The sequence below is a fragment of the Cicer arietinum genome, chromosome 7, assembly GCF_000331145.2.
Source record: "Cicer arietinum cultivar CDC Frontier isolate Library 1 chromosome 7, Cicar.CDCFrontier_v2.0, whole genome shotgun sequence".
NCBI lineage: Eukaryota > Viridiplantae > Streptophyta > Magnoliopsida > Fabales > Fabaceae > Cicer > Cicer arietinum.
Genome location: NC_021166.2, coordinates 52,264,960 through 52,329,690, shown reverse-complemented (window position 1 = coordinate 52,329,690; position 64,731 = coordinate 52,264,960). Strand labels below are relative to the sequence as shown.

The 64,731-nt window shown below is 29.1% G+C and overlaps 6 protein-coding genes across 8 annotated transcripts in view; all 6 read right to left on the bottom strand.

Moving 5' to 3' along the window:
* Positions 1 to 4,334: 4,334 nt before the first annotated feature.
* LOC101491302 (putative threonine aspartase) lies at positions 4,335 to 9,290 on the bottom strand. 2 transcript variants are annotated; one of them, XM_073370658.1, is made up of 10 exons: positions 8,915 to 9,290; positions 8,198 to 8,318; positions 7,608 to 7,692; positions 7,374 to 7,455; positions 7,150 to 7,279; positions 6,245 to 6,348; positions 5,979 to 6,142; positions 4,957 to 5,017; positions 4,791 to 4,892; positions 4,335 to 4,573 (listed from the first exon to the last, which is right to left on the bottom strand). In XM_073370658.1, exons 1-10 carry the CDS (start codon positions 9,134 to 9,136, stop codon positions 4,490 to 4,492), a joined length of 1,155 nt encoding a protein of 384 aa, XP_073226759.1. In that variant the 5' UTR covers positions 9,137 to 9,290; the 3' UTR covers positions 4,335 to 4,489. The 2 variants fall into 2 exon arrangements, with proteins under 2 accessions (XP_073226759.1, XP_004510821.1); XM_004510764.4 differs by having other exon boundaries at positions 4,957 to 5,080; positions 8,915 to 9,287.
* A 1,894-nt stretch (positions 9,291 to 11,184) lies between these two features.
* Positions 11,185 to 23,264, bottom strand: LOC101491811 ((+)-neomenthol dehydrogenase-like). Of its 2 annotated transcripts, none has more exons than XM_004510766.2 (5): positions 23,060 to 23,264; positions 22,297 to 22,558; positions 21,990 to 22,154; positions 21,399 to 21,578; positions 11,185 to 11,382 (listed from the first exon to the last, which is right to left on the bottom strand). In XM_004510766.2, the coding sequence occupies exons 1-5, from the start codon at positions 23,077 to 23,079 to the stop codon at positions 11,185 to 11,187; spliced, it is 825 nt and encodes a 274-aa protein (XP_004510823.1). In that variant the 5' UTR covers positions 23,080 to 23,264. The 2 variants fall into 2 exon arrangements, with proteins under 2 accessions (XP_004510823.1, XP_073227097.1); XM_073370996.1 differs by lacking the exon at positions 11,185 to 11,382 and adding an exon at positions 20,119 to 20,672 and having other exon boundaries at positions 21,441 to 21,578.
* An 8,457-nt stretch (positions 23,265 to 31,721) lies between these two features.
* Positions 31,722 to 32,467, bottom strand: LOC101496042 (ras-related protein RABB1c-like). The gene has a single exon (XM_004510776.3). It carries the CDS (start codon positions 32,431 to 32,433, stop codon positions 31,759 to 31,761), a length of 675 nt encoding a protein of 224 aa, XP_004510833.1. The 5' UTR covers positions 32,434 to 32,467; the 3' UTR covers positions 31,722 to 31,758.
* A 4,843-nt stretch (positions 32,468 to 37,310) lies between these two features.
* LOC101496378 (glycosyl hydrolase 5 family protein-like) lies at positions 37,311 to 39,906 on the bottom strand. The gene is made up of 3 exons (XM_027336473.2): positions 39,204 to 39,906; positions 38,266 to 38,875; positions 37,311 to 37,940 (listed from the first exon to the last, which is right to left on the bottom strand). The coding sequence occupies exons 1-3, from the start codon at positions 39,789 to 39,791 to the stop codon at positions 37,516 to 37,518; spliced, it is 1,623 nt and encodes a 540-aa protein (XP_027192274.1). The 5' UTR covers positions 39,792 to 39,906; the 3' UTR covers positions 37,311 to 37,515.
* Positions 39,907 to 42,249: 2,343 nt separating this feature from the next.
* LOC101492139 ((+)-neomenthol dehydrogenase) lies at positions 42,250 to 45,101 on the bottom strand. The gene is made up of 5 exons (XM_004510767.4): positions 44,943 to 45,101; positions 44,579 to 44,831; positions 43,704 to 43,745; positions 43,425 to 43,598; positions 42,250 to 42,755 (listed from the first exon to the last, which is right to left on the bottom strand). The coding sequence occupies exons 1-5, from the start codon at positions 44,960 to 44,962 to the stop codon at positions 42,378 to 42,380; spliced, it is 867 nt and encodes a 288-aa protein (XP_004510824.1). The 5' UTR covers positions 44,963 to 45,101; the 3' UTR covers positions 42,250 to 42,377.
* A 19,268-nt stretch (positions 45,102 to 64,369) lies between these two features.
* LOC105852600 ((+)-neomenthol dehydrogenase-like) overlaps positions 64,370 to 64,731 on the bottom strand; it is a 3,341-nt gene continuing 2,979 nt past the window's right edge. The window contains exon 5 of the mRNA XM_012718726.3: positions 64,370 to 64,731. This exon is cut by the window's right edge and continues 266 nt beyond it. Within this exon, the coding sequence (XP_012574180.1) occupies positions 64,620 to 64,731 (112 nt within the window). The 3' untranslated portion in view covers positions 64,370 to 64,619.

The window sequence follows — 64,731 nt, the reverse complement described above, 5'->3', positions numbered from 1 at the left end:
ATAGTAATAATAATAATAATAATAATAATAATAATAATAATAATAATAATAATAATAATAATAATAATAATAATAATAATAATAATAATTGATTAATAATAAATAAAACAAACCCAACTCCACTCACTCTCACTCTCTTTCAATCTCACTCTCTTTCCATCTCACTCCCTCATTTCCCTTTCTCACTCACGGTATCCTCTCCACCCCCACTTCCCCATTTTCATTTTTTTTTCTTTTCTTTTCTTCTTCTTCTTCTTCTTCTTCTTCCTCTCACTTAAAGTCACAGTAAACCCATGGAAATGGTATACATTCCCTAAGCAAGCTTCCTCATATTTTCACAAGTTCTTGGGTATAATTTTTGCGTTTGGGTTTGTCCTCTAAAGAAGGAGAAGGGTACCCATCTCTTGAGAGTTGTTTATTGAGACTCATTGAGGTAAATGCACAACTCTAATAGTATTAATATCTAGAAAAATGTAGTTTTGAGTAAAAATCTTATTTTATGCTTAGAGTAGATTTAAATGATTTTTATGGTTTCCAAGAGTTAGCTAAACTTTAGAATAATTTTTCTAAAGTCTTGAGAATATTTCTGTTTACTCAGATTTTTCAGTTGAGGTCCTGTCTGCTACTCTGAGAGTTGTAGGAGAACAAACTTAGGCGATTATCCATAGTTGTGAGTTGACGACGATCATTGTCATATATTTTTATAATGTTATAATTATTATTTTAATCGTTGTCTATGTTTAAGTATTTAATTAAAAATTTGGGAAACACAACCTTTGAAGTTTATCTCAATTTCGTCATTTATTTATTTTAATGGTCTTTGTTATATAATATGTTATTAGTGTGATTTACGTATATATTAAAAGTATTTAAATATGGAATTGTTATGCGATTGAATATGTTTTCCATGAATTACGATGAAATGATTTTAAATACGTGTTTTGAGAAATCGTTGTTATAATTATTAAATCCTTAACAGTGCGCCTAGTTACCTCGTTCTGATTAGGGAGAGTTACCCGTTAGATGGAACCGCCCATATGAAAAATGTCATCCGTAAGAGGAGAAGGCTATCAACGAGATGTAAGCTCCATAATTGAAGTGTGATGAAGCGTTGCGGGATTAAGAGGGGAAGACTATCCGTTAGATGGAGCACCCCTAAGGAAAATGCCATCCTTAGGAGAAAAGGGTTATCAATAAGATGAAGTCGCCTCTTGGTTCTAAATTTTTTTTTTTGGTAATTTTACTTGTTTGATTTTCATAATGATTTTAATGTTATTCATTTTGATTTTTTGCTTCGCTATAAATGAAATTTTAATATTTCTATTTGCGAAACTAAATTATAAGTTTAATGCTTTTATTATGTGTATAACATAATCGCTACAAAATTGAAAAACAGTTATTCATGTCTTTTTGTGTTTCTCTTCTAGTTGATGGTGGTTGTTGTCTCATCACTAAGTCTTTGTGACTTACCCCTCATATTGTTTATTTTTCAGATTCGCAGGCAGCTGAGTAACAATCTGTTAGTAGATTCAAATATCGACCATATTTCTTTTTTTTGGTAGGCCTCTTTGATCGATGGCCATTTTTGTAACGTTTGTTCAGTGTGATGTAAATTGCAGCTATTTTGGAGTCTAGAAAGTCTATTTTTTTTGGAAAGTGTATTAAGCAATTTGATAATGTTATTTGAATTATGACTAAATTGAAAGTTAAACATAGATTTTATAAATTTGGAAATGTTGAAGTTACAGAGAATATTTTGTCGAAATTTCGAGAAAAGTATATATATATTTTTTAAATGGTTAGAGAACGATTTAGTTGTTTAGTTGTTAAGTTAGTTGATAGACTTGTCAGGCTAGGAGCATAGTTTGTGCGCCGGTCACGACAATTAGTTTTCGGGTCGTGACATCAACAATCACCTCAACGATGATAGCAACATATTGAAGTTCAACCACTCTATAAATAAATAAGAGGTTTATCCCCAAGTATCACAGAGATTAATCATTACTCATTATACTAGTATTATATTTGCACCTTGCTTTATTTTGACATCAAAGTGTCTTTGCAGGTACAATGGAGTGTACAAGAAGCAAGAGCCCATATCAATATACCATAGTATCCTAACCATAGTCAACATCACTCTCACCGATGATCAACCTCTTGAGTTCGTACAAGAAAAAGATTGAGTTATCTTATATGAGACGATTTCTCACTAATAAATTTTTTAAAATAAATATTATTCACGAATTAAGTTGTCACTAATGAAATTGAGTTATGATACACGAGTCAAACTATCAAAAATAAAAATTTCAAAACAATTATCATACATTGAACAAGTTATAACTAATGAGATTGAACTATCTTACACGAGACAAGTTCTATTGATAAAAATCTCCAACTACAAAAAAAAAAAAATCATATACAGACTTAGTGTTTTCCATTTTCTCTTCCTTTCATAAGTCTAAAACGTTAACCCTCCATCGATTTGTCAAATAAATTCTCATTTCATTCTTTAAAGGAAAATGTAATTTTATTAGATCTAAGTTCTTTACCTTCTCTCGTTACTTTTCTCTCTTCTTCTTCACCTTAGTCTCCTCCTTCACTCCATCTTTTATCGTCCACCAATTACAATATTCATAAGATAGTCAAAATATTTAAGACAACTACTACTTTCAATTTTTCCAATAATAATATACACTCGTCCTTATCTAATAAAAGAAAATCACCATAAGCTACTTTCAGAGGTATATAGGAATACTCATACAAATTTGTTAAATCTAACATAATAACACACCATATATATATATATTGGTATTTTAAAGTGTGTGTAAATAGTTATATATTAATATCAATACTTCAATATTTCAACAAGGAGTTTATTCTATATATACATTGGTATGTTAAACTAACAGATCTTAATATAATAATATCAATATTTCAACAAGGAGTTTATTCTATCCATGATACATCACCCTAATCATGTTGTAAACTAGTTTGATTTATTACTGTACGTTATGTTTACTATCATATGAATGAAACTCTGGTCTTTTCTCTGTTTCATCAATTTGATCTTGCATTGGCCATATTCATGATACCACCTTTTCTTTCACTTAAAGATTTGATCATGAACATGTTATGAAATTACTACATTTTTTAAAGTAAAAAATTTGGGGGAAAATATGGTCTTAATGGAATAGCTAAGAAATAATTGAATTGAAAAATTTGAAGATACATTACGGTTGTTGTTTAAAAAGAAAAGGATTATTTTTTGAAAATAATATTGTTTTAAGGATCTCAATTTTTAAGGAATTTTTATTTGAAAAGAAAAAATAAAGTTTAGTAATCTGTTATAAATTGTATTATTATGAGAAAAAAAGATGACATGCCGGTGAATACAACAGTGACCAATCTTACTTTGGAGTTGGTAGTGCCTATGGAGAAAGATATGAAGGATCGATGTTACATCCACATGTGTGAGTGGGGGGAAGATGATAATTATATTTTAATTTGTCACTTTAGTCTTTGTTATAATAGATATCAAATTTGACCTAAAAAATGTTAGCTTTCATGCCATATCAACATGTAATGTAATGTGTAAAAATACTTGATAACTCAACAAAACAAGGATTGCAACATCTAGAACAATTTGAAGGTTTGTTAAGACAGCAGCAGAACATTTTTTAAGAGAGTTTGCGTAGTTTAATTCAGCTATGTTTGAAGCATTTAGAGGTCAAGAAATGACAAATAATTCCACAAAGAGGAGTGGATTGTTTCTCTCCTAGCTTTGCTAGCAGATTGACATTTGCTAAAAAAATTCCATAAGGTGTATTTCTGTGCTATTTCCGTTACATTATAAGCATATCTTGTGCTTATTGGTGCGTTAAATTCAATAAATCTCCTTTGATTCTTCAAATAAAAGAAAGAAAGATAATCGATGGTAGCCTAAAATGACTAACATAACGTAAACTCAAAAATTTTAAAATATTTCTGTTTCATCTAGAAACTATTGGAACACCGCATGTCACTGCCAAGAGAGTAAATTGTTTATCATAGTTTTTCTCCTCAAAACTTAGATTCCTTGCATTAAAAAAGTAGTTGGCATAGCTCTCGACCAAGAGTTGTAACACTGATGCAAGCTTCTTCGACTTTATTACAAAATTAAATTCCAAAAAGAAACAAAAATCTGTCAACTAATTTAGATTCTTCCTTAGTTTGGCTTTGGCTTTTAATGTGATTTTTTTGCTTTTACATGCCCTTTAGTGTAGACCTTGACCTAAAGACCAATTTCTATTTTAACCAAAATGTCCCAACCTAACTAAAATATGCAGACAAAGATATAGTGAATGATAATCGGATAATAAACTTGATTGGTCCCTGTAATTTCAGACAAAATCATGCATTTTTAATCAAGTAATCTAGCTGTGATAGATCTTTAGGCCATAACAATTAACCGTTTAAAAGATCTATATTAATTCAACAGAGGTCAGAACAATTATCCATTTGAAAGATCTATTCTTGCTCCAAATTGATCAATTGCAGTCCTGCTATGTTGTTTTGTACTCCGAAGAATTGAAACCTGGAACATACCACAATGTAAACGATAAACCAGAGAGGCGCCAAAGTATACCCATGCTAAACTAGAAACATCTTTTATAAACCTAAAAGATTGTAGGAAAATATTTCAAAGCTATATGGTCTACCATGAGATGATTTCTTAATTAGCATCCTTAATGATGATATTAATACTTCATATAATGGAAAATCACAAAGTCATAATATATTAATTATGATACCTTGGGACGTTCCATAGAGCTTCCAAAATACCCAACTCCAAAAGACAGGGAAGTGTATGCAGCTGCAATTTCTACGGCTTTTAACCTTGATTTTCCTTGATCCTACATAGAATGAGATTAAGCAATATTCCCAAAACTATTGACTAGAAAAGTTGAAGAAACTCACTACAGGAGATGCATCTGACTGCACAACCAAGATCCCTGCGCTGTTATCGGTACCGCATTTACTGCCATCCTCAGCAACAGAGCGTAAAATTTTTGTGCAAGCGGAGGCAGCACCAGATTGTGAACTGAAGAAAAATGAATATCAGAAAATTCTAGTGCATGGAGTATTGCTTTAGCATAAAAGGCTAATTAGCAAAAGAAAGAATTGAAAATTCAACCAACTATGCAACAAACCTTAAAAAATAAAACTGTAAAACTACTAAAGCCAATAACAGAATAAACTATGGAAGATTACCATAGTTCCAAAACTCATCTAAGAGAAAAATGGCAGTTGTACCTTGCCAAATCCTAGACTACCAATGCTGCACAACAAGTAAGTTTAAAATTTAAGATAAAAATAATTCATTGTTCATTCTTTGAATTTCTAAAGCAAATAATTAAAATATTTTGCAACTAGATATTTCATCAATGACCACCACAGTTAGTTAGACCCTAATTGACAACAATGGGGTTACACTCATTATGATGTTTTTTTTTGGACAGGCCAATGTTAATATGTTAGTTATGTTACTATTTTTTTTCTTTCATTGGGGTTTGAACCTTGATCCTTTAATTCCTCAACTCCTTCAACCCTTAGCTCAAACCAGTTGAGTTACCCAACCCCCAGTCTTTATGATGTAATTTAGATGTTATCCAGATGAATTGAAGATGTAGTTTACCTTTTCAAATGTTCAAGTAAGACTTTTGGTGTAACATAAATAGAGTAAGAATAAAAGTTGGTTCAACTGTACAAATATTTTTAACAATGAAGGAGTAATTTAACACCGAAAAAAATAAATGATCAGTTTGAAACTTTAAATTAAGACAAAGGCCTGCTGGTGTAGTTTTGCCATGATAAAACTATACACCAAAAGGACATTGTACAACTGAAACACAAACAAATTCTATATAAATATAAGGAAAAAATTATCATCCTGTTTCTTATAAGAAAACTATAATAATTTTAAAGTGAGAAAGTCATACAGTGACATTGAAACAACGCACTCCCTAGCTGCAAATCCTTTCATTAGGTGCTCTCCTGCACCAGAGACACAACAGCCAGCCATGAATGGAGCCCCAAAGGGACCTTTTGATGACGCCCAACAACCTGAACCATACATTGCCGCTAGCCCCACTCGTCCACTAACCTGTTGATATTTTGTATATACAATTATGAGTAATCACTTTCCACTCTAATATGCAAATTGGAGTACTAGACGAAAAGAAAACCAAGAATAACTATTATTCACCTTTAGAGCAATACCACCACTAGAGGCTCCAGATGCTACATTCCCCTCATTGTCTACACATATAACCCCAACAGTATCCATTACGTGATCTTCCGAAGCATAATCTGCATCATAAGGGAGCATGATGAAGTTCATAGGGGATATCCCACTTAACAGTTTAAGGCTTGGAAATCATAAGATGCTGATGAAGTCTCATCATGAAGATATATTTTTCTTCTCATAAATTACAATTATAAAATTTGGTCGCCAATTAGCTTTATTTATATAAGCCCCAGCACTCAAGCATGAGAAGAACAATATACTTCAGTGCCAAATGCATTTACGCCACTGACAAGCAAATTTTACAGTTCAACTTCAAAGTAGTTTAAAGTGTAAAGGTTAGAAGATATGTTTAGTAGTTGCAAATATAGAAATATTCAGTTTAGTCCCTACCGCCACCTTCCATTAAAAAATGCATATGTGGCTGGCGCGGTTTCAGTTGATTAGGATTAAGTGTTCACTCATGATATGCCAATTGTGCTCAATCATCTGACTCAACGGTGTCGTATAAACTGCCGTTTGCCACCTTAGATTTTTTCAGTGGAGAGATGATGCGAGTAAAAAAATAAACAGTTTTGACTAAAATCAAATATAGCTATATTTCGTCGGAAACATATATTTAAACCAAGTGCGACGAACTTTGTATTTAAACATTTTTTCCATAATATTACTGTCTTTCACAGACTTCTCATTTCTTTGAAACCTTAGGATAGTTTCCCTCAGATTTGGCTATGTTACTTAGTAGCCTTGTTTCTTTTGGATTGTTTTACTTTTTTATATAAAGATTTCCACAAGTAGTCCTCAAGAGACATGGGTTTGGAAGCACAAAGAAGGGTAACTTCTGGCAGAAGTTTGTTATTAAATACCTGGCATTTCAGTATTTTGACATGGAGAAGAATTGCCGTCTGGAAGAGAGTTCGTTGTCTTTGATCTAGCAGCTTCAAACATAGATTTGTACTTTATCCATTGTGACTTTGCCTTGTCTGTGACCAGCCACTGTTATGGGATATACTCAAAGTTGTAAGTCTGAAGTGGTATGATATAATAACAAGTTCCTGTGCAGAATTTAAATCGTGATTGAAAATATGACCTCATTGGCCTCTGCTGTACTCAGTGGCAAAGCAATATCCTTAGATTTTGCCCATTCACGAGCTCCATCTCCCACCAAAAAGCTGCAGAGATATAACAAATTTCCATATCAATATGGATTTGTTCACATGAGGTGAAAAAGAGAAGGTGTTCTTAAACACTAATTATGATGGTTAAGTCTCAAGGTAATGAAAACACTTTGGCTACAAAAACAGACAGGTTGAGTAGTCATTACATTGGAGGAATTCGACCCAGCAATGGAGGTCCCATCATTTGCTCTTTGGCCAATAAAGCAGCAATTTGTATAGCATTTCGCACACCTGGTCTATAATTAATGGAATAAATACATAGAAACATGACAGAGAATTTGAAATGTCAAAGTAAATTCCAAAGAGAAAGTAATAGCCCATCTACAAGTAATTTTGTTTCCCTGATAAGCAATTTGTTCAGCAATTTTAAAAAAATCAAATTGGATATTGAACCAGTGAGACCTCCAGATTACAATTCAACTGCTTTAAACCGCTTGAGTTGGGATGAAACCGCTTCAGTTTGATTTTTAAAAACGATGTGGTTGAGTAAGTGAAAAGCAAGTCTCAATGCAGATGAAATAACGTGAATGTGAAAAAGAACGAGACATAATAGCGTCCTTATACACTTTCATTTGCGAGCTACTAACTCAACCAATTCAATGTCGTTAACTAGTAAGCATGTAAAGTCTTTCAATACAAGATCAAAACAATCTTCCATAACTCAAAACTTTTCCAGCACAGATGTTGATTTAATCAGTTTCATATTTATCATGTAATGTCAACAAAAGGTAAGTACCTGGCACAGCTCCAACAGCGCCAAATGCTCCAGATTTACCATCCATTATACTAGCATCACACTCTACACTACCATTTTCTGTCAAATTAGAGCCTCTTCCTGCATTTGTACTCGGATCATCCTTCAACAAAAGGAGCTCACATTAAACTATTATTATTATACCACAGGGAAATCACAGTTCCTCAAAGCATCATCATAAGTCATAACCAACCATCTTCAAAATAGTATTAACAATATGAATAATAAAGTTTACTTACTATACACTCAGATCATAAACTAACATCCGACCACTTTATATTGAAGGCTTGTTTGGTGTCTGACACATGTCGGCAAACACCAACACATATTGTCATACCCAATCACTTAAATAATTAAATTATTAGGATCTGAATCCTCAAGAGTGTGTGCAACACTCTCTACAACTTTCTATCTCTCTCTCATCCTTTTATTTTTATTTCTTCACTTTTTTGTCTCTCCTCAAATAACCATAAAAACTTGCTCTAGATGCATTATTGCAGTAAGTGATCTAATTTGAAATTATTAAATAAGTCTATGTGTATGTGTCGTGTTTGGTATCTGTGCCGGTGCTTCCTCGTAATTTCTTACATTGGCTATATAATATGTGTGTAAATCATGTTTGTCTTAATGTTTAACTATGAAACTAATAGTAGTAGTAGTAATAATAATAATTGTATTGGTGAAATGAAAAATTGATACCTCTAAGAGTTGAATGGCGGCAACAACTGCGTCTAAGGAGAGGCCTGAGCCGTGTCGAAGGACAGAAGCTGCGGCGAGGCAGGCGCGGTTCATGGCGGATCTGAGGGGTTTGTGATTGGAAGGAGAGTGATAACCGGCGCCTACGTGGACAGCAACGAAGAATGTTCTCTTTTCAAACTCATTCTCACTCTCACTGCCGGTGACGGTGACACCATCATCCATTCCAATTACAATTGTAAATTCGTTCCTTCCCCTCACAAATTTGGCGTTGGTATATCGTAGGTTTTTGCCTGCAATTTTTTTCAAGTGTGTTGACTTATTTTTATGATTATCGTGTCTATTGACTCTTCTGTAATTTAGTGTAACCTATCTCAATTTAAACCAAACCAACGAAATAGTGTATTGGATAGAGAGTATAGTGTCAATACTCCTTTTTCAATTATTAGTGTCTTTTATTATCATTAATATTAATACAAAGTTTAATAATATTTTTAAAGTTATATATAATAATAATTTTGAATAATACTGTAAAAAAAGTAGTTAAAGTTGTTTTGAAAATCTACAATAATATTCATATTGAGATAAATTTTTTTATTTTGTGAGATGAAAAGAGTAACACGGTAGAAATATGGATATTTTAATTTGATTATTTAATTTATAAAATATTTCTAAAATTCATTATTTTTTATTACTAAGTGATGATAAGTGTGGGTTAGATATACTCTTGGTAGTCAAACTTATCAAAATAGTTTATGACTTTGTATGATCTTCTTTTAATTCTCGAGTAAATGAATATTTCAACGACACTTATGAGGTATTTGTCAAGAGTCTTCATTAGAATTATAAAAAGTATAATTTCTTACTTAAAAGTTATTTTTTATTTCTTTTTTAAATTTTTCCTTTAACAAGTGTCCTTAGTGCACTTGTTAACATAACCCATATTTCAGCTTACTTTCGGTCTTTACTAAATTTTCTCATATTCATTTTTATATAAATGTTTATTATTAAACATTGTAAATAATGGTGACGTGTCTATTAAGTGTATTATTATCAGTTCTACTTACAAAGAAAAAAAATAAAAAACATTTAAAACTCTAAAATAAATAAAAAAAACAATTATGTGCTCTAATTTGTGGGTAGGTTTCTTTTCATAAAAGTATTATAAAATAAGTTAAATATCACTTGTGGTCCCTTAACTTAATTTCAGTTAACGTTTTAGTCTTTTATCTCTTTTTTTTCTTTCCAATTTGATCCTTTATTTAAATTTTAAGTGACAATTTGATCCTTTATTTTTTAAAATATCAACAATGTTATTCTTATTTTTTGCAAAAATTCAAAAAATTCATCAAAAATTTCAAACAAAACCCATAAAATTAATTATCATCCTCAATATAATGCAATTTCATCAAATTTATAACTTAAATCTTTAAATAAATTCATATTTTAATCTCTAACAACATCAAATAAAGAATGAAGAGTTGAGTTACGAATTTGATGAAATTTATTTTATAGTAAAGAATATAATTAATTTTATGGATTTTGTTGGAGAATTTTGATGAATTTTTGTAAAAAAAAAATGATAACATTGTTGATATTTTAAAACATAAAATATCAAATTGTCACTTAAAATTTAAATAAACGACTAAATCGGGAAGAAGAAAAAAAAGATAAAGCACTAAAACGTTAACTGAAATTAAGTTAAGACACCACGATTGGTATTTAGCCTATAAAACATTAATATTTTAAATATTTTCTGTGTTTGTTAGAATGACCGGTGCTAATCACACCCTATGCACCATTTCTTTAGTTTTAAGAAAATGTTTTTCTACGGTATTATTTTATGTGATTGTGATAATTTATCTTTTGAAATTGTCATTTGTGAGCTTAATGTGTATATTATTGAGATTAGATTATTAAGATTTGGAAATATCACTAACTATTTTGTAAAAAAGAAATATCACCAACTATTTGAAAAACATTAATGCAATAATATCATTGGTTAGACATATTATAAGAAAAACAACATTATTGAATACAGAAAACATAGAACACAAGCACAAGTTGTGTCCAAGTTCCTCAAACAAATAAAAAATTACAATGAGATGTTTTGTAGAGTGTAGACCAACCAAAACAGAACCAACAAAAACACAAGAATACCAAACGGAACAGCTTCATGCATTGACTGTTATGACAACAAGATTTAACTTAAAGAAGAAATATTATTCCATCAATCAAGCTCTTATTTTCTAGCAAAAATAATTAATCCTTGATCAATATGGTTTATCTTCATATCTAAAGAAAAAGAGGCCAGAAGGACTACCATCATTTAACAATGCCAACCTAACAATTGGTTCAGCACCTTCATATGGTGTTAGAGAACCTGTATGATCATTTATATCTGTTTTGATATAGCCAGGACAAATAGCATTGATGCAGATTGATGGATATTTTTTGGCCAAAATTCTTGTCACTACGTGAAAAAACGGATTTTACCGCGCTTTTTTTAAGCCATTTACAGCGCTTTTTCAAAAAAATAAGCGCTGTGGAAACGAGCGCTGTAAATGATACAACAGCGCTTTTAAAAAAGCGCTATAAAACATGTAAATACAACGCGCGCTTGTTATGCACATTTTACAGCGCTTCTTAACAAAAAGCGCTGTAATATGCACACCCATATATGAGTTATGGGTGTGCATTTTACAGCGCTTCTTAACAAAAAGCGCTGTAATATGCACACCCATATATGAGTTATGGGTGTGCATTTTACAGCGCTTCTTAACAAAAAGCGCTGTAATATGCACACCCATATATGAGTTATGGGTGTGCATTTTACAGCGCTTCTTAACAAAAAGCGCTGTAATATGCACACCCATATATGAGTTATGGGTGTGCATTTTACAGCGCTTCTTAACAAAAAGCGCTGTAATATGCACACCCATATATGAGTTATGGGTGTGCATTTTACAGCGCTTCTTAACAAAAAGCGCTGTAATATGCACACCCATATATGAGTTATGGGTGTGCATTTTACAGCGCTTTTCTTGTACATTTTACAGCACTTTCTCACGAAAGCGCTGTAAAAAGTGCACCATTAAAGCGCTTTAGAACAACATTTTACAGCGCTTTTTAAAAAAAGCGCTGTAAAATGTGTGTTTTTTTTTTTTAAAACGCTGTAAATTATTTATTTGAAATGAAAAGCGCTTTTTAGCTTTTTATGGCATTTTTTAAAAAAAGCGCTGTCTTTTATCTTTGTATCCAAAATTATTTTTGATCCAAAATCACTTCACAATCAGTAGAACAGAACATATTATAGACAATCAGTAGAACAGAACATATTATAGACAATCAGTAGAACAGAACATATTATAGACAATCAGTAGAACAGAACATATTATAGACAATCAGTAGAACAGAACATATTATAGACAATCAGTAGAACAGAACATATTATAGACAATCAGTAGAACAGAACATATTATAGACAATCAGTGTTAAGCAATTTTGTTTATAGACAACTAATAAATTAAATTCTCATCAATTAAAAAAGATAAAATTACGTACCCTGAATTATATGGTGCCAAGAACAATTTATCACTTTCTTTATTTCTTAAAAACATATCTACAATGTAGTGTTTTACATTGTCTGGATCGAGTTTGAACATCGACATCTTATGCGGAGACAAGAATGAGTATTTATTTGACAGTTTCCTCGTGCACACGACCTTCTCGTACAAAAACCTTCAATGAAAATTTTAAACTAGATTAATTACCAATACATTTAATTAATTACAAATAAATGCAATTAAAAGTATTTTTTACCTTATGTACAAGCTGATTACAGTAACACTCAGCTCCTTATGTTCGAGAAGATCGTACATTTGCTCCTTTTCGAGGTATTCAATATACTCATCTCCAAAGATGTCTTGATTCATTTGTACAATGGGCGAATCGTTGCTGCTGCCCATGTTCCTTTTTATTTGGATGTCAAGACACGCCCCGTATTTACCAAGGCGTGGCTGACTTTTATTAGGAGCAGCAGCAGCAGCGACCGATTTTCCCCGATCCAGATTTTTTGTTGCTGCAAGTTTTGCAGCTTTATTACCCTCCAGCCTTTGTAGTTTGGCAGCCCTATTAACCTCCAATTTTTGAGGTCTGCTGCCTTTTTTTGGCTGTAGGGGTGGTTTATTTATTTGGACCTACAAAAATGAGGTAAAATGTTAGTTTATTGAATCTGAAAAAATAAAAAACCTTAGGCAATAAATGTGACAAACCTTTTCGGGAGATGTAACTGATTTGTCCTTGGGAATCTTTTTTTCGAGGGCAACAAGGTGTGTGGGCCATGCCACGTAACTGCCAATAGCGTCGCTTAAGAACTTCATATCTCCATCGTTGTCCGGTATGGGCAACGGTGCAGTTGGTTCGAAAGCAACCGTAGGCGATACTTTGACATGGCCCGCGGGGATCGGAATATTGTGCAATACTTCTCCCGAAGTATTGTGCAATATTCCTTTTCCCACCTTCCGTTGAGTCGGCGAGGACAAGTATAGGACACATGTAGTGACACCCTACATCAATAGTTAAAACATAAGTACAGTTAATATATAAGTTTGTTTAATACATAAGTAATTACATAAGCAAGTAAGTAGTAAGTAATTAATTACCTCGGGAATACTCTTCAAACCGACGTTGCAACTCCCGGTTTCACTCTCCATTTGTATTTCAGGTTGGAGCTGAACCGGAAGTTGCTTGTCTTTATTCGTATTCACCAAGAGTGCCACTTGCTCCGATAAGATTCTGAGCTTCTCTAATACTTCCTCGTTGGAAGGTTTTTGGCGCTTCTCTTGAGGAAAAAAGCTTTTGGGAGTTACGCCAAATCCTTTCCCCCTCACTCGACCGGAATACTCAGGGACATTAAACACTTTCCCAAGAATGTCCCTGCACGTATCCTTGTTGCCCTCTTGAGTTTCAGAACTTTGTTCAATAGTTTCCTAAAATACATGTAACATTAAAAAGATAAGTTCAATAGCATTTTTAAAATACAATATTAAAAAATATTAAAGTGATAATATACTTACACAAAGTTCTACAACTTTCTTGACATTTTCATTATCAACCACTCCTTCTTTGTTAACACGCGCTTCCTTCCATAAGATATGACGACCCAAGGGTTGATCGGCTTGGGTGTCTTTTCTCTATTCGTTAAAATCATAAACAAAATAATACAAATTAGTTACACACTATAGTTTATAATACAAATTACAAGTGATGTTTAATTACTTACAATTTTTTGTTCAAGGCGTGCATATCCCATACGTGATTTCTTGTATGGGTGTTTTGGGTTGCTTGCCCGTTCGCGATTTGCCTTACTAATATTCTATATAAAAAAAAAATAGCAATTGTGTAAAAATTTAAAATACGCTACGAATATGAATAATAAAACACAAATGCTAATAAATTAATCACTTACGACAAACGCCGGGTCAGAACGTTTGGAAACAAATGCACTCCATTCATCCTTTGATATATAATGTTGATATATCTTTGGAGGTTCAGCATTTGTGTTTCCTTCTCTATCTTTTAGATAGAAATTTGAGAGATGGGATCTAAATCCACGATGGATTTTCCCAGCAACTCTCAAAACATATGACTTTCGTTCCTCATCAAGAACAAAAGTGGTCTGCAATGAAAACAATTATAAGTAATGTATTTTACAGAAAAAAAATTATAAATGACAAAAGAGTAGATCAAAATATTTACTTGAATGTCATTCCAGATGATATCTTTGGCATCCTTCAACGCCTTATCTCTCCAGTTGTCTATTGTTATTGGGACATTTTGACGAACAACAGCCCCAATGTAGCTTACAAACATGGAGCTGTTGGGGTCAACTGGCTGACCACTCTCGTTCCAGCCAACCTAATAAACTCATATAGTAAGTACATGCCCTAAACCCTAAAAAAAGATAAAAAAACACACAGCAAACAGAGTATATATAGTATACCTCAAATTTAATGCCACTGCTCCGTGCTTTAATCACCCTTTGCATGATAGTTGCACCACGTTTGACTTCTTTTTCGTAAGTCTTAGAGGTGCCAACTTCTTCATTTTGAACTTCTAAATCTTTGTTTGTATCCATTTAACTACAACAAGTTCAACATGCACTTTAGTATAACATCAACAAGCTCAACATGGATCATGCATTATTATAAACAAACTCAACATGTATCAGTATATCTTAAAAAAGCTCAACATGCATTCTAATGATTACAAAAATTTAATAACATCAATACCTGAATAATGATGGTTCGAAGAAAGACGAAATGCAAAGAAAAGAGGGTTTGCAGAAAGTTCACAGAAATATGGTTCACAGAAATACGGTTTGAAGAAATACGTAATGAGGGTTACGTATTTCAATGAAAATATATTGTGTGAAATGGGAGAGATGATCTTGGATGGAAATAAGGTTCGAAATGAAGGAGATGATCGTGGAAATAAGGTTCGTAAAGGACGGGATGATAGGGTTTGCAAAAGAAGAGAAGAAATGAAGGTTGAGATGAAGGTTACGTAATGAAGAGGAAACTGAAGAGGTAACTGTTATATATACGTAACACTTTTACAGCGCTTTTTATAAGCCTTTTACAGCGCTTATTTTGTAAAGCGCTCTAAAAGGCTTCTTTAGTTAAATTTTTAAAAGGCTCTTTTACAGCGCTTTTTTCAAATAAGCGCTGTAAAAGACCTCCGTGTGTTATTATGTTATTTGAATGCCTTTTACAGCGCTTTTTTCAAATAAGCGCTGTAAAAGACCTCCGTGTGTTATTATGTTATTTGAATGCCTTTTACAGCGCTTTTTTCAAATAAGCGCTGTAAAAGACCTCCGTGTGTTATTATGTTATATGAATGCCTTTTACAGCGCTTTCACACATAAGCGCTCTAAAAGGCTTCTTTAGTTAAATTTTTAAAAGGCTCTTTTACAGCGCTTTTTTCAAATAAGCGCTGTAAAAGACCTCCGTGTGTTATTATGTTATATGAATGCCTTTTACAGCGCTTTCACACATAAGCGCTCTAAAAGGCTTCTTTAGTTAAATTTTTAAAAGGCTCTTTTACAGCGCTTTTTTCAAATAAGCGCTGTAAAAGACCTCCGTGTGTTATTATGTTATTTGAATGCCTTTTACAGCGCTTTTACACATAAGCGCTCTAAAATGTCTCTTTATGTTAATTTTAAGAGGCTCTTTTACAGCGCTTTTCCCAAATAAGCGCTGTAAAAGACCTCCGTGTGTTATTATGTTATATGAATGTTTTTTAAAGCCTTTTACAGCGCTTTTCCACATAAGCGCTCTAAAATGTCTCTTTATGTTAATTTTAAAAGGCTCTTTTACAGCGCTTTTTCCAAATAAGCGCTGTAAAAGGCCTTATTGTTTTTGTGTTTTGTTATGTTATGTTATTTTTTAAACAAGCTCAACATGCATGCAAAACCCACATAGTAGTAACTGGTCACCACAAAAATCCCTTCCTCTTCACCAAACTCTTCTCCTTTTATGCATCTTCTTCACAAACATCAAAGCTTACTCTTTCACAATTCAATCTCCACCTCAACACCCTTTTTATCTCTTTACATTCTCTTTCCTTCTTAAATCGAAACTTAATTGGTATTCAGGATCATTGCCATGTTGCGAAAAATGGGTTTGTGTCTGGTGTTTTTGGGGATTCCCATGATGCGTACAAGGTGTTTGAAGAAATGGGTTTGTGTCTGATGTTTTTTGGATTCCCATGATGCGTACAAGGTGTTTGAAGAAATGGGTTTGTGTCTGATGTTTTTTGGATTCCCATGATGCGTACAAGGTGTTTGAAGAAATTAGGTGTCTGATGAATATTATTTTTAAAGCTTTTTTACAGCGCTTTGTCAAATAAGCGCTGTAAAATGTCTTTTTTACTCACTTTCAAAAGAGTCGTTTACAGCGCTTTGTGTGAAAAGCGCTGTAAAAGGTATAAAACACTCATTATTTTATTTTTAAAAGGATCTTTTACAGCGCTTTTTAAGATAAGCGCTGTAAAATGTCTCTTTATTTTATTTTTGTGTTTGGTTTATTTGGGTTGGGATGACATTAAAAACATTTTTATCATTGTTTATTGGATTAAAAATATTGTTATCATTGTCTTTATCACAATACTTTAGGAGATGATGAATTATTAGAAATGAGTATTCTGAAGAATCTATATATATATATGCACTGAGCAAAAGAGAATCTCTCTATTCAGTTCAGTTCAGTTCATGTAAATTACTAATTTATATTCAGTTCAGTTCATGTAAATCAAGCTAAATATAAAACACTCATTGTTACATGAACTTGGTATAAAACACTCAAATCAAGCTAAATATAAGCAGAAAATAAATTAATCAGAAAATAAATTAATCAGAACTTAGTATAAAACACTCAATTCAGATTACATGCATATTTACAATAACACAGTTCAGATTACATGCATAGCTTATATAAAACAATTAAACATATATATACATTAAGATGCCCTTCTTCTTTTCCTGGTGACATTCACATTTGTTTGTCCATTTACAATACGAAACGATGGATTAATCCAAATTCCCTCATCATGATCATCTCTAAGATATAAACCATCATCAGTTGAATCAATTTCATGTGGTTGTTGTGATGTTGCAAATAAAAGATCATTACCAACATCTTCATCATTATTGTTATCATCACTTATTTTATTGGTCGATAGGACAACAGACCATTTATCATTAGAAGGATCAGTGACATAAAACACTTGTTGAGCTTGCGACGCTAAAATAAAAGGCTCGTCTTTGTATCCCACCCTATTAAAATCGACAAGCAAGAATCCTGACTCATCAATCCGAACGCCATTATTATTATCGACCCACTTGCAACCAAATATGGGAACACGAAACATTGTGTAGTCTAACTCCCATATGCGCTCGATAACCCCAAAATATGATAGATTTGCATATATTGGGTTTTTGTCTTTTGCACTTGAGACATGCATCGCTTCAGCTACGAGAGTGACTCCACTATTTTGCATAGTGGTCTGATCATCTTGTTCTTTGGTATAAAATGTGTAGCCGTTAATAACATAACCAGTGTAAGAAAAGACATGTAAGCTCGGACCATTTGCTAGCCACCTCAATCTATTTGAAATTGATCCGGGGTCTATATCAAATTTTGACATTATGTGATTTTTTAACCATGTTACAAAACTTCGATTGTGCTCTCGAGTTATCCAATTTTGATTCCTATTCATGTTCAAACGAGATAACTGATCAATGTGTATTGTAACATACGGTTGAACCTCATCATCATTGTGCAGAACATACAATTGTGCCTGCTCCCATTCTGTCCTTGATATAGTCAGTAGTCTCCTTCCAGTTATCCCTTCTCCTGATAGTCTTCCCGAATGACGAGACATGGGAAGCCCTATGGATTCAACATTGGACAGATATTCAGTACAAAATTCAGCAGCCTCTTCAACAATGTATCGTTCAGCAATACAACCTTCTGGTCGACTTCTACTTTTTACGTACCCTTTTAATATTTTCATATATCGTTCTATCGGATACATCCATCTCATATAAGCTGGCCCACAAAGTTGTGTCTCCTTAACCAGATGAACAGTAAGGTGAACCATTATATCAAAAAACGATGGTGGGAAATACATTTCAAGCTCACACAAAGTAACAACAATTTCCCTCTGCAATGTCGGTAATTTCTGAGGGTCGATCACTTTACTACAAATTTCCCTGAAGAAGAAACATAATCTAGTTAAGGCTAGTCGAACTTTTTCAGGTAAAATGGAACGTATACCTATTGGTAGCAAATGCTCCATTATAATATGACAATCATGGGTCTTCAAACCTTTTAACTTGAGGTCTTTCATACAAACCAAATTTTTAATGTTCGAAGAGTATCCTTCTGGAACTTTAACTTCGTGTAGAAATTTACATAAAACAATTTTTTCCTTTCTAGATAGAGTATGAGCGGCTGGAGGTAGATATGTGCGATTTCCTTTCTTTACTGGAGCCAGTTCATTTCTTATTCCCATATCGACCAAGTCCAATCTTGCATTGACGCCATCTTTAGACTTTCCTGGAACATTGAGTAACGTACCAATAACACTTTCAAATACATTTTTTTCAATATGCATCACATCGAGGAAATGTCTTACATACAATGACTTCCAATATGGCAATTCAAAGAAAATTGACTTTTTCTTCCACCCAGTTTTCACCAGCTCTCCCGCAAAAGGTTTGCCAAATTTATTGGTCAAACCTTGTACTTTTTCAAGTATTTGATATCCAGTCGGTGCTAAAGGAGCTTTACCTTCCTCTGATTTTCCATTGAATGCATTTCTCCACCCACGATACTGATGACTATAAGGTAAAAATCTACGATGTCCAAGAAACACATTCTTCTTACAATGTTTCAACCGCATCCAATTTGTACTCTCTTCACATATAGGACATGCACACTGACCTTTAATGCTATATCCTGATAAATTACCATATGCTGGAAAATCATTAATTATGCCGAACAACATAACCCTTAAATTGAAACATTCTTTCTTATACCCATCATAAACTTCCACACCTGTCTCCCACATACTTTTTAAATTTTCGATTAGAGGAGTCAAGTATACGTCGATATCATTCCCCGGTTGTTTGGGTCCAGAAATTAACAGAGACAACATCATAAACTTACGCTTCATACATAACCATGGAGGTAGGTTATATATTACCAAAATCACAGGCCACGTGCTATGTGAGATGCTTTGAAGACCATGTGGATTCATTCCATCAGTAGAAAGTGCAAGTCTTAGATTTCTTGACTCTATCCCGAATTCAGGATACTCGTGATCAATTTTTGCCCATTGTGGGGAATCTGCAGGGTGTCGAAACATTCCATCTCTAATTCTTTCATCTGCATGCCATGTCAAGTGTTTTGAATCTTCTTCACTGCGATACATGCGCCTAAATCTTGGTATTATAGGAAAATACCACACGACTTTTGCTGGAGTAGATTCTTTCTTCTTATATCGAGAGACATTGCATTTCGGACACGCCTTAAGTAGTTCATATTCGTTTCGAAATAAAATGCAATCGTTAGGACACGCATGAATCCTTTCGTAACTCATTCCAATAGAACACAAAATCCGTTTAGCCTCGTAGGTTCGACTGGGAAGTTCATTATCATCTGGCAACATATCTTTTATGAGTGTTAATAATTCCGTAAAGCTTTTATCAGACCATCCATTACTCGCTTTTAAGTTGTACAACTTTAATATCGCTGACAGTCTTGTGAATTTAGTACAACCATTATATAATTCTTTCTCTGCATCACTCAACAAACTTTCAAACATTTTAGGACAATCTCGAAGATCTTCTTCAACTGCTTTTGCAATCTCATCAACTCGGTCCGGCTCATATGTATCTGTATCGAAGTCAGTTGAAGCATATGTCGAACTATTCTCAAAATTAATGTTTCCTTTTTTTTTCTCACCATGTCTTATCCAACATGTGTAGCTTTGATCAATTCCATTACATACTAGATGTCCTTCTAATTCATCTTCTCTAACACGTTTTCCAAAACAACATTTTAAACAAGGACAAACTACTCTATTTGGATCTTTTGCATTCTTCACTGCAAACTCAACAAACTCCTTCACTCCAATTTCATACTCTTTTGACAATCGATTGGCTGAAATCCATTTCCTATCCATATTATACCACCTATATAAATGCAGTAACAAAAATAATAAGCTTTCAAAACATATCAACAAGTTTCAAAAAGAAACCAATATCAACTAACAATTTCAAAACAGAACAGATCATGTGGTATGAGTTTTTGACAATTTTTGACAATTTCAAAACAGAACAGATCATGTGGTATGAGTAGTAGATTTAATATATATGTAACAAAACATAACAGATCATGTGTAAAAAATACCTTAGACAACGTAGATGGCCGCACAGTACGTAGAGGATATTAGGGTTCCCAACGTATATAATTATTTGAAAGATGTAGAGGATATGAGGGTTTCCAACGTATATAATTATTTTAAAGATGTATTTTACAGTGCTTGTGAAAAAAGCGCTGTAATAGGTAGTTAAATTCAATGAAAGCGCATGTGTTTTACAGCGCTTGTGAAAAAAGCGCAGTAATAGGTAGTTAAATTCAATGAAAGCGCATATGTTTTACAACGCTTGTGAAAAAAGCGTTGTAACTGATACGCGAAAGCGCTTCCTATTACAGCGCTTTTTTGACAAGCGCTGTAGAAGCCTTATAACGTGATGCGCAAACGTTATATGACCTACTACAGCGCTTGTTTTACAGCGCTTTGCATCAAAAGCGCTGTAATAGGTTCCGTTATTTTTAAAATATAATTACAACAGCGCTTGTGTTTAGCAAGCGCTGTAAAATGGGCACTGTTAAATGTCATTTTTGGCGTAGTGTGTGTAGGCACTTAGAGCAACTTTTGAGACAGAATATGCACTCACATTAAGAGGCCAACCTTTGGATTCTAATGAACCTTCTTTAAAATCCTTGAGAAACTCATTCAAAACTTGGTCAATTTTTTCTTCTGTAAGGTTTTCAACATCACTTAGTACTTCTTTAGGCCATCCATTTGGAATGTTCTGCAAAAAATAAAATTGCATGGAAATAAGTATGTATAGAAATTCATGAACCATTTAATATAGAAATTTTCAAAAGTTTACAAAACTTACTACAAAGTGGGCAGCAAAAGTTCCACTACAAGAAATTTTTTTACCATTTTTTTTTTATAAGCAATATGAAACTTATCATTAATTATAGTGACATTAATGATCATTATAGAATTATTATGAGAGAATTTAAATTTCATTCTTTATTATAAAATCAAATTCTTATTACTGAAGTGACACTTCGTAGACTAAATTTATGATTATTAAAGCAAAAATTAAAAACATGTCACAGATCTTATTGTGACAAAATTAGAGAATGATTTCATTTTTCGCTTACAAATAATTTCATTTCTTTTAGTAGTGTTGTTAGTATCACATATATACCTCTAGCCTTCCCATGGATGAGGAAACATTGACAATTTTTGGTGAGCTAGAAAATTGGAGAAGAGGAATAAGTGCTTTGGTTAATCCTTTAGCTCCATAGTAATTTGTTTTAATACATGCTTCAGTTAATTCCTCCTTCTCAGTTAGTAGTCCTGCATTATTCACCTAAACACCAAATGCAAACATTTCATACAATTCATTATAAATAGGTTAATCTGTTTTGTGTTTTGGAAGGAAAAGAGCAATGAATTATATAAAGAGCACACAAAACAGAGAAGAAAGTGAATGTTAGTTAATGATATCATACCAAGATATCAAGTTTTCCAAAGTGGGTTCTGATGAAATTTTCAAGAGATGCTATACTATTAGGGTCAGTAACATCAAGTTGATGGAAAAGCACATTGTTATTATGAGAGAGATTAAGATCAATGTGTTGCTTGAGTTTATCAAGAGCTTCAATACCCCTTCTCTCATCTCTTGCTGTTACAATCACTGTGATTCCTTTAGAAGCTAATTGCTTGCATATCTCAAATCCAATTCCTTTGTTTGCTCCTGTCACAACTGCATACCTATGTAGAAAACCATTACAAGACATATATACTTGATTAGAAGTTGTAATGAATAGAGATGGGACAATTGTTAGAGTGGTGAAATGTCTCATCTCATCTATGCTGAACTGATTCTTAAAAATGTTCAAAATTTCAATGAAGATCGTTGTCACAACTTTTAAGTCGAAGTTTATCTTCATCCGATCTTTTGAGTTGAAATAGTGATCTTATTGACGTTGATTCAAAAAAATAAAATAAAATAAAATGAATATAAATTGAATTTTTAAACACTTATATTTATTTTTATTTTTGTCGAACCAACAACAATTACGTCAATATCTAAGTTATCAGAACGAATAATGTCGTGAACTTTTATCTAAAAAAAACATTGGTGGTTGTATGAATTTTTGAATAATTTCAAGCATTAGTCAATTGTAGACTATATGGACACTTCTCTACCCTAAAAGTCACCTTGGGAAGGACATGCACATGATGAATGATGAAAGATGAAGAAACAATTACCACTTGGTTGCTTCTGCCATTGATAATTAATTATTGGTAATATGAAGTTTGATTTTCAGACTTGATGATGCAAGAATTGAGTTCTCTCTATGGCTTTTATAGATAACTTGCTATTGAACATTGCATTGGTCTATTATTATGTTTTCCAAAAAGCTTGGACTTTTTTACCAGACAAAGAAAGTTAACATAAGCTAAGCTCTAGAAATTAAGCATCTAGGCAAATAAAATAAAATAACATCCTAATGTGATCATGGATGAAATAATTTAATTTGTACATTGATTTAAATATTATGTACTCTATAATACACTTTTTCCCCTGCATACATCACTGCTCATGTAACGTGAAGTCTTCTTCAACGTGTGTTGTTTTAGATATTTCATCATTGCAAGCGTCATGCGTGTCGAGCTGAAAGAAGTCTTATGAAACTAAGAAGTCTTATTAGATATAATTATTCTCGTCAAAAATCATTGATTATTTATTTTTATAAAAACATCATTTATATTTAAAATATTAAAGACAAACTTTAATTAAGAGTATGTTTGTATTCACAATACAATTGACTGAATCACAATAAACTGCAATTTTAACAAAAATTATACCTTTAAGTTTTAATAAAATCATGGTTTTCATTGAAGTTTTGCAAAATTTATTATCGATACTAACATACATACACAAATACCTCTCTTTCTTCACATTTAGTATGTGTAGATTTTACCATTAAACTCTTTACAATAAAAAAAAAAAATTCAATTCTATTATTATCATCATCATCATCGTTGTTGTTGTTGTTATTATTATTATTATTATTATTATTATTATTATTATTATTATTATTATTATTATTATTATTATTATTATTATTATTATTATTATTATTATTATTATTATTATTTTCAAATATTCTCCATGTCTCCCACAATAAATAATTCATTTGTAAAAAATGTTTCTTTTTCTTCTATAAGATTAAAAAAATTGCTAACCATATTATAAAAACATTTTTATCAAACAATAGTTTTTATTTTCTCATTTCGAAGATAATTTTTCAAAATAATATCATCAACCATATTTTATTTATTTATCGTCTCAAAAACAGTTTTTAGAAATCGATTTATATAATAGTTTCAATATTATATTGAAAGAATAAAAAGAACGTTTATTTTAAAAATATTTTTTTCTTTCTGTAATAAATTTCCATTGTCATAATATATTTTGCAGACAAATTTGGAGTTTTTTCTCCAATAATCCTTATTTGAATTTTTCTTTTATCAAAATACTCTATTTTTAAAATGATACACTAAAATACCTTCTTATTTTTAGTTATAAGTCTCTTTTGTAAATGACGATTTCCTTTAAGGAAGTCCGAGTTTGTAAAGGCGATTTCTTGAAAAAATTTGAAAAAAAATTTATTTCCATTTTTCTTTCAAATTAACAAAAAAAATATTAAATATTTTTTTTTTAAATTCCTTTAAAGAAGTCGCCACTTACAAAAGTGATTTATAAGTAAGAGAAAAAAATGAGTATTTTGATATATAATTTTAATGATTTAATAATTTAATATTTTTTTAAATAAACGGTATTGAAAAAAAAAAATCCACGAATTTGTCTCAAAATTGTTCATGTGACACGAATTTTTAAATAAACGGTTGCAAATTTCGTAAGGTTAATAGTATTAAATTTTGTCCAGGTTCTATTGGTTAAATTCATCGATTAAACTTTTTAACCATATATCAATGTTCTGTACTCATGTGACCATGATGGACCAATTTAAGTATTAGACCATGCTAATACTTACTTGACTGGCGAATTCTACTTTGGATTAGTTATATAGGTGGGTTAGGATTTTCACCTTTGACTCTTCTATCTTTTTGTAATTATATATATATATATATATATATATATATATATATATATATATATATATCTTAATAATTTATTCTCTTTAATTTAAATATTTATTATTATTTCTTCATTTTTATTTTAAAGTTCTTAAATATTTTTAATGTTTTATCTTTAGTTTTTATCAAACAAATCCACAACATTCTACAAACGTAGAATTATGAAATAGTAATTACTTCCTAATTATGATACTTCAAATGGTCTACAAACGTCACTATGAATCACTTCAAGACACTTCTTTGTTCTTATTTGCACTTGTGATATGAATGAGTTTCTTGATTGTTTTCCCGACATAAACACTTCACACACTTTCTTAGGAACATCAATCATATGAATTCCACTAATCATCCTCTTTATTCCCAGTTACTGCAAACTTCTAAAGTTGAGATGGCCAAATCTTGAATGCCACACCTAGTTTTTATAATTGACCTCATTGATGTCGAATATTAGATATATGCATCTTGTATCATTCTTTGAGATATTAGCCTTGAGTATCATCTTATTTTGCCTGTCACACATCTCTAAAGCATCATCCTTCATGATCACCTGAAATCATTTCTGTAACACCCCGTTTTTCAAAGCGAGGGTATATTTTTTTTTTCAAAAGGGAATTAAAATAAAACAGAGAAATAGATAAGGAAATGCCTTTGGATAAATAACTGAGTCATTACAATTTACAAGCAGCGGAAAAGTCACTCCAATTATAAATCCAAACCATTTACACAACAACAAATGGTACATGTAACCCATTGAAAATAACATGTTAAGCTGACAATATTAGTATAGGTACAGCCTTCCATTTTAAAATAAATACAATACAAAAGAAAGACATCTGATCCCTCTATGTCAACCTAATCTGATCATATTTCAACACAACTAAACACCCTGAGTAATCTCCACGCGCCCCGTGAGATCCTCCTAACGTAGCTGCAGTCAAGCGTTCCCATCTCCATTCCCGTCCGTAGGGTACGAATCGATAGGATCGTCCTGACTCTCATCTGAGGGCGAAGCCCAGATTTCCACAATAATTGTAAAGGTCACCAACCGAAAATAACAGATAACACATAACATTTAAGTTTTAAATGCACAAAATAACCTTTCAACTAAGCATGCACCTTAAAAGGATTTTCCATATGCTAAAAGTTCATATAATGCTTGTCAATTAACAATGAACTCAAAATGAAGTTCTCAAACCATCAAGTAATACATAACTGACCAAAGCATTGATAAATCAATTGAGAAATCGATTATCTAACTCAAAATAAGTACTTTTGCTGAGGAAATCGATTGCCAAATCGATTTGGTCAGTTCTGCTGAGTTTCTGCATGACCAAATCGATTTCTAAGTCGATTTTGTCAGTTCTGATGAGTCCCTGGGTTGCCAAATCGATTTCCAAATCGATTTCGGCAGTTTTGCTGAGTTCCTGCCTCTCTGCCAATCGATTTCCAAATCGATTTCTTAAAAGATTTTGAAAGATATATTTATACAATCGATTGGCAAATCGATTAGGTCAAAATGGTGAACTTCCTGCAACTCATCCAATCGATTGGGAAATCGATTTCCCTGATCGTTTTTCCAAAAATTCATGCATTTACTCAAGTCATTCCTAATCACGTTCACAACCTAACACTTAGCAATTCCTACGCGATTACCACGACAATTGGGATCTCGATAACCATCATACTTACACACAACAATCAACACATAACACTTAGCATTTTCAACACAATTAATACAACATCATGGATTTCGAAATGGTATTGCAATCAAACATGTTATCACCAAATTCCAAAACATAACACTTAGCATTTATAACACATTACTACACAACAAAAATGAACCAACAGTTCACAAATCAACAGGGTGTAGTCTCTTGCGGACAAACACAATTCCCTCAGGAACGTAAGTCGTAAACGTACTACCTATCACGGGTCCGTACCGTTTACCGAGGTGCCACCTATCCCGGGTCAGCACAACTTACCAAAACATACACGAGTAAACGAGACATTAAGAGATTCCCCATTCTTAATTCTCGTCTAACTTAAACCAGGGCGTAGTCTCTCACGGACAAACCCCTGCGCAGTCTCTCACGGACAAACGCAATTCCCGCAGGAACGTAAGTCGTAAACGTACTACCTATCACGGGTCCGTACTGTTTACCGAGGTGCCACCTATCCCGGGTCAGCACAACTTACCAAACACAATTCCCTCAGGAACGTAAGTCGTAAACGTACTACCTATCACGGGTCTGTACTGTTTACCGAGGTGCCACCCATCCCAGGTCAGCACAACTTACCAAACGTAAATCGTAAACGTACTGCCTATCACGGCCTTTACTGTTTACCAAGGTGCCACCTATCCCGGGTCAGCACAACTTACCAAAACATACACGAGTAAACAAGACATTAAGAGATTCCCCATTCTTAATTCTCATTTAACTTAACGATTTTCAAGACAAAACATTCAGTAAATAAGTCATTAAGAGATTCCCCATTCTTAATACTCATTTACTGAAACGATTTTCAAAAACGAACATTAAGTAACCGAGACATTAAGAGATTCCCCATTCTTAACGCCCAGTTAACTTAAACGGTTTTCAAAACAAAATGTTAAGTAACCGAGACATTAAGAGATTCCCCATTCTTAACGCCCAGTTAACTTAAACGATTTTTCTTTAAAACAAAATATTAAGTAACCGAGACATTAAGAGATTCCCCCTCCTTAACGTCCAGTTAACTTAAACGGTTTTCAAAACAAAATATTAAGTAACCGAGACATTAAGAGATTCCCCCTCCTTAACGTCCAGTTAACTTAAACGGTTTTCAAAACAAAATATTAAGTAACCGAGACATTAAGAGATTCCCCATTCTTAACGCCCAGTTAACTTAAACGATTTTTCTTTAAAACAAAATATTAAGTAACCGAGACATTAAGAGATTCCCCCTCCTTAACGTCCAGTTAACTTAAACGGTTTTCAAAACAAAATATTAAGTAACCGAGACATTAAGAGATTCCCCATTCTTAACGCCCAGTTAACTTAAACGATTTTCAAAACAAAATATTAAGTAACCGAGACATTAAGAGATTCCCCATTCTTAACGCCCAGTTAACTTAAACGGTTTTCAAAACAAAATATTAAGTAACCGAGACATTAAGAGATTCCCCATTCTTAACGCCCAGTTAACTTAAACGATTTTTCACAAACAAACGCACATTAAGTAAACGAGACATTAAGAGATTCCCCATTCTTAACGCCCAGTTAACTTAAACGATTTTTCACAAACAAACGCACATTAAGTAAACGAGACATTAAGAGATTCCCCATTCTTAACGCCCAGTTAACTTAAACGATTTTTCACAAACAAACGCACATTAAGTAAACGAGACATTAAGAGATTCCCCATTCTTAACGCCCAGTTAACTTAAACGATTTTTCTTTAAAACAAAATATTAAGTAACCGAGACATTAAGAGATTCCCCATTCTTAATACTCATTTAACTTAATGGTTTTCAAATTCCACACAACACAAACTCAAACAAATTCTCACATCAAAACACATCAATTCATTTATTCACAAGATCCAACCATACACATATCAAATTTCATCAATATCAATTAAGAGCATGTCAAAAACAACGAACACAAATCGACACAATCCACTACTCAAAACACACAAGTTTCATTTACTCAAAATCTTACATACGTGAGGTAAATTCATTTTTCCCAAAACGATACTCCAATCCTAACAAAACTCGTTTCCACACAACTACAGATAAGGCCCTAGATGCAAACTAAAAGTTTGGAAGGAGCCCTTACCTTCGCGTTAACTCTAACGTGCGTTTCTGGTACCGCGAGCAAATCCGGTAAAAATCTCCGCTCGCAACGTCGCCTCCAAATTGGTCCCCTAGCACCGTAGCGTGGTAGTGAGCAACTTTCCCTTCTAACTCTTCGCGAAATGAAGCTTGGATCTAGAAGAAACGGAGGGGTTTGTGTTTGAATCTCAAATACCGTTTTTCTTCGTTTTCGGATCAAAGAGGAAGAGTGGAGTTGCGAAACCTTTGTTCTAACACTCACCCAACCTTGGGTTACTAGTTTTGAAGAAAAGAAAGCGACGAAAATGAAAACGGGAGAAGGAGGGAGAAATGGCCGCGGTTGGCAGAGGAAGAAGATGGAAAATCAGATTTTCCTTCCTTCCTTTTTCCTTTCTTTGTTTTTCCTTCCTTTCTATTTCCTTCTTTCCTTTATATAACCTTTTCTTTTCCTTTTCCTTCCTTCTAATTTCCTTTCTTTCTATTCTCTCCAAGCAAACATATATATATATATATATATATATATATATATTAAACATAACTTAACAAATATCTCAAAATATCTAGATATTTGTTAAATTACCATTTCACCGTAACGCATTAAATTCTCCGTAAAGGATTTACCGCACTTAATTTAAATTTATTTACCGACGAGTAATTCTAAATGGTGTCAAAATAACTTTTTGATCCTATAAACTCCAAAATATTATTAACTTTGGCTAAAAAGCCTCCGAGTCAAAATCCAAAATGTAAAAAACACATCAAGTGTACTTTAAAATTATGGGTCTTACAATTTCTGGATCAGCTGACTTATGCTCAGCAAATTGTTGTTCATTCCTGGCACATACAACACATTCTCAATTACAACTGTTTTGTCATTTTTTCTTTTGATCACCATGTTGCCAACTCCCTCAGTTTCCAAGGTTCTATCATCAGCAAACCTGATCTTGCTCCTTCTTGATGTATCAATATCCATCAGTCATTCCTTATGACTTGTCATGTGATTTGAACATCCAGTATCAAGAACTCAGAATTGGGACTTAGGGGGCTCTTCATTCTTGGTAGCCATCAACAAAACTGTGTGTGAGTCAGAATTATCTTCTTGAGTAGCACATGACTCATCCTCATCTTTCTTCTTTTGTTTTCCTTTTCCAGTCTAACGTTCATCAGCAAAATGTACATACTTCTCACAATTGTAACATTGCATCTTCTTCTTATCAAAGTTCTTTGATTTTTCTCTTGATTTACCACTTGTACTGCCAGCCTTTGATGAGATTCTTAAATTTATTCTTTCTCTACTTCTTATGCATCAGACAAAATATTATTTATGTGTAATTTTTTTAGTGATTTTTGTTCTTTTGTGAATAAAATACTTAGATTAAAAACAATTCTTGTTATCAATCTTAAAACACTCAAAAACACATGTTAGATCACAAAATGATCAGAACTTTTAAAATATAATTTAAGATGTTTATTATCCTTAAAATATCAAATTGATATTTTGTCTCAACACCTCCGTCTCATACTAGTGTCACATTGGCAAAAAAATTTATTTGAAAACAATTATCATTTTTAATTTTTCAATTTAACATTGTACTCTATAATTATTATAATATGCATCATTCATAAGTTATTATTTTCCAATTTTATATTTATAAAAATGAAAATCAATCTAAAAAGCTAATTTAGTAAAATCACTCATTTTTTTCTATCATTTATCTTTTTTTTTTTTAATTATTCGGTGTGAAATTATTAACAACAACAAATATTATGAGACAGATAAAATATTATTTTTTAAAAACAATTTTAATTAATAATACTAAGTATCTTGGAAGATAAAAAGTTAGAAATATGAATTTATTTTAATGAAGTCCTTTGGTCCTCTCATTCGACTATGTCTTATCTTGGTTTGGTTTGAGGGTCGTTGCAACTCAAGTACGATAAGGAATGTTGAAAGCTTTCCTTAATATGAGTGAAGTTGTTACTGACATGGCTGTTGTAGCTAGTCTTTAGATGTGGACTAATACTTAGGTGAGTTCGTTTGCGCCATAGTGACACATTATCTATTTGAAATTTAGCAAAAATATATTTTTAGTGCTTTATCTTTATCTAATATTTATTTTAATATTTTATTTATTTATTTATTGGTTTTGATATTTTATTTATTTATTTATATGTTTTGATTCTTTATATTCTTTTTATTCGTTTTTGTTATTTTTGTTTTATTCGTTTTAGTTCTTAATAAAATGACAAATTTGTATATTTTTGTAAAAGATAAAATACTAAAATAATTATTAAAAAAAAATAAATGACTAAAACAAAAGATAAATAATCAAAATAAATTAAAATAAAAATATAAATGATAAAAATGAATTAAAATAAAAATATAAATAATCAAAACGAATGTTAAGTAAAAGATAAATGACAAAAATTATATTTTATTCTTAAAATTTTCAAATAATTATTGGATTTATAATTTTTATTTAAATTTGAATGTTAACTTATCAATATATAGTCACTAATTTGTATTTAGATCATTGAGTCAATTCCTTTTAATTCGATAAATTTAAACTTTTAATAACATTTTAATTATCTGATCTATTAATTAAAGCACCCGACTAAAAGTTCAAGAATTAATATTAGTTTTATAACAATTCTCTTAATTTGAAATTATATAAAAGTTTAGAAAATTAATTAAAAAAAATCGTTCAAAGACCTAAATAAAAAATGATTGATAAATTGAAAAACCAAATTACATATTTTTTAATTTAGAGAACTATTGAAAACATTTCAAAAAATTCAATCAAATTCGAATAAAATAAATGCTACAATATATTATCTCATTAGCATAGTAAAACTACAATTTTCCTATCCTCATATCCCAACCTAAAAGAATAGTTTTTTTTTAAAAAAAAAAAACCTAAAACAATAGAATAGTCATATTAAGATCTACATTCAAACACATAGCTAGAATTCAATTAATATGTTGAGTTCAAGTTTTGCAGCAACCTCCTCCCAAATCTAAAAATTCATCACACCTACCTCCACCATATCCTACTCTAATCCCACAATTATCATTCTTTACATCAAAAACACCATCCTTAATCTTATTACATATAGTTGAAGCTGATTTCACAAATATTTCTTCAACATTCTTAGCAGTTTTGGCCGAAGTCTCCATAAAAATCAAACCATTAGCCCTCGCAAATTGCTCGCCTTCTTCGGTCGTCACAACTCGATTATCGATAAGATCGCACTTGTTTCCGATTAACATAACTACCATTTTCTCATTACCATCTTCCAATATTTGTTTCAACCAATTATCCAAGTGATCAAATGTTTCTCTCCTTGTTACATCATAAACTAGTAATGCACATGTTGTATCTCTATAATATGATCTTGTAATTGATCTAAAATTTTCTTGACCCGCTGTGTCCCATAATTGTAACTTTATTGGAATTTTTTCAATGTTGATTGTCCTGGTGCCGAATTCAACACCAATTGTTACGTCGTGGAAAGGTTGGAAGTGGTGGTCGGTGAATTGAAGTTGGAGACATGATTTTCCAACTCCAGTGTCACCGATTAATATGTATTTGAAAATATATGCGTAGGATTTTCTTTTTAGATGTTTTGACTTTTGAGAATTTTTGTGAAGGTAGGGAAGCATGTTGACACGAAAGGAATTAGAAAACAATATTGATGAAGAAGGAAAAAGTGTGGAGATTGAAAGTGAGGGAATTAGATAATTTAAAAAAAAAGTTAAGTACTAATAACTCCTATTTATAGTGATGCACTCCTAATTGAATAGGGAAACTAAATAAAACTAATTGAATAGGGAAACTAAATAAATGATAACAATAATTATATAACATGAAATACTAAATAATAACAACCGAGTCCAATGGAATAGTAAAAAATAAGATATTAGAAAAGGTAGGGAAACTAACTAATCAAATGATAACAATATCGATTATAAAAATAAAAATAAATGATAACAACCTAGTCCGTAAAAAACAAAACAATAACATCCTAATCTTGTGAAATAATTTAAAATTAATATGGAGTTCGTGTCAAATCCGAGTAATTATCTTGTTATTATAATTTTTTTAGTTTTTTTTATAATTTTCTTCGTCGAAAATAATCATGGTATAATTTATTATTATAATAACTATACATCAAGTCCCCGCACAATTGGTTAACTTGAGGTCATTTTTGAAGAAAAAAAAAATCATGCTACACATTTATAAAAATACAATATTTATTCAAATGAATTATGTAAATTAAATGTGATTAAATTAATTGCATAATAATATAGATAATCAGTAGAATAAATTATGTTGGGTTTTTTTAATTAAATAGAAAGAGACTGTATTGTTGGTTATAATATAGGAAATTTTTTAATATTCACATATCGGTAGAACACTTTAAATTATTTACCTGGTAATCCCATTGTCTCAAAGGTTTTTTTTTTCAACCATAGAAAACAAAATCTGTTTTTTTAATAAAATTTATATTTTAAAATAAATTAAATATAAATTTAATTCCATAGAAATATAAAAAATGAATATACTTTATTGAGTGAAAAAAAAAATGAATATGATTGTATGAAAAGTTAATGTAATAAGATATAAAATTTTAAAATAAATGGAAACTCAAACAAACTTTGAGAAAATAATTTTTAGATATATATGGGTTTAAAAATTATAAAGAAAATATTAACATTGTAAGTATATATGATGATATTTAACAAATTTATATTAATTGTCTCAAATAATAATTTTGAAATTTTAAAGTAATTGATTTCAAATTAATTTGTAAATTGATTTGAGATTATTTTTCTTAGGGATTACATGTTATATAAATTGATTTGAAATTGGAGTAGATTATGTGGTCATTTTTTATTAAATAGAATGCAACTATACTTTGGTTCTAATATAGGATTTTTGTCGTTAACATTGTTACTATGTATTGTTGAATACTTAAAGTCCTTTAGATAGTTATCTCTCTATCTCTTAGTGTTTGGTTGTATAGTTGAATACTTAAAGTCCTTTAGATAGTTATCTCTCAATCTCTTAGTGTTTTATTTTCTGTAGTGACACTCCGTATTTGTAGATTACACTATAATTTTAGTATTTATTGAGTCTTTGTTGTTTGTTGTAGGTAAATCGTTTTATTTACAACCGTTGTTCCATATAAATTCAAAATTTAACTTTGATTACCATTCATTTCTCGAATGCGATATTAAAATTCTTTTCAATTCTTGTGGCAAGTATCTATTGTTGAATTTATGTCGCGCATGTCTATAACCTTTAAATTTCAATACATTAATTGATGATTTTTGGTCATTCAAAAATTCTATCTACGTGTAGATTTGATTACTAGAAATTATGAAATGTTAGTTATGATATTTTGTTATTCAACGTCCATAGTGTATTCAAAACTTTGTATTTTGTTATTAGACTTTAACCGCCTTAGAATTTTGGGGGGGTTTTATGCTGCTAGTGGTTCTAAGAAATTCAGCTTGTGGTGATGAAATTAATTCCTTAATGAATCAATTTTTTTTATATGTTTTTAGATGTCCAAATTTAGTATTTTTATTGTGTGTAACAGATGTGTTTGCATGTTACGTTTATTTCAAATTTTATAAGTTTAATTTAATTTTAAAATCATCTATGATTTTAGTTACTATTAAAAAAAAAAGAAAAACTTATGTGACATAAGTAAGAATGCCGTAACAGAGGAATAAATTAAAAAAATGAAATTAAGTAATTAAACTGATTAAAAAAGAAATAAATGAAAGTTTAAGGTGTTATGTTTTAGTCTTCCATTCAAAATCAAAAATAAGTTTGGAGATTAGTGTTCACTATTCCTTTCTCTATCACTACACCACCCTTACCAGATCACCAACATCAAATTACCATTATCGTATTACCAACAAAAAATTGACAACTATAAGGGATATACAAACAAAACAAAAATTAAATATTAAACTTAGTAAATGTAAACTATAACTACAAAAACTAAACATAAAAATAAAATATTTAAGAAAAATTAATCACATCCCAATGAAGACATCTCCAAAATCGTCGTTTAGCATTTTTACAATGTTAGATAAATATACGCTTTGTTTTCCTACACCATTATTTAGGCAATTGAAAACGAGTTGAGTTTGTTTCAGACGAAGATGACGTCATGATTGTTTAAACTTACATGGTATGGATGATTTTAAAACTAAATTGAACTTATAAGGTTTAAATTGAAAAAAAAACTTACAGAGACGAAAATGATAAAGATGCAAGTTTACATGAACAGATCAAATATTTAAATTTAATGTAAACAAAATTATTGTAAGGTTCGATATATTGACTTGTTTGGGTAGTTTATCTATATTTAATTAACGACATAAAATTTACTTATTTTCTTGAACATATATATTATATTAACTATATAATTCATGTCATAAAAAAAATACATACATATATATATATATAATATCAAATTATATTCATTCAATAAAATAATATCGAATAAATATTTTTTTAAATAAGTTGTCGAAAACTATTATCATATCTATAAAATTTGACATTAATCAATAATCATTTATTATGTCATCAAAATGGGTCACAATTATCTTAACTCATTATGATAACAGAAAATTATTATATACTATTGTCAAAATTTATAGATACGATCAATATGATATTTATTTTTTATTTATCAGTCAATTTTAAAAAATATTTATCCGACACGATGTAGTTAAAATGTATCTCTTAGTTTAATTTTTTGAGTGTAATTTGATACATACTCTTATATATATATATACACATAAAAATATATTTCATAAAAAAACTTAGACAAATATTTGTACATGTGTCATGCACGCAAAAAATATTTGTTATAAAAAATTGATAAACTATAACAGCTTCTTTAGAAAGTAATTCTCTAATTGTATTGTGCTTACGACGTATTTGTCGTTTCTTACTATTGTAATAACAATTCTCAATCTTTGCAATAGTCGCAGTACTATTGCAGTGGATCATCACAATTGTGATAAGTTTTTCCCATAAATAGATCTCAACTAGCAAGCATCTCAATCAACTTACTTCTTCACTAGCAGTAGCTAGTGTTATCATTTCAGACTCCAGAGTGGAATAGACCAGTATCGTTTGTTTCTTCGATTTCCAAGATACAACACCACCAACTATACTAAAAATATAGTTGTCGGTTGCTTTTGAGTCATTTGATAAGGTGTTCCAATCAACATCACTGTATCCTTCAAGGATGGCAGAAAACCTTTGATAATGTAATCTTAGACTCATGGTCCTTTTTAAGTATCTCATGACTCTTTCGATAGCGTGTCAATGCTCTAAACTAGGTCTACTGGTAAATCTGCACAACAATCCCACGACGTATGCAATGTCAGGTCTAGTACAATTAGTGGCATACCTGAGGCTGCCAATGATGCTCGCATATTCAGTTTGTCTAACACTTTCATCAATGTTCTTGAAAAGTTTAACATTTAGATCATATGGCGTGCAAGCATGTTTACAGTCAAAGTATTTATATTTCTTTAGGATCTTTTCAACACAATGAGACTGATCCAAAGAAATTTTCTTTTTTGACCTAGTAATTTTGATTCCTAGGATTATACTCGCTTCTCTGAGATCTTTCATATCAAAGTTGTTACTTAACAATGATTTCACATTATTTACAACATGAATGTTTGAATCAAATATGAGTAAGTCGTCTACATAGAGACATATGATAATACAAATGTCATTTTTAGATTTATAATAAATACATTTGTCACTTTCATTCACTTTAAACTCATTCGATATAATCAAATTATCAAATTTTTCATGCCATTACTTATGAGTTTGTTTAAAACCATACAAAGATTAACATACAAATCTTGTCTTCTTGTTCATGAATTATAAAATATTCAGATTGTTTCATATAAATTTCTTCATTCAGATCACTTATTTGAAAAAACTGTTTTAACATTCAATTATTTCAAATCAATAAAATAATATTGTAAGATAATTATTATATTTATAATAAAAAAATATTGTAAAACTTATACTATGATTTAATTAATATTAGTGGCAAATCATCCACCACAATCTCACAATTGTTCGACCTCAGCCAAAATGTGTCTCTGTTCCCAATCACCAAATGTTATACACTCATTCTTGCATCCTTCTCTCTTCCTCCATTGATTACACCACTTACTATTCCCCTTCTTCTTACATACCCAACACCCATGTGGTTGCAATACATCAGCAACCAAATGGTTGAATTCACCCCCCTTCTCACGTGTGTTGGATCGTGCTCCAACGTCAGCCCCTAATTCTCCAGTTAATTTCCTAATTATGTTAATTCTCCTAATTTATATTATGGTTTGTGTTATGTGTAGAAATTGAAATTGCTTTCTTTAGAGTTTTGGTATATAATAGATGATAATGGTAAATAGCATGATTTGAGTATGAATATGTCCTTTCCATCCCCCCAGTGTCATGATTGTAAATAAAAGAGGTGCTCAAATGATGTGTCTTCATGCCATAGTTCTATTATAATCATCAATGGGAAATAGATAAAGAAATGTCTTAGTCTATCATGTGATTGCATAAAAAAACTTAAACATAACCTTAAAACCTCAATTTGATAAAACTAAAAAGATAAATTTTCTTCAACAATAATATTCATTCATAAACCTAAATTTATTAATAGAGAAATTCCTAAGATCAAACTAAACATTGGTGGCAACAAGTTGGAACCATTGACTCTGAGGATCATCAAGACAAAGAGAATCATCATTTATGCAAATACATTTTGAAGTTACAACAACAGAAGAATTTGAATCCTTATGCAAGCAAAGTTGTTTTCCATTTTGATCATGTGATGTAGCCAAATGAAGCCTAGAAAGTGATACAGGTTTCCATGAACTGTTCTTGCTTTTGCAATCATCAGAAACAGAAACTGGAAGATCTTCACCAGATGCAGTTAAGCACTTTTTAGTTCCATTCCATAAGATTTGAGATCCATCATATATCCATCTATTTTTATTCTCTCCACAACTACCAATTTCAAGTTCATTCTTTTCATTCACTTGTGCACATTTACCAGTAAGAGGGTGGTACATGATATATGCTTTGGGGAGTTTGGAAGTAGGATCTGCATTAGAAACACAAGAAAAATTCAATTGGATATTGGATTTGCTTGAAAAACTAACTAATACTTAACTGTTTCCATAGTAATTCATAGTGTAACCATGACTGAGACGGTGTTACTATAGTTTTTGAATGTATTGATATTATAAAAACATCATTGAGTGTACCTTTTGTTAGTAATTTGATGGATCAAAGTAACTAACAAAAGACACATTCGAGGACCAAACTAATTAACAAAAATTACGTTTGATAATCAAATTGACTAACAATATACACACTCAAATATGTTTTTGTTAAGCCATTTTTATTAATAGTAAGAATGGTCTCACCTTGATTCATCCTTTGCAAGAGTTGGAACTTGTCAGTGAAATTAGGGTACCTAAGGTTATGCCAAGTAGCATCCAAAACACCAAATGACTCATCAAGCTGAACTTTGTCTTCTCTAACATAATAACTACCATGAAAAGCCCATAAACCCCAATCCAAGTCTCTTCCAACAAGATATGTTTGAAGACATGTCAAAAACCTGTTATCCTCAACTGAAGAACCTGTCTGATCAAATCCAAACTCTGATATAATCAAAGGAACTGCATTCTCACCAATTGTAAGAAAACCAGCTCTTTGATCCAACCCTCTAACGGTATTTGCGCATATTCTATTCAATGGTTGTTTAGTCCAAATATCTCTCAATTTGAGTGTTCCAATTCCAGAAAATGAATACAAATGTGTTTCATACACCATTTTTTTACCTATGTCTATGTTCAATGGTTTGTTCCTTAAAAATTGTAACTCTGTGTCATAGATTAAACCTGAGATAACCACAAGCACATTTGGATTTGCCTTATGAATGGATAGTGCTGCTTGGCTCATGTATTTGTACCAATCTTTTAGATTTTGGCGTGGACCATGTAATTCATTCCTTAAGCTCATTGCTACAACCTGTTAATGAGTTTAAACCAATCAAAGTTAATCTTATGGTACATTCAACTTGGCATTTAAGTTACAAATCAGAAACAAGAAAAAGGGTGTTAATAGGTATCAATTGGCAAAGTTCATCTCTATTTTATTAGCCTTTTTAACTATACCATTAGCCCTTTCCTAAACCCTAAACCCTTTCCTAAAAATAATTCCTAAACCCTAAAACTCACAAACACTAATTAAAAAGGGATCTCAAATTAATCAATTCATCTTAGAACTAAAAGGGCTCTCAATAACTTTTAGTTTATTAATTAATCAAGTGAAGTAGCTAGTAATTAATAATACTCACATGATGATGTCCATTAAAGTGTTTGGCTGCCAAAGTAAGTCCATGAATCCATTCTTGAGGATCAAAATGTCTATCATAAAAGAAACCATTTCCATCATCATCATTACAACACCATTTAGGTTCACTAACATGATTATCAAGCAACACTTTAACATTTTGAGCAGCAAGTTCATTAACCACAGCATCAAAAGCTTCAATGTGAGTCATTTTCAAAACAAAAGGATTATACTTAGCAATACCATCCACAGCCTCAGGTGCATCCAAATCACTAAAAGTTTCATTAACAATGTCATGTCCATGTCTTGTCCACATGTAAATTGCATATGTTAATCTAACACAATTGAATTTTTTTTGTACAAGTTCACCAACAAGTTCCTTTAGAGGTCTTCTATCAAGACCCTCAGGGATCATTGGTTGAAGGTGACCAGCCCAATTGCCACAAACAAGTTTCACTCGTTCACTTGTTGAATCATCTATGATCCATCTTGATTTTGTTGATAATGGATAAGCATTTGATGATTGTAATGAAGAGATGAAAATAAGGAGAAGGAGAAACATAGATTGGAATTCAAAGGCTTTTCTTAACATCTTGAATTTGAGTGGAAGATTTTTTTTTTTTTAAATTTGAAATTAAGCATGTAGAGAGTGTTTAAATATAGAGGGAAAAATATTAAATTTAGAATATAAGTCAACGATCTTTTGTTATGTGCAAATTGTAAATATTTTTCTTTAATTAGAATTTATCTATTTTTATCTTAAACTGTTTCTAGGAAAATGATTTACATATTATCTTTATAATATTTTTTTACTTGTTTGGTGCTAATTAATAAATTGCCTTTTATATTTGAACTGATCTGCTAAGCAACGTAACAACCACAATTAAGTTGACGACCAATCACGTTGCACCATAATTTTGTGAACTCGTATTTTGTTGTTGGTCGTGTTTCAATGACAGTCGTGCGTAATTCACTCGTCCCATGATCATTTCTTCGTGACTCCAGGCATACAAGAATTGTAACACCAACCAAAGCAACTAGTGCTAGTTAGTACTATTAAACCTTTATTTAAATCTTTTGCCAAAACTTTCAAAAATTCTAAATTTTTTTTTATTAGTCGGTTACCAAAACCTCATTTTAAAGGTAAAGGGTCTACTCTTACGATAAAAATTTCAGAAAACAAATACCAACTAGATTTGGCGAGTTGTTAGAATAATATGTATGGTGGAGTTATTCTGTCAGAAGGTGATACATGATTGTTGTCGACGTGAAAATTTTTAAAAACAAGAAAACAAGTTGCAAAGTGTTTTAATAGTTGGAATATGGAATATGAATTTTTTTTCATAGATGAAAGATTTCAACCTAAATTTGGTAAGAAACACAATCGCTTCAAATATTGACACATTTTATCTCTTGATGAAGCAAAGTCAAAAACACTAGAACATTTTACTCATTTTTTTTTTATCGATTTGGAAATGATGCATGAGCCTTGTTGAACACTAGGGAGTCTAGGAAAGCGCATAAGCAACATTAATCGGGCCAAATGCTTCAAGACCTTAAGAAACTTTAACACATCTCTCCCAAAAAACCTTAAGACAATGGAAATATAGATCACTTCTTTTATATATCAAACATTTACCACATTCATAGTTGATGTGAACTTAACCACTCACACTTGAACTCATTATTCTCCTCCTCCCACGTCTTATACTTGTACTGCCGTTTTTACCAACAAAACTCAGCCTCCTGACTACACCATCAGGAAGACTTTCGTTACAATGATTCAACATCATAATTCGCTCTCATTCTCCCACCAAACTGAAATTTGACTCTAATACCACTTGTTGAGGGAGTTCGTGAGAGCGCGGGAGTAACAATCTAGTCAAATGCTCCAAGACCACAAGATACTTTGACATCACATCTTCACCCAAAAACCTTAAGACAATAGAAATATGGATCACCTCTCTTTTATCCAACATTTATCATGTTCATAGTCGATGTAGAATTTAACCACTCACACTTGTACCTAGTAAAAATGTCATTGTTTTGTGAACCGTGTAAGGTTGTAGGACATTTAATAGATAAATCTCGAAAATACTCTAATAATCGTGGAAAAGTTTAATCTATTGAAGATGTTGCAACAATTAAAGAAGTTGGTTAATAAGTATGTTCATAAAAGCACCACTCTGGAAAATGTCAAAATTGAAGGTACAAACAAATATATTTAGAGAAATAATACTCATCATGTTGTTAACTTTCCTTTTATTAATCATATTCTCAACGTACTAGGAGGCACCATAGTTACTCTTTGTGAATAACATTCTGCCTCGAATTCAATTGATTTTGGGGAATCATAAAACATTCTAGAAACACTTCAGGAATCTGAGGTCCAAGCTACACAGGGCCTTAAAAATCTAATTCATGAGGTATTTGATTTCAACTTAATCAATTCAGCTAATATAAGTCATCTAGAGTGTTAGAGTGTTAGAGAAGAACAATGTCAGAATATCTGCATGATTTAAATACTTTTTTTTTTGCACATTTTTGTTTGTCGTTTTAATAAAATTTTGGTTTTTCTAGTATATTTTTTATCATCCATTGTTGTATTAAATCTAAAAATTAAGCAATAACTGATCCAATTTTAATTTCAAAAAAAATCAAGATACTTTTTTTTAATAAAAAAAATTAAAGATAAGACTGAAGAAGAAAAATGGTTTATTAATAATTGGTTTGAATATAACATTTGGGTGCCATTATTTGAAGAAGAAGAAGAAAAACAAAAAAAAATTGTGAAAAAATGGCAAAAATGTAGACTTGGGCTGAACAACAAACGTGGGCCCAATAATGGCCCAAAGAGACTGCACCGTAAAAACAAAATATAAGTGTTCATCTGCTCCTCAATTTTACTCACAAGATGCTAACTGGTAGTATATTTCACTTACTTTTTAACTACCATTTTTTTTAGAAAATTGATTGATTAAATAATTGACAGATATAATTGTGTTATCTTTTGACCTTTATAGCCACGTTTAATCTATAAAAAAATGTGATAAATCTAAATAAAATATTTCATTAATAGACAACTATGAACAAATGAGTAAACTATTTAATTAACCAAGACACATATCCTATAATTTCTCTTTAAAATGCAAGATTGTAATAATACAATAAAAAAAATTCAAAAAGTTGACAAATCATGGCGAGCAAAGAAGTGACCAGAAGGTGAACCACTAGGAAGTAATGCTAATCTAACAACACTAGCAGCACCATTTTCAACAGACAATTTACCTGTGTTTCTATTCATGTCTGTTTTAACAAAACCAGGACAAACACAATTTATACACAAGTTTTTATGTCTATAAGCTAGAAGTCTTGTGTAGGAATTCACAGCAGCTTTTGAGAGTTTATAGGCTGAAAGGAAAATTGGCCATCCCTTGTTTTCAAGTGAACCTTGTTTGAAGTCTTTCATAAATTCTTTGAGTACCTTATCTATTAGCTCTTCATTCAGATTTTCAGTATCATCTAATACACTATGTGCCCAATCATTTGATATGTGCTGAAATGAAACACACCATAACAACAACAAAAATTATGTTAGTGTCGTTACATTGTAACTAATTTCAAATTATATTCAGAGTATAAAATCCCAAATTAGTAATTGATGCATCAATTATTCAAATACTCTTTTTGTTTATATTTCATTTCAAAAGGAGAACTTGAGAAAAAATACTGAGGTCTATTTGGTTTTCGAAAATGAAAAGTTACTAATTTAGTCTTCAAAGTCTCAATGTCGGACAAATTAGTCCTTTGTATTATGATCTTTTAAGGATATTTTAGTCACTACCAGAAATTAAGGCTTTGTTTGGATAAATATTTTAATTAAACGCTTCTAGTATAATTAAGCGTCTATAAGTTGTATTCACAGGCTATCCTTGAGAGATTATGGAAATAAGATGAAACTAATTTATAGACATGTCATAAGTTGTTTTCATAAATTATCCAAAAGCAGTCTCACAGATTCTTATGTTTGTAGATAACATGAAATAAATGAATCCAAATAGACACAAATTTGATTCGCTATTGAGATGTTTGAGGATTAAATAAGTACTTTTTATTTCTTAGGGACTAAATAGGTCTCTCAATTTTTTCTCAAAGACTAGCATCAGCATTTGCCCTATCTCAAAAGAAGTCCAAAAAACAAAACACAATTTTGTCATTCCTTTACCTTTAATTGTCCTGCTGTTGAAGAAACATTAACAATAACAGGTGAATCAGATAACTGAAGAAGAGGAAGAAAAGCTTCAATAGTTTCCTTAGCACCATAGTAATTTGTTATTATGCATTTTTCAGCCATCTCATAAGTTTGAGTCAATTCCCTCCAATTAATAATTGGTGCCACCTATTTTCATTAAAAAAAAAAAACAAGGCTTTTTAATAGGCTATATACATAGAAAACCAATACTATCCCAAACAGTGTAGTAAAATTGAAATCATGTCCACTTACCATGTCATCTGTGTTGAAACCATTGATTCCTGCATTGTTCACCTGCACATGAATTTGGAATGCTTAATAAGATTCAATCATGTAAAGAACGAAAAAAATCCTGGAGGGCTTAAGATGTTAAAAGCTTGTTTAACAGCACATAGCATAAACACTTATGTAAATATGAATTAGCAATTTTGATAACAATAGTAAAATGAAGTCAAACTATTTTAATATAAAACTTATGAAAATTATCTAAAGTAACTTATTTACATGTCATAAGTTGTTTTCTTAAGCTCTTTCAAATAGACTCACAAATATTTATGTCCAAAGATAAACTCAAATAAGTCAATCTAAATAGACCCTAAATCTTTTAGGTTGGTGTCAGCAAAATCAAGCTATTATTCCCTTTAATTTGAAAATCAGTTAAAAAGAAATAAGTGCTATAAACTGAATCCAACACAGTGTTCAAGCAAAAAATCATAAAAAACCAATTTATGTTATGTTTAACTTGTATAAGTACGGAATTGGTAATGTAATAATACATAAAGAGTACAAAGAAAGTCTAATTTTAGCCATAGCCACTCTACTAGATTCACCACACAAATGACAATCGAAAATCTATATGAAAATAAACAAAATATAGTTTATGTTTGGTATCACATTAGATTTGTCAGAATCACGGTGGTTCGTGATTCTAACAAATTTACATTGATACCAAACATACACTAAATATGATATGATGTAACAAGTATCCAAGATTTGCATACATTGTCATATCATAAGGATTCATCAAATTGTCTTTACACATAGGAAATTAAAAATAAAAATAAAAACCAGAGTTCAGAATATTCAGTATTAATAATTATAACACAAAAAGGAAAAATTCTTCCTACCAAGATATCAAGTCTTCCAAACTGATTCTTAACAAACTCAACCAATGATGCAATACTATAAGGGTCAGTAACATCAAGCTGATGAAAAACAACAAGGTTATTATCCCAAAATCCAAACTCTTTCAATTTCTCAATAGCTTGAAGACCCCTTTTCTCATTTCTAGCTGTAAGAATCACTTTAACTCCATTTGAAGCCAACCCTTTAACTGTTTCCAATCCTATCCCTTTATTTGATCCTGTAACAACAGCATATCTGAAGAAAAAAACAAAAAAAACAAATCCACCAAAGAAAATATTACCACACTGAAATTATATTAAAAAGAAACCTTTTTAATGTTTATGTTCCCAACAAAATAAAAAGTACCTTTCTTTTGCATTTCCCATAGATGTTGTTGAATCTGAATGAATCGTGAATGGATGTGCACAAAGGAGGAGCAGAATATTTAAATTGGACGATGACAATTAAAAAATATAAGTTCACTTTTCTTGAAAGATAAAAAAATGAGTTGTTATTACAACTTTGTCTCTCTCTATATATAATAGATTTAATTCCATTTTGATCTTTCAATTTTTCCAAATTCGGAAATTGATTTCTAGTTAACAGATTTTGTCATCTTTTAAATATCTCATTTATTAAATTATAAATATGAAAAATTTATGAATTTAAAAGTTAAATTTTACGATATTTTATTTCAATATTATGAATATTAATTATTCTACATCATCATACCATATAATTTTATTTAGAGTATGTTACGTCGCTATTTTTTAGTTAAAATTATAGTGGACCAAAATTATCGATTTTTAAAATAGGAGAACCAATTTTGTAAATCAACAAAAATAAGATACAAAAACTACAATTAAACCTACAATATAAGATTTTATTGATTAAATCACGAAAATTAAAAAACTTAATTATAGCATTAAAAAAAGTTAACTTGAATGATTTTATCAATATATCCTTAAAAAAATAACTCATTTATACTTTTATTGTAATATTTATTACAGATTATAACAAAGATGTAAATTATTAGAGCTATATTAATGAATGAATAATTAATACAATTGAAATTTTGAAAAAATATCTTATGAAAAGTGTCCTACAATGCAGACTAAAATAGTATCCTACATGCATTGCTTAAAAGACTAAAAAATATCTTATTAATAAGTGTCCTACATGCATTGTTTAAAAGACTGAAATAGTAATTTTTTATTAAAAATTGTGTATTCAATAAATAATTAGATATTCAATATATTAGAAATTGAAATAGTTGACCTTTTTAATAAATAATTGCTTTATTTAGACTCTTAAACAATATATTTATGAATCTTATTTTGCAAATATACTTTTACTTAAAAAAAAGTTTTCTTTAATGTAATTTTTGTTTTTATATTTTTTTCGATTATATTTAATTAAATATACTTTTGAATTATATAATTACATATACTTTTAAATATCTATTTACTAAAAAACGATACATATTTTTTAAAATTATATTTGTAATTACATCGTGTAGTAGAAGATAAATTATAAAAAATAATACAAATGAAAATGAAAAACGTAAAACATTATAAATTAAATTTTTAGGTAAAATTAACTTTAAAATGTAACTCATATAAAAAAGAAAAATATATTGGTGGTTTTACAATTTACTTTTAAATTAAAAAATAAAAAACCAAACATAATTGATATTCTCAAATTGAAGTAAATATTACATATAGAACAACCTTATTTTATTCTTTAGTCAAATGAGTTAGGACAAGTTCGATGGATGAGTATGTGTGTGTTATATTAATGATGATGTTGTCCCTTTATCTTACATGGTTTATTTTATCACATAGTTTGAATTGTTTTTTCAGTACAATTGGATTGGATCTTCTAGAGAACTTAGCTATCAAGTAGAGACAGACAATCGCACGAGAACAACAATCAAACAAATTGGCTTGATATTGAGAGGTTTATTAATAATATTAGCTAACCTAATCATTAACTACTTTTCCATTTTATTTTTACTAGCACACCTTAAACGACTTTTTGTGAAATCATATATATATAAACTTATGTCAGATTTTATACAGTTGTCATTTCCCCTTCTACTTATGGTCTTTTAATTGAAGTATAAAAATTTAATTTAAATGACTTTTTATACGATAACTATTAAATTAATAAAAATATTTAATTATAATTCTTTGTAAAGTTATTTATAAATAATTGTGATTTACCGCTACAAATTTCTATTCTTTAAATAGCTCCAAGACTAATCTACAATTAGCTTGGAGTAAGTAGCCTCTATACACTACAATATATTAATGTCACAAAGAGATAGCTATTTCCTTTTTATGGGGTCGAGATGCTTATTATTTGATCCACCTTGATTAGTCTCTCACTCTATATCATGTCGTCAATTTCTTTTCATGTTTCTTATATTTTAAATAATGAAGACTATTACATTTTATTATATTTTGAGTTAAAAAAAAGTTCTATTGATAAAATATAGAGAAATAATGACAAAATTAAGATGTCTTAATTTCAAACTCGAGACATGATATTCATTTTAATAATATCGATATTTTTCAGTTGAAATAAATTTTACATATAAAATTAATTATTTTATTGATTATGTAAAATATATCTTATTTTTTAAATATATATTTCTTATATTTAAATATAATTTTGATAGAATAAATAAAAAAGAAATTGTGGTGACTCATATTTGAATTCGAGATATTCACTTTGTGTGTAAATTTACTAATAGTGTTTGTCATTTCATTATTAAATTGTATTATTCTCTGTCGATGTAATTTTTATTAATTTAAATCTAAAAATTACTTTTCAAATAAAAAAATAAATAACTAGCATCAGAGGGACGAAGACTAAAGCAAAATATTTATTGGAACCAAATCCAAAATCCATCAATATTACATGGAACAAAAACATATTCAACTAAAAATATATTGACTTGTATTTCCCAAACTTTCTAAAAAACTTAAATTATAACTTTGCTTCTTTTTAGTTTTAGTTTGAGCTATATGTGCAAGTTTGGTCCTTCTAGTTTTATTATTCCTGCGATTGTGCCTCGAGTTTCAGATTGTTACAACTAAGTACCCTCATTTCTTTTCATTTATTTAAATCTCACATATTCTCACAAGCTATTAAAAATTCACAATTTGAATTGATTAAATTATTTTAAATTTTATTTCACTTATAGTTTCTAATCAAAATATTAAGTATAACAAAAAAAATTCCTATTTTGAGTATTTACCATCAATTTTAAAATAAAATAAAAATGAATTTAATATGTTTATTTTGAGTTTTTAAGATTTTAAAATAATGATTTTGACTTTATATTTTTAAAAGTAATTTTTTTTTAAATTTATTAAAAATAGTAGAAGTTTTTTAGATTTATTTGTTACCAATAACTTAGATATTCATTATTAGAGTTTTTGTTTTGTCTTAAAAGAGAAGATAAATTTCATCATAATTAACCCACACAATTGGGAGGTCTTAAGTTCGAATTCGAAACAAGACGTTCAACATAACAATATTGATATTTGTCGGTTGAATTTGACCTTAAAATCTCAATATTAGAGATTTTTAATATTATAAAATAATATTTTTGTTGAAAAATATATCTTTTTAAAAATAATTTTTATGAACAGCTTCTCAATAACTTTAACAAAAAAATTCCTATTTTTTTTTTCCTTTGAAATCCTCCCTAACTTTACATTCTATAAAATTCTTCAAATTTTATCATACATACTTTTTAATTTAAATTTTTTTATATTAATTGATCTTAGAGCATTACAAACATTTGTTATTATTTCTTACTAACTTTGTTATTATCTATAAGTATATTTTGTTTCTTTTTTACATTTGATCGAAAAAATAGAAAATAATTTTTAAATCATAACTCAACTAGCAAGTGTCGATATTGTTAGATTGAACGTCATATTTTGAGTTCGAATCCAAGACCTTACAATTTTGTGACTTAATTGCGATGGTATTTACCATCTATTTTAAAATAAATAAAAAATAAAAATGAATTTAATATGTTCATTTTGAGTCTTTAATATTTTAAAATAGTGATTTTAACTTTATATTTAAAAATAATTTTTTTGAAAATTTATTAAAAATAGTAGAAATTTTTTAGATTCATTTATTACCAATAACTTAAATATTCATTATTAGAGTTTTTGTTTTGTCTTAGAAGAGATGGTAAATTTTACTATAATTAACTCACACAACTGCGATATCTTAAGTTTGAACTCGAAACAAGACGTCCAACCTAACAATATCGACATTTGTCGGTTGCGTTAGGCCTTAAGAGCTCAATATTAGAGATTTTAATATTATAAAAATAATATTTTTTTTTTTAAATATATCTTTTCACAAATAATTTTTATGAATAACTGGTCAAAATATTAACTTTAACAAAAAAAATTCTATAATTTTTTTCCTTTGAAATCCTCCCTAACTTTACATTCTATAAAATTCTTCAAATTTTACCATACATACTTTTTACTTTTAATTTTTTTATATTAAGTTGTATTAATTGATGTTAGAAACATATTTAATAATTAGATTCTTAATGAGTGCATTAAAAAAAATTGTTATTATTTCTTACTATCTATGTTTTTATTTATAAGTATATTTTGTTTCTTTTTTACATTTAATCAAAAAAATAGAAAAATAGTTTTTAAATCCTTACTCAACTAGCAAGTGTCGATATTGTTAAATTGAACGTCATATTTCGAGTTCAAATCTAAGACCTTACAATTGTGTGACTTAATCACGATGGTACTTACCATTTCTTTTAAAATAAATTAAAAATAAATTTAATATGTTCATTTTTAGTCTTTTAAGATTTTAAAATAGGGATTTTGACTTTATACTTTCAAAAATAATTTTTTTTGAAAATTTATTAAAAATAGTAGTAGTTTTTTAGATTCATTTGTTACTAATAACTTAGATATCCATAATTAGAGTTTTTGTTTTGTCTTAGAAGACATGATAAATTTCACCATAATTAACTCACACAACTGCGAGGTATTAAGTTCAAACCCGAAACAAAATGTTCAACCTAATAATATTGACTTGTCGGTTGAGTTAGACCTTAAGAGCTTAATATTAGAGATTTTAATATTATAAAAATGATATATTTTTTTAAAAAAATATATGTTTTCAAACATAATTTTTATGAATAACTTCTCAAAATAACTTTTTATTTTAATCATTTTTTAAAATTTCATTATTCAAAAAAAGTTGTAGAATATAAATGAAATACTTAAAATCATATTTTAAGATAAACTATTTAAATCAATTTTTCATTTGAAGTTTAATTTTTAATTTTTTTTCAAAATATTATAACAAAAAGATCAAATACTATAAAAATCATTTTAAAAAACTCTTAGACAAACATACCATTTATTTATATATATTCCTAAAATAACATTTGTAGATGAATGTATCTAATTTATATTTTTCATTTTTCAAGATAAACTTATAAAATCAATAAAGATTAATTTTTTAAAAATCATAATAAATACATCTAATGAATTAAAAAAGTATTTTTAAAAACAATTTTTTCTAATTATTTCCTATACAATATTTTTTTGGATTTTTTTATTTATATCCTTTTTTTTTACTTGACTAAAATGTCACACTAAAAAAAATACAGAAATGTCCTATTTTTTTGTCCAAGATGCTTATCGCAACATGGGAATGCGACAATGTGAAGACAAATTTTTTGATTCTTAATAGATGGTAACATCCCGGGGATGCGACCTTGTACTTGTATACTTTTTTTTTGTCATTTAATAAATAATTTTGTTTATTATTATTTAATTAATTGTAAATAATTAAAATTTTAAAATACTATTAATAAAATAAAATACATTAATAAATAATAATAATAATAATAATAATAAATTTAATAATATTATAATTTTTAATAATAATAATAATAAAAAGAATAATAATTTTAATAATAAAAAGAAAATTATATTAATAAAATAAAATAAAAATACATTAAATTAAAAGAAAAAGTACAATAAAAAAAGAAAAAAATACTACAAATAATAAAATAATACATCAAATTTAAATTAATTATGTCCATCTAAATGACCTCTACTTCCACATCTACAAAAATTATGTGCAATAGTTACCTTTGTCCAAGTGGAAATATCTATGCATCTGGAGCAACACAAGGTCAAACGATGCTCTGTTTTGCAACAACAATGCACATCCTCCCATCGATGATATTACGTCGGGTTTCGTAACCAGGTATAATTGTCTATAGACGACTTCGACGAAGCCATTTAGATGAAAATAATTAATTTAAATTTAATGTATTTGTTTAGTATTTTTTTTATTGTATTTTTTCTTTTAATTTAATGTATTTTTATTTTATTAATATAATTTTCTTTTTATTATTTAAATTATTCTTATTATTATTATTATTATTAAAATTTATAATATTATTAAATTTATTATTATTATTATTATTTATTAATGTATTTTATTTTATTAATAATAATTTAAATTTTTAAATGTTTTAATTATTTATAATTTATTAAATAATAATAAACATAATTATTTATTAAATTACAAAAAAAAAAATATACCAGTATAGGGTCGCATATTCGGGATGCAATCATCTAATAAGAATAAATTTTTTTGCTTACACATAGTGGTATTTTCAGGTTGCGATCGTCAACTACGAAAAAAAATAAGACATTTTTATATATTTTTTTCTTGAAATGTGGCATTTTGATTAAATAAATAAAAAATATTAAATAAAAAAGTCACACTTTTTTTAAAATAAATTTACCATTTCAATTATTTAACCAATGTTTGAAGATCACTATCATGATTCACCTATAAAAAGAAGTGTAAAATTCTGCCTTTGAAAAGTCAAGACATTGTGGCGATACGGACAGAGTTTCCTGTTGACTCAGATTGGTCGGTCGATCTGAATTATGAAACCAAGTCTATGGTTTTGTCCTACCTTCCAGAATATTTTCATCATCACAAATAATCTACAAAAATCCATGCTTCATAATATTCTCTTCTTCACAATTTTCAATTTCATCATTAAATAATCTACAAAAATCCATGCTTCATAGGTAATATATATTCTGTTCTTGACAATTTCAATACTCCGTCAAAAACAAATAAGAATACAATTTTCAATACTCCCTGATTGCAAACATCAATTAAAAGAAGATTAACCATAAATATAAGAACTTATATAAATTAGAAATGTATTTATTATTTTTTAAAATTTATAAGGACTAAAAGCATATTTAATCTTTAAAAATAAATAGTAAACTAATAATATTAAATTTGTTAAAAATTGATATTATATTTACAAGTTTACTGTTGAAGAGATAGAATTAGTTAATATTTTTATTATGCAACATTAATCTTTAAATATAGAACTCTATTGAATAAATCACGTGAATTAAGAAAGTTATCAGAAATACTAAATTTGTGGTTTAAATTTGATTTTAGTCATTGCAATAATAACATTTTTGGTTTTAATCCATCTAAGTTTTTTTTTAGATTCAGTCCCTGCAAATTAAAAAATTATTGATTTTAGTCTTTGGCGCTATATGTGGCCCAATAAAATCACACCACGTGGCCCATTAGATTTTTATCACGTACTAAAAACAACAATTTTTGAATTTGCAGGGACTGAATCCAAACAAAATAACTTATAAGGACTAAAATCCAAAAACACTATAATTACATGGACTAAAATCATATTTAAACTTAATTTTGTTGACAATTAATATTGTATAAACAATTTCATCCTTCAAGAAAGAATTAGTTAATATTTTAATTATAGTATTTATTGTTGATTGTTGAAAAGGATGTAAATTAGTCAAGGATACGTTAGTAAAGAAATAATTAATACAATTGAAAATTCAAACAAGGTCCTATAAAAAGGACAAATAAATTTTTCAAGATAGTCTTATAACATGGGACATAGGTAGTTTATATTTATTGTTGATTGTAGAAAAAAAATATAAAGCAAATGGAGGTTGGATCTAGTGGAAGATCTTAAACTCTCGTAACATGATAAATTATATTTGAATCTCTACTAGAAGAGATGCTTATATTTAATGACCGCACCTCAAATAGGATTAACTATGGTGGAGTAACTTAAAAGACAACAAAAAAACTTAAATCTTGGTCACTATTATAAAAAAAAAAGTTAACTACTACTATTGAATCATTTAATGTTATTATTCCTAATATAACATTGATTTAATTCAAAAACATTTAATCTAGATAATTGATTGTTCAATGTTGATTTATGGAGAGACGCTGCAGAGACGAGTGAAGTCTAATCTTGATGAAATCCAAATACTATACTTTTGATGGTCTAGAGAGGCCTTATAATTCTCAATATTTGGAAAAGTAAGAAAAGAATACTTGAGGCTAAGGAAGTTGACAATATTCAACTTAAAGGGTGAGTCAAGTGAGATCTTGAGGAAATCCAGGAATTGTACTTCTAGTGGCTTGGGGAGGTCTTACAATACCCAATGCTTGAAAAGTCGAGTGAAGCCAAATTTTTATGAAATTTAAAGATTATGTTTCTAGTGGCATGAAGAGGCCTTACGATACTCAATGTTAGGAGAGACAATAAATAATGCTCGTTTCCTAAAAAGGCAAATAATATTCAACTCAAGAGGCGAGTGAAGACAAATCTTGAGAAAATTCAGAGACTGTATTTTTGGTGGCTTGGATATGCCTTGCAATATCCAATGTCTAGAGAGACAATAAAAGAATTACCATTGCCAAAAAGATAGACAATAATCAATTTCAGAGACGAATGAAGCCATATTTTGATAACCAATGTCTATAAATTTTGATAACCAATGTCTAACCAATATCCAATGTCTATAAATATAACTTTTTTCTTTGTTTGTCTTGGAGAGGCTTTAATAACACTATATGGCTCTAGAGATGGATTGAACAATATTATCACTTTTTAGTGAATTAAGTCACTAGTTGTACTAAGGCATAATATTTCTTTCTATACAGGATTAGATGTAACAACAATTGTTGCAAATTATTATAAAATTATTGTGCTTTTCTCTTCTCATCTCTCTTTATTTTCGAAAAATATGATTTATAAAATGAACATAAGCTTTTGATGAATAACTTAATATTAGAAAAGTTTCTTGTGTATTTTAATACCTTCATTTGGTATTAGAACTCAGTCTCATGATTGAACACTTACTCGTGCAAGAGAGTAGGTTTCGAATGACTGGAAAATTTGTTAAACCGATTTGACTTGTTTTTGTTTTTTTGTCCATTCATATTATTTATTTTTGAAAAGCTTGTTTTCAAAATCCAACCAAGACTATTTGTTACCAAATGAAATTGAACTTATTAAAGTGAATAAATTTTTGAGCAAATATTTTGTTTGACCATGTTAATTTAATCTTATAACAACAATATTTTGTTTTTACAACGTTTTCAAAATATGGATTTGTTTTTTTTTTTTTTGAGATTATGTTCTATCATTCCTTCAATAATATTTTAAGTATTAAATTAAAATCTCTTTATTGAGAAATTAGAAGAGAAGAACATAAATAGTGAAGTTGAATCATATTTTAGGATGGATGAAAGTTCTAATCTATCACTATATGTTGAGTACAAACTCATATAATTTGTGGAAGTATTTCAACATGTCATTTTGCTAGTAATATAGTTAGAAGCAAATCAAGTTTCGATGATTATATTGTTAAGTTTATTTGGCGTTTGGATTGACTTTTTATTATGTGTCAGTGTAATTTTGTTTAATCTTGTTCAAAAACTCTAACTATATATCAGATGATATTTCAACACCTTTTTTCAAATCCCCATCTAATAAAATTTACTAGATTCATCTGTTATTGCATTCTTGCCTTTGGCAAACAATATCTTAGATCGTTTGGTTTGTTGTATCGTGTGCACGAATACTTCACATAGTTCTCTGCACAAGAGCACACCAATATTAATATTAATTATGTCAATTAATTATTATTTTTAGTAATGATCCTGACTTTAAGGAAAAGGAATTGAGATTGATTGTCAACCATTAAGTTGGTCTTTAACAAATATAGCAAATCTCTTACCTTAAGATTACTATTGAAAGAACAAAAGAGTCTTTATCATTAATTGTTATTTTACACTCTAACACTAATCTATTTTACATAAATTATTATCTGTATCATGGAGTTAAATTATTTTTGGATATATGGACAAGAGGTAATTTATTATATTATTGAATGTATAATATAATGAAGTTTAAAATAGATAGTTCGTCCAATACAACACAAAATGTGACTTGATTATGAGACACAATCGAACATTAAGAATTCATAGTCAACATATTATTGTTAACGAGGATGATAGTAATGCATACAAACTATTATGTGAGTAGACTGATGATAACATCTCATATATCATGCATATGAGATATCAAGTTTTTACATATGTATAAATATTATAAATAATATTTATACTCGATTGTGTAAATATCATATTGGTTCAAAACAAATACCTACTATTGTATTTTAATGATAACAAAGAAAGAGAACAATTGTTTGCTAACTAGTTGCTTTAAGTGTACAACTTGTATAAAGCTAAATTATAATCTATATTATTAACTATTTACTAAAGTAACGTAAGTATTTGTCACTTAGTAATTAGCATTCATATGTTATTTATTAGAAAAAACACCATGAATATTACTAACTAATGATCAATCAATTATGGTTATTAATGCTAGAGTAAGTAGCAACTTAAAACAAATACATATGATCAAACGAAATTTGATTATTGTCTGAGCTATATATTGGTTCTATATAATTAGTATTGTCAACATCCTCTAGCGTGTCATCATCTTGTCAAACAAATGAAACACACGATTCGTTGAAAATACAAGTAATTTTGTATCAATATTTTAGGTATGAAAACAAAGAGAAACTGATGATAAAAACCAAAGCAATGTAAACATCGTTCAATACATGTAATGCCTCTAACCAACAATATTTGGATCACCCGGTACAATGGCTATAATTTCCGTACCATATAAGGAACAATATTCAAACTAAAAAGATCATGCCCATGACAAAATAGTTCGCAACGACAATTTGGTCCTAGAAAAAGAAGAGTTACTCCTTTATTACTAGGTCAACAATATTCAAAATCATATGACAAAAGTCTCCATGAGAAAGTCCAGTTGAACATCCATGGTAAGAAAGAAAAGAAAAGAAAACACGTATTTAATATCAAAAGAATACATTCAAGAAAAAATGTTGAACGAGAGTCATAAGGTGAATTAGTGGTTTGGGGGAGGAACACAGAGATTGGAGTGATAAATAGGTCATGGGTTCAACTACATCTGATAACAAAAATTAACAACTAATAAATAATATTGACTATTTACAATAATGCTTGAACAAGTTGTAACTCTGCGTGAGTTAAGATCCTAGAAGACTTTGTGTTCATATTTGTCATAAATTCAAACATTTGTAACTTTTTCGGTAGTGGCAACAACCTTTGTTTAAAAGTTAATCAAGAGATATAGTTAAATACTAAGTTCCTCAACATAACAATTTATTAGAATGGTTGAAAAGACTACAAGTTTTCTATTGGGTTGCCTGAAGAGGAAGTTAGAACAATACTTATAGCCTGAAGAGGAAGACTAAATAATACATGCATCTTGAAGAGGCAGTTAAAACAATACTTGTAGTATGAAGAAGCAGAATAAAGAATATTAAGTTTAGTGGATTAAGTCATTTGAGTGATGAAGACAATATCTCTCTATATGAAGATGATTAAATATAGCACTAGGTTGTTTTGAACTAGTATAAAAACAATGTGTTCATCATTCTCCCTTGTATTCTTTTATTTATAGTTTTTTGTGTCTTTTCTTCAAATATCTTTTAACAAATGCTTTGTTTACTTCAAGAAAAAGGTGTTTGACAAAAAACTTAACTAAAATTGTCTTTCAACTTTGTTTTGTTTTTCAATGTCTTTAAAATGATTTTCAAGTGAGTATGTATTAAAATTAAACATTGACTTACAGTTTTAGACAAATAAATTTAATTTTAAAATAGTTAACACAACTCAAACCTCATTTCATGTGTTTTTCAGTACCTTTAAATTGACTCATCATGAGAATACTACATAATTGTTGTGTATGTTAGAACTAAATTGGTTTGAAGAACAATAACCTTTAATTGTTATCTTGATGATACCAAAATGTGTGTGAGAATAATTTATGTTTTAATGTATTTTTGTAAGTGAACATTGATCATCTGAATAAATAAATCCATTTTCACTCATCCGCTATGCAATCAAATCAAGACTCTGATCATCGCGTCTTTTTGTGACTCTGAACAACATGCCTCTTTGTGACTCGACTCTAATCAATGTGTCTCTTTGTTACTCGACTCTGATCAACGCACCTCTTTGCGACGTTGATCAAGTGCCTTAACGCTCACTCTAGTACGTCTACATCTGTTAAACGCAACTAAAGACAAATTTGTTCATTTGGTCAACGCTCTATGAAAAGTCAATCCTCTAAGCCCAAACCAAAGAAGAAGTCACTTAAACATTCATGTCTCATTTGATCCAAGTCAAATTAGTTGTTGGAAGATATCCTCTGATTTAAGCATCCATAGCAATGTGATGAAATCATCTGATGCGTACATCCTCTAATTTTCAGGGACTTAATGATCAAGATACACTAAATCATTATAAAGCTCATAAAGGATAAAGAATAAATGTGAAAATTCAAGACATCTAACTAATTATATGATCCTTACATTATACATGAGATATGCACAAGAATTCCTGCAATAGTCATAAACACTAATGACATTAAAAAATCTCTATATAAAGAATTGTAAAGCTCAAGACAAAATATAAACAACGAGTGAAACTTTTTTGCACTAATGCTTTGTAATACATGAAGAAAAGAGTTCTCAAAACAATTTTAGTGTTTACCGAGTGTTTACATTACAATATCTTGTAAAAGTTATCCATAAGCACTTCAATCATTCATCTTTGTAATCAGACTCAATAATGGTTGGAATCTCAAAAACTTGTCAGTATAAAGTTAGAAGTTTGAAAATATTAGAACATAGTTAAGAAATTAGTAGATGTTCTAGTAATTGTGAAAATTAATTTGATTTAGTATATTAAATTTTTTAAAGTGAATGGATTAAATATAACTACCGTATTGATGATAAACTAAGACAAATCCTTTGCAGATACATATACCACTTGTTAGATTGTTAATTTTGTTTTTTGAGAAAATAGAAAATCATAAGAATACTTTCTATAAATGAAACAAAATTGATATTTAAAAAGTTGATGTATACATCAATTTTTCAATTATTTTTTCTTATATTTCATTTTTGAGTGTGTAACTTATATATAATATAATAAGTAAAATTTATAAGGTTAATTCATGAATTATATATCGTCTATTATTGTAATTTTGTGAGTTCTAGAAGTGTAAAATTCTCTATTATAAATTATAAATAAAGACTGAAAAAAATTTCCCTTTGAAAAGTCAAGAAATTGTGGGAAGATGTGGAGATTGTGATTGTGAATAAAGGGCCAGTTTCCAGTTGACTCAGATTCGCCGGTGGATCTGAATTATGAAACCAAGTCTTTGCTGTTTTGTCCTACCTTCCAGAATATTTTCATTTCACAAATCATAAATAAGTTTACAAAAATCTATGCTTCATATTTTAATTTAGTTAAAAAAATATTGTGTTTTTGAAAATTTGAATACTCCTTCAAAAGAAAAAATAGTACTACTTTACAATAAAATATAAATAAAGATATAATTAAAAAGTTGATTTATCTAATAAAATTAATATTCATTATATTAATTTCTTCATTTTCTTTTTATATTTCATTAATATAATTTTCAATACAAGTCTGGTTCTTCTAGAATTTCCTGCAATCTCACTCTTGGGTTATATGGTATATATTCATATTCACATTATTGGAAATTTGGGATATGTTTGACTTATATGCCTCCCTGACACAGTCCCTGACATAGGGAGAGCGTTTTTTTGTTTCTAAAAACAGGTAGAGATTTTAGGTCCTCTAGAAAGATAAATGTCAACGATTTAATAGCTCTTTGATGTCAAGATTTGAGATTTCTCTAATAATAGAAAGGTCTTCTTTTTGTTTGAGTTTAACTATCATATAATATCACTCATAGTACAAAAGTTAATATGATTAACACATCACAATTATTTATGAATATAATTTAAAATTTAATTATAATAAAAATTAAATATCTTTAATAATTAAATAATTATTATGAAATGACAATATAAAAATACTTTACATCAACCATTTATATGAATTAATTCCTTTATTTTATTATTGAATCAGGTTATTCTATTATACCCTATAAGAAGTTAATATATAATAAAAAAAAAGGAACCAAGCTAATAGCATTTCTTTCATAATTTATTAAGAATTAAATATATTTTTAGTTCTTATAAAATTTTAACATTATATTTTAGTCTCTATAAAAAATAAATATAACTTTTAATCTTTACAAAAATTTTCAGTAAATAGTTTTAATCTTTGGCAAAACGAAACATGTTTAATTGTCTTTCAAATTTAAAATTTTTGAATTATATTTTGCAAATTTATTTAGAACATTATAAAAAGTTATTCTAAAAAATTTTAGATTTTTTTAAATTATAATGAATTAAATATAAACTTTTTAAATGTAAAAAATTCAAGATAACGGTGACAAAAATATAGACCCTTAACTCAATTTTTGACTTCATTTTTTATAGACAAACTTTTTATAATATTGTAAAGACAGTTTGCATGAAAAAATTTATTTAAACATACATATATTGATTTAACAACATAGACTGAAATTGCATATATGATATTTTGTAGAGATTAAAAGATGTAAAAAAATGTCAGAGATTAAAATTGAAAGATAAAAAATTTATAATGACTAAAAACATATTTAAACTTTTTATTATATAAGCTTATAATATTTTATATCTTTAGAGATAAATTTATTTTTCATTTCCATAAATTAAAAGCTATTTTAACAAATAATATTCATTTTGTCCTTAAATAACTGTCTTACTAGACCAGTTTACACAAATAAAGAAATATACTAAATAAGAAAAAGAATGAAGATTTTATTAAATTAGCCTTATTAAGATGTATTCTATTTATCATAAATGTAAGGTAGATTTATCATAAATGCTACAACTTAAGGTAACCAAAAATAACTTAGAGTGATTCACACAACATTAATTACAGTTTTAATTTTATGTTTTCACCAATTCACGAGTTTCATCCTCATATTTTAAAAGTCAGCAGTTTTGATTTCTAGTTATAATTTTAAACTAAAAAATTACGATGTGACACATTTTAAATTACTCATGAGATATGATATGATATAGAATGATTGACGCATGAAATTACAATAAAATTGTCTAAACACTTGTTTCAACTTTCAAAATAATTCATTTTTATAATTTAATTAAATAACTAATGTATCTAAATTCTATATCATAAGATTCTAGGTCATCTCATTTATAATATGTCACATCATTATTTTTTTTAATTTAAAAAATTTAATAAATATATCAAAATTATTAAATTTTAAAATAAAAGTTCCAATTCCATCACTAATACAATTAAGCATAAGTAAATGGTATAATTTTTTTAAAAATAATTAAAATCGCATTATAATCTAAAAATGACAACTTTTGTGTGGAGCAACATTTTTGCAAATGTAACCATTACCTAGAAATAAAAGTAGTCCTATTTAAAAATTGGCTAAATTATTTTTTTATCATTTATCTTTTACTCAATATTCATTTTGATTTTTTTATTTATTTATGTTTTTCAAGTGTATTAGTCATTTTATCAAATTTTGTTTAATATGATATAAAAAAAACACTGATTCGATAATAGTTTTCCTACATGTCATAATTAATATTGCCTTAATTGTAACAAAAAAAAAAATGGTCCTAATTGACTTTGACGAGGATATAAATGTAAAAATATGTCATTGCATATTCTTCAACAAAATCTCAAATTGAGATTTAGGGTTAGAGTAATCATTTTAATTGTCGAATCAACCTCAGTGACACCACGGTGACCAAAAGCAGCCCAATTTCTTTTTCTGAATTTTCAATCAAATTCATCATCAAACATTTTGTAGTCGCATTCTTCTCGAACTCATTAACACAATCCAAAATCCAAATAAAAGGTACAATAACACGTACACTAACCGAAACCTTTTTTTTTATAAAATTCAAACGAAGCACCCACATAAGTTTGTAGTCGCAATCTTCTCCAACTCATATAATACGTAGAATTAATTTTATTTTTTCTAATTATTTATTTCTTTGTTAATACCAACGTAAAGTCATTTTTTAACTCATTTTTTAGAGAAAATATATCTCTCGCCAACCTTGGTTAAGGTAAACTTGCAAAGGTGAGAGTGATTTACATTTAGGTAGGAGAGATATTTGAGTGTTGTTGTACATGTTTTAGTAAAATCATGAGTAAAGATATAAAGTAGTGTCTGACCTTTTGTAAGCAGATCATTTCAATCATTGAAAAAATAGATTTAAATGTAATTTTAGTCATTTTACTTTTACTAATTCACAAAATTGATCTATCTATATTTTAAAGTCGATAATTTTGATATGTTTCTATGATTTTTAATTAAAAAAAGGAGACGTGACATACTTTAAATAACGTAACATATGATATTGTAAAAAAATAACTTTCAACTTTATAAATTTTCATTTTTGTAATTTAATCGATGATAAATGAATAGTTAATGCATCTAGATGTCAAATCGTCATTTTTTAGTTCAAAAATCTGAGTGAGGAAATAAAACTATCAACTTTTAAAATAGAGGGATCAATTTTATAAATTGGTAAAAATGGAGGGACTACGATTATAATTAAGTCAAAAAAATAATCAAATTAATCACTCACAATTGCATAAAGGGAGCATATTAGTCCATCTTTAAAAATTTATTCAAATTTGATTGATTTTTTGTCGAGGTGTTAGGTAACAATGATAACTTGTCAGTTATTTATGCAACAATGTTAAAAATTGTTGACGTATAAGTGTTTTTAGACCAAATTAGTTAATTCCTCCTGAAGTAGCAAAACAAATCACAGTAAAGGGGAGTTTGAATCGTGACTATTTTTAAATTTTAATTCTTGCACTTATAAATTTATATACCCAAGAATAAACTTGGTAATCAAAATTAGTTAATAATTCTTTTGAAATAACAAGAACATTCTAGATAAACTATGTTAAGTAAAGAATAAACTATGTTAAGTAAAGAAAAATGTAAATAAGTGCAAAAACACGTGGTATGTGGTACGTGAGTACAAATAATAAAAGAGATGAGATAAAAAATATCATACTTAATAAGTATACTAGTTTGCACAACGTGGATTACTCCGGTCCTCACACTCTAAGATTTTCACTAATGTGTTTAATAGAAGAAAGTTATGTCTTGTACTTTCCTTGATCATAGATTGATCAATTACTATGACTTTCACCTTTCAATCTAGAAAAGAATTTTTAGATGCACCTTTCAATCTAGAAAATATTTTTAGAGTCACCTTTTAAATTAGAAAGGATTTTTACAAATATGCTCAATATAACATAAAACATAAACTTGAGTTGCAAAAGATAAGAATGATAAAAGTGATTGGAATCTAATGATTCTCAATCATTTGTTTGAGATTAACTGAAAGCAAAAACTCAATAAGAATAATACATTAGTAAAGTGAAGAGAGTTGGAGTTTTCTTGAGAGAAGAGTTTCAAACTTGTGGTTAATTGAACAAGTGTTGGTAGATTGCAAGTTAAACTTTTTCTTTCATCTTTCAAATGATCTTCTATTTATAAATGATGAGAGGGTTTTAATATTTAATTTAAATTGAATATGGCTGTTGGTCAATCTTGTCAAGGTGTCAATTGCTTTCTTTGAATTAATCTCTTCTTTGCATTTATGTCCATAACATTCTTTCTTAAATTTGAATGTTCAGCCTTGAATCTTGAAGGATGCTTGAACAAAAATGTTGAGATGATATGTCATATGACCACTGGAATAGTACTTACTCAGATACAGGTGGAGCTCTTGCATCAATAATACTATTTGAGTGTACTTGTGTCTTTTTCTTCCATGTCATCAATCTATAAAACATTATAGGTGTTTGTTATTAAAAGTAGTCCTTTAAATTGTATCTTTTAAAAGCTCATTAATTTTAGGAGGCTTGTGTACAAAATTTTCATCTAGTCACACATTTAGTTTTCCTAAAATTATCCATTTTGTCTTTTGTCCTTTAACAAGACAACCAAAATGTTCTTTTGAATATTCTTTCAATAATCTCTTGTTTGACACTCCTTTGATACATTTTTCAAATCATGCATGTTTTATAAAGTAGATTCTTGTCTTGTTGTGGACATGAGATGAGTCCACTTTTGAGATGAGATCATTCTTCATTTTTTTTTTAAATTACCACGTGAATTTGCATGGATATGCATGTTTCATGTAGCTTGATTAACTTATGTTTGATTTTGTCTTAAATTAATATACTAAATAACACAAATTACTAGATAATAAGAGAATCATAAAGAATAATATAATTAAATGCTTGATTATCTTCAAAATATTTATTAGGAATTTTGCTAGAACATCGCCTAATATTATTTTTTAATTTTGAAACTAAATATTACATATAATGCATAGACTACATATTTACTTGTTAGCAACTTTTAACATTGTGACATAAATAACCGACACTTCATCATCGTTACATAATACTTCAACAAAACAAATGAATTAAATTTAGATCAAACCTATCGAAGGGACTATTATGCCCCTTTTATAAAATTGTCATAGATTAATTTGAGTATTATTTTTCTTAAGGACTAAAATAGCCCATATTCAAAATGTCAGGAACCAATTTTAGTCTTTACACTAAAATTATTTAAAGTTATGAGATTTTTTAATTTATTTGAAATTGTCAAAGGACTTGTAATTTGGGACTAAGGTGGTATAAAATAGGATAAAGTAATTCATTCTTGATGATGAGGAAACAATCCTATTAATTTTTAAAAAAAGAAAAGAAACAATTCTATTTATTTTGATTTTGAAAACAATCCTTTGTAAAAGAAAAAAAAAAACTATTCATATCCTATTCATTGTAATTTGTACTAGAATGGACAACTTCATGAGGCAGCCCAATAAATATTAATTATAATAATTTCTGTCAAAAAGATTAATCATAATAACTTATTCAAGTTATTATATTTGTTGCTTTGGACTATTCCAGAACTTGCAATATTAAATAATGGAAGATATGTATTTTAGCATACATGATAAAATAAACAAAATAAACTGATAAAATAAATAAAAATTTTACTTATTAGGATAAAATGATAATATGAGGAGGCCTAGTTTTTAGCAAAATAAGGTATTTTTTTAGCAATATGTTTAGGATATAAGGCTTTATAAGTCATTGCAAGGCCACCCTGAATTTTACATTTTTTGGTAACATGCAAGGATATATACTACATATAAATAGTTTCAAACTTTTGTTTCAACCTTTGTTTTATGGCTTTGTCTGAGTTATCTTTCACAGACACACAATGACATACAGTCTAAAATAGATCAACTAGCTTTGAATATGTTTCAAGAAGCACCTCTCTAATGTATCATCTGTTTCCTATGTACAAATTCATGTGTCTGCTCAGGTTCAAAAGAAAACATACATAAAAAATGCAAACAAATAACACAGTTTGACCAATTGTAATTACGTCTTCAGCTGCAAAGCAGTTGCAATACCTATCTATTAACATGAAGAATAGTTAACGTCACAACAACAATAATAACAATTTTAGCGTCTGTTAAATCTTCCTCAGTAAATATATAGTCATAATTGACGTGCAAAAGCATCACGGTTTATTCTTAATCCATAAAAATTCATTACTAATCAAAAGGAAGACGCTTCGCTTCGATAAAAGAATAGGCCAGACAAATTAACATTGGAGAGTAGTGCTAACTTCACAACACTAGCAGCACCTTCTTCAACCGTTAAGATACCG

Coding starts and splice junctions, on each gene's coding strand:
- LOC101491302 (XM_004510764.4), bottom strand. CDS start 9,136: ATGGATGATGGTGTCACCGTCACCGGCAGTGAGAGTGAGAATGAGTTT. Junction 8,319..8,914: donor CCGCCATTCAACTCTTAGAG/GTATCAATTTTT, acceptor CTTTTGTTGAAG/GATGATCCGAGTACAAATGC. Junction 4,574..4,790: donor GCTCTATGGAACGTCCCAAG/GTATCATAATTA, acceptor GGTATGTTCCAG/GTTTCAATTCTTCGGAGTAC.
- LOC101491811 (XM_004510766.2), bottom strand. CDS start 23,079: ATGGCAGAAGCAACCAAGTG. Junction 22,559..23,059: donor ATGGCAGAAGCAACCAAGTG/GTAATTGTTTCT, acceptor TTTTCTACATAG/GTATGCAGTTGTGACAGGAG. Junction 11,383..21,398: donor AAGTTGCTCTAAGTGCCTAC/ACACACTACGCC, acceptor TTTCACGTAGTG/ACAAGAATTTTGGCCAAAAA.
- LOC101496042 (XM_004510776.3), bottom strand. CDS start 32,433: ATGCTTCCCTACCTTCACAAAAATTCTCAAAAGTCAAAACATCTAAAA.
- LOC101496378 (XM_027336473.2), bottom strand. CDS start 39,791: ATGTTAAGAAAAGCCTTTGAATTCCAATCTATGTTTCTCCTTCTCCTT. Junction 38,876..39,203: donor ACTTTAATGGACATCATCAT/GTGAGTATTATT, acceptor ACTCATTAACAG/GTTGTAGCAATGAGCTTAAG. Junction 37,941..38,265: donor CTTGCAAAGGATGAATCAAG/GTGAGACCATTC, acceptor TTTCTAATGCAG/ATCCTACTTCCAAACTCCCC.
- LOC101492139 (XM_004510767.4), bottom strand. CDS start 44,962: ATGGGAAATGCAAAAGAAAG. Junction 44,832..44,942: donor ATGGGAAATGCAAAAGAAAG/GTACTTTTTATT, acceptor TTTTTTCTTCAG/ATATGCTGTTGTTACAGGAT. Junction 43,599..43,703: donor GTTTCAACACAGATGACATG/GTAAGTGGACAT, acceptor TAATGAAAATAG/GTGGCACCAATTATTAATTG.